The 70,389-nt window shown below is 46.6% G+C and overlaps 3 protein-coding genes across 4 annotated transcripts in view; all 3 read right to left on the bottom strand.

Annotated features, from left to right (window-relative positions):
* Nucleotides 1-11,916, bottom strand: part of LOC141476657 (ferrochelatase, mitochondrial-like) — a 15,451-nt gene extending 3,535 nt beyond the window's left edge. Inside the window, exons 1-8 of one of the 2 annotated variants that reach the window (XM_074165451.1) lie at nucleotides 11,841-11,916; nucleotides 9,299-9,404; nucleotides 7,958-8,077; nucleotides 7,434-7,582; nucleotides 2,537-2,671; nucleotides 1,909-2,015; nucleotides 878-976; nucleotides 147-254 (exon numbers count right to left, since the gene is read on the bottom strand). In XM_074165451.1, coding sequence (XP_074021552.1) covers nucleotides 147-254; nucleotides 878-976; nucleotides 1,909-2,015; nucleotides 2,537-2,671; nucleotides 7,434-7,582; nucleotides 7,958-8,077; nucleotides 9,299-9,404; nucleotides 11,841-11,916 — 900 coding nt within the window. The remainder of the gene's footprint in view (nucleotides 1-146; nucleotides 255-877; nucleotides 977-1,908; nucleotides 2,016-2,536; nucleotides 2,672-7,433; nucleotides 7,583-7,957; nucleotides 8,078-9,298; nucleotides 9,405-11,840) is intronic. The other variant, XM_074165452.1, reaches the window with a different exon arrangement.
* A 2,330-nt stretch (nucleotides 11,917-14,246) lies between these two features.
* Nucleotides 14,247-25,982, bottom strand: LOC141476652 (asparagine--tRNA ligase, cytoplasmic). Its single transcript, XM_074165445.1, has 15 exons — nucleotides 25,931-25,982; nucleotides 25,055-25,137; nucleotides 24,780-24,845; nucleotides 24,582-24,674; nucleotides 24,282-24,371; nucleotides 23,539-23,617; nucleotides 22,556-22,626; nucleotides 22,189-22,275; nucleotides 21,042-21,263; nucleotides 20,452-20,651; nucleotides 19,855-19,990; nucleotides 18,708-18,821; nucleotides 16,999-17,130; nucleotides 16,240-16,371; nucleotides 14,247-15,731 (listed from the first exon to the last, which is right to left on the bottom strand). The coding sequence occupies exons 1-15, from the start codon at nucleotides 25,971-25,973 to the stop codon at nucleotides 15,600-15,602; spliced, it is 1,680 nt and encodes a 559-aa protein (XP_074021546.1). The 5' UTR covers nucleotides 25,974-25,982; the 3' UTR covers nucleotides 14,247-15,599.
* Nucleotides 25,983-27,642: 1,660 nt separating this feature from the next.
* LOC141476821 (phospholipid-transporting ATPase IC-like) lies at nucleotides 27,643-48,722 on the bottom strand. The gene is made up of 27 exons (XM_074165612.1): nucleotides 48,542-48,722; nucleotides 46,420-46,517; nucleotides 45,331-45,444; nucleotides 44,695-44,793; nucleotides 44,527-44,588; nucleotides 44,022-44,094; nucleotides 43,856-43,926; nucleotides 42,557-42,639; nucleotides 41,732-41,890; nucleotides 41,492-41,580; nucleotides 40,891-41,081; nucleotides 39,982-40,190; nucleotides 39,129-39,172; nucleotides 38,828-38,984; nucleotides 37,664-37,852; nucleotides 36,849-36,961; nucleotides 36,203-36,367; nucleotides 35,710-35,821; nucleotides 34,529-34,604; nucleotides 33,961-34,093; nucleotides 32,520-32,805; nucleotides 31,538-31,761; nucleotides 30,923-31,006; nucleotides 30,021-30,266; nucleotides 29,633-29,771; nucleotides 28,650-28,780; nucleotides 27,643-27,873 (listed from the first exon to the last, which is right to left on the bottom strand). Exons 1-27 carry the CDS (start codon nucleotides 48,720-48,722, stop codon nucleotides 27,643-27,645), a joined length of 3,759 nt encoding a protein of 1,252 aa, XP_074021713.1.
* Nucleotides 48,723-70,389: the final 21,667 nt, after the last annotated feature.

The raw sequence follows: 70,389 nt of genomic DNA, 5'->3' as shown, positions 1-70,389 counted from the left end.
TGGCGATTCTGTTCTAGCAGAAATACTTGCTGAAAATGGGGAAAAGGCGCTGCGGTTCTGATCTTCTGAAGCTGCAAGATCCTGAAGTCCATCAGCTGAAGAGCTTTGCAGTGGCAGGTGGCTCTGCAGCTTCCCTAAGCACGTACCTTGGACTGCCACACCAGCCTGTAAGGGTTGGAGTAGTTCAGCTTCTCCATGACTCTCTGGACAGTGGCTCCCACTTCCTGAGGGTACGGATCACCGCGGTTCACTACCTTCAACACAGAAACACCAGACCTTTTTCTTCCAGGGAACATGTTTGGGTAAAGATCACCTAAAGACTGGGGAAGGCGACCACGCTGCGCGTGATGCGGCTGCCCCAGGGATGGGCCAGATCAAGTGCCTTGCTCATGCGAAACAGGGAAGAAAAACCGCATTCTTGCCCATCATGAAGCTGCTTTACTAGAACATCTATTCCTCCTCCTTCCCATGATAAAGGATAAATTATTGTATCATCGTGCATAGATATGGTTATGTTACAGTAACAGCACTGCCTTTTTGTATGACAGAGAATCGAGTTGTTTACCGTTTTACTTTCATTCCTTCATGGAAAGCACGATTACAGCTTTCTAGAGGTGAGAAAATAACCAAATTTTCCCTTCCCTTCCCATCCAGGTTTGAGCTGGCACGTTCATGAGCCATGAAAGCAGCCATAGGGAGCCCACACATAACCCAGAGCCCCATCTTCAATGGTGGCCAACAGCACAGACCTGTATTTGCCCGGCACTTCCAGAGCTGTGGCCCTACCCCACGGCTGAGCGAGCCGCACACCCTTCCTATCAGCCCAGCCAGCGTGACGCGGGTCTAACGGTGTCAGAAAGGACCTGACATAACTCACAGACATGGGCAGGGAGTGAGCCGAGAAGAGGATGACGACGTCTTTCCTTTTGTCGGGTGGAAACATGTTCAGTTCCTTCTGTATGTGATCGGTGAAGCACTGTTCAGAATAAAAAAGCAAAGCCCTGAGTGAGATCCACTGAGAGGCATTATGTGCTTTCAAACAGCCCGGGACAGGCGGCTTCCATGTTCCAGGTTGCCTTAAGAACTTCAAAATTCCCCTTTCGGTATGTGTGGGGCAAAAGGGAGAGCCAGCACGTGTTACATACTCGTTAAGTATATATCATCACACAGTGCCCAGTCCCAACAGGCTCCCATGAAGTTTTGATCATCCCAATTGTTTTAAGATGCTGTAAAGGAAAGAGCAAGGTTTCCTTTAATTGCTTCTGCCACAGCCAGTGCTGTGCCTGGAATTACCTCTTTGCTGCTGGGTGAGAACCCAAACTAACCTGATCTGGATGTGCATCAACCATAGACCTGCTCTGGGCAGGAATCTGGACTCAGGACCTCTAGAGGTCCCTTCCAGCAAACACTGTCAGGATAATATGAGCACGCTTTTAAAACAAGATGTGCATGGTGGTCACTTACACATGTTATCATGCCAAAACATCTGGCATGAAATAACCATCCTTCTCCTGGAGTTTCATACATAGTAGACAAGACACATTTCATTGCCAGGACTAAAATGTACCCTCAAACTGAATCGTTCCTTCTTCTTTTAGCACATTCTATAGCTAAGTATCTTGTAAGCTTTGTTAGAAGCTAAGACCTGATCTAAGTGAAGTGTTTCCTCAGAATGTTTCTGTTGCCTAACAGTGTACTGTGTTTTTACTGGTAGCAGACATATCTAAAAAGGAAACTCAGTAAATATCTGTATTTACCTAGTTCTTCATTCAAAGATACCAAGTTTCTCCTACATCAACCAGTCTAAGAAAACCCCAGGGAATGCCAATGTGATAACATACGAGACCTGCTGGGTTCGCCCCCCTCATTCTGACTGCTAATTTCAAAGACTCTCATACAAATCCATACCTGAATAAGAAGGGGATGTGTGGGCCATCGGTCAATTATACTCCACTTCATCTTTGGCTTCTCCCCTTTTTTATTATAGTAGCGATAAATGGCATTTAAACTGCTTCCTGAAATGCAGAGAATTAAGAACATAAGCTCAGCCAAGACATTAGCAACTTGTCAGGTGAAAAGAGTTTTGTAGCAAGGTATTATAATATTTTTCAATTCTACTTATTTAATATGCAACCATAAATCAGAACTGAGAGCCTCAAATGGGGACAATTAAATCAAAGTTCATACAATATACCAATTATATCAAAGTTCATACAGTGTGCAAGCCACGAACAATTTGCTAAACCATTTTTTGGCTGGAGAACAATTATTGCTCTTGTTTCCATTATGAAAGCTTACTCGGTCGTGCTCCTGAGCCTTCAGTTTCTGTTGTCCCACAATAACAATGGTCGCATAAAGCTATCCTTAGTTTAAAAGTGTCTACCTAAAATTCAGAGCTTCAGTAAACACAGAGTGTCTGGAGCTGGCAATGACGTCAGGGGAAGGGGCACTGTGAGCAGACAGGAGGGCTGGCAGCGACACTCCGTGGGCTCCCAGGGCTCAGGGAGCCGGGCCCTGCTCCTGCACAGGGACTCACCTGTGGTAGAGCAACTGTACTGCGGGTACTGCGTGAAAGCGATAGCCCTTTCAATGCCGTCCTTCTCCATCTCTTCGATTGCTTCCTCTGTCAGAGGGTGGACGTACCGGAAGCCAATGTAGTATTTGTGAGGCGCTGCCAGCCAAAGCACAGGAAAAGAACAAGGACTCTCAATGACACGTCATTAATAAGTGCAAAGCACAGAATCAGACAGACTGAAACTGCTGAAATAAACTTGTTGATCATTTTCTGGCTGCTTTTCTAAACTACTGTCGTATAAACACAGCTTTCTTTAGCCAACTGTTTTTCTGGTAATTCACTTTGCTGTTATTAGAATTTAAAGGTGATTTATACCATTGTCTGCTTCTGCGGGGGGCACCTCTCTTCTGCTTTTCCTTAGTTTAGCTGAGGCGTGGTTTCCAGACTGTACAGAGCTCTGGCCTTTCACTGGGCAAGTTCTGCTTTAAAGGATGTATTGGTAAAAATAGTGTCCCTACAAGATGCTGAACGAACACTGCTGTGCCCTAACACGGATCACAGCTACAGGTGCGCCACAGGCTTCCTAACAGCACAGCTCAACTCGCTTACTGAAATCGGAAGGCAGATGTTTTAAATACACCAATGTAATTAAAATGTCAAAACCTGAGGAAAGACAAGGTTTTCTTCATTCTGCCATACAAAAGGAAACGCGTTGCTTAAGCAGTTTGCACATTCCAGGTAATTTTATTTACCTAAACTTTCAAATATAATTGGGCTGCAATTTTGTGTGCCAGCACTGAGATATTCTGCTCTGCAGGAATCAGCTTCAAACAGGAGAAGGCCCTGCGCCTTACAGACATTAGCTGCCTATAAGGCATTTCACGAAAATCAGATAATTTTATCCCTCGTTTTTAACCATCGTTTGATGCAACTGCTCTGGTCACCATTCTCACCAGAGACTATGCTTTCCCCCACCCTGGTGAGTCTGCTCCCTTTGCACATAAACCCCCGAGGACTGGGACTGTTGTTTGGGGCAGGAATTGGTGGTACTGAGTATGGGTCACAAGTTCTTTCATTCTGCTTTCTGGGTGTTTTTCATAGAAATCTTCATGCCTTTAAACACTTTTATTATTGTCTCCAAGGTCATTTCAGGTTTTTCCATTTTTCATCTCTCATCTTTTGGTTGTTGGCTTCAAGGTCTGGGGGTTGTGGTTTGGTTAGGGGCAGGGAGGGAGGGCAGGTTTCTTGTTTTATTTTGCTTTTTTTTTTTTCCCTCGAGTAGAGGACAGAGGTTCTTAGAGGAACAAAAGCCAAGTTTCTTTTTCAGGGTTTCTGGGTCACTAGCTCTGAAATAACATTTAAGAGGTTTCTGAAGGAACCAGATGTCCCGTGCTTGGTCTCCACTCCAAACATTTATACGGGATTCAGAAAACAGGTTCAGTCAGCCCCAGTTTTCTGCAGGAGGCCAGAGAGCTCCCAGCTGGGAGCAGCAGCAAATAATGACCCAACTTCAGGAGCCAGTAACCTCATTAACATTTTTAAATGGCATTAAAAACAAAAGCCTGACTAACCAGAGCAAAGACAGTAGGAGTTTAACCTGGGAAAAGGACATACTGGGGAAAACCTTCATATTAGTCCCATTGCCGAAGCGTAACATGTAAAAAGTACACCACAAGTCCGCAAAGCAGCACGTCGATACCTTTACCCAGGAGGGAACTTCACAGGTGGTTACTGATACTGTCTAACGAGAGCTCTTCACCAACTGCAAATACACAGCGACTATAAACCCTACGCCCCAAAAGTCCGGACCAAGGTAAAACGAGCGTGCAAAGCATTTCTATCTTTGCCATGTGTGTGAAAACTTACAACCACAACCTGTGAGTGACCCACTAACAGGGCTCAGCGCTCCCAAAGCACTACTTGTGCTATTCCCAAATGCGTAGCTCAGCTGGAAGCGCATCAAACTGTTTAAAGCTGTTCTGAAGCAACTCTGTATCGCTGCGAGGTTACTCCAAAGGCTTAAGGAAGTGGTCAGCGCTCAATTCAGCTCTTAGCAATGGTTAGCACCTGCAATTTTTAAAGCTGCAGCTACTGTTAGGTAAAAAAGGAGGTCTCTAAATGACTTATCGGGTGTAAGAACTGCACAGAGGCGGGCATGACTTCACCAAAAGCTGTCACCAAACAAAAGCAAGCGGGAGTGGTGCACTGAGAAAAGCAGATAAACTTCCTAAGCTTATCTTCAGAACCTGTTGCAAGCCTGACCCTTCAGGGGCTGCAGCTGCTAAAACACCACTGCCTTGGATCTGCAGCCCCGTGCAGTTTTGGGTTCAGGCTTCAACTATACTCGCAGCGACCACAGCTGGAATGAGAGCAGCATCTGTGGAAAAAAGGATCAAACATGACCCGAATGAAGGTATCAGTGACACATTCCACAATGAACGAATGAAATAAATTTGGTTCTAGCCTTCCAAGAGCATTACTTTTCACCTTCCAGAGCCTTTTACCAACCTTCTACCTCTCGCCCTTTTCTACCCAAGTCTGAAGCAGGTGCCACAAAGAATTACAAAATAGCTAGGAATCAAATAGGGTGTATTGTCAAACATGGAGGGGATTCCCTGACACAGCAGCACCACAGCAGCAAAGGTCGCGGAACCTGAAGGGAGAAGACGACTTGCAGCACCACACATTGTAGAGCTGCTGAGCTGAAGAGAATAGAGAGCTCGCCTCCTTGTCTTCTCTTACTCCAGCAGGTTTTCCAGTGAAAATGTTTAGTGTTCCTCTTGGAGTGGCAGGCTGAGAAGTATTATCTGTAGCGAACACATCAGTGAGGAATTCAGCGGGCAGCTTAGTGATCTCCTTAATTCCTTCTGCTCACAAAGACAGTCTGCCGCTTCAAAACCAAAAAGCGTAACTCAGAGAAATACCTTACTGGAACAAAGGTGACCTCGAGATAGGTCATTGCAGACAGACCAAACATCACGCTACTGTTTCTCCTGGCTTTTTGACAAAAGAGTAGCGATTCACTGCTTTTTTTTGTCTGTCCCATGAGAGGCAAGACATAGAAGATGACCATCACTCTTGAGCTGCCACGTGAATGTGGAAGTTTATCTTCTAGCGCTGCCACTCATGTTTATTAGCGTCATGGTTTTAATGTCAGGAAGCAAGGTTCAGAGAGATTCTGTGATCCAGAGAAAGGGGAGGGAGCTTGTGTTCACCTCTCAAGTTTTCTTATCATCAAGGAAGAGCTGGCAAAGACAGTATCTCCTTCCACCCAAGGCAAACCGTTAGGCCTTATCTCCTGCTCATGTCCTCGGGTGGAGCTCACTGCTTCCACTCAACCAGCCCTGCACCGTCCAGCTACAAAACCTTGTCTTTTCTGCACACCAACCTCCCGTTCAGTCCTGAAACCAGGCCTAATTGGCATTAGTTCTTTTATCCATGATTAATAGTTAGAGATTCAGACAAAGTTCTAAAAGCTCTGATAAAATCCAAGCAATAATTGCAGAGGGACATTTCAGAGGAATGAGACACCCACAGCTTTGGAGAACAGTCAGACTCCCACGAAGCCACCTATTCTTTAGGCTCAGGCTGGCATAACAGAGGCAAATACAAAAGGTTTTACAGCGTTAAGTTCTGGCCCCAGGACTGTTCCATACCAGACACTCCCTGCACAGCAGCCTGGCCGAGCTGGCCCTGAGCAGGGAAGGGCACTTGAAGGAGGCAGCAGGAGCAGGGAAGGCTGCACCACACTCCGAGCCCTCACTGCTGGCTCTACAAGTGTGTGGCCGCCGAACGATGCCATCCTGCAGTCAGGTACAAGGAGCAGCCAGGAGAAGGTGCCCGTGCATTTACAGCAGGAGATCCCACCCCCCTGTGAAACTCAATAGCACCAGCATGCAGAACACGAACAGCCAGGAAACCCTGCATCGACAGGCGGGTTTCACCCTGTGCGTGCACACACACGCGCAGCCTGAGAGCATCGTCACTCTCCCGCTCCACCTCCTCATAAAAGACAGGAGAATTACATGAGATTATACTGCCACTGGTCACGGATCTCCGCCTCATTTACGCCAGGGAGAATGCCACTCTGAACACCCTTCTCCCATGCCTGCCTGATTCGCTTACATGAAATACATTCCCCTTTCCTATCATCTAAGGCTCAACCACTTGTCTTCAGTGCAGACTTCTTCAAGCTCAAGGACTTACAGGGCAAGGTGTGACACCTCACAGTTGTACACACCAGTGAAGCCTCCTGTCACCCAGCTTCAGCCATCTGAAAATAAGATACCTTGTCCATCAGAGTCATCAAGATTTTTTCCCATAATCAAAGTGGTGAAGTGTACCTGTAGAGGGTGACTCCCCCATCTTTGATAACGATCTGAGGATGAACTGTATCACTTTCTCTCCAAGTCCTACTCTCTCTCAGTGAAAGAGGGAGCAGACTCGACTTCCTGACGTAACTTCCTGTTACTCACGATGAAAGATGCCAACAGCATCTAAGGGCGGACTTGCCCAGAGCGGCTTTTACGCTAGTTACCTTGGGCACAGAGAGAGGTGGCAGCTGGATGACAGCACATACTGGATCCGGTCTGAGAAGTGGGTCAATGTTTGGTTGTTGGCTTTTGGTGCTACACTGTGATACCACAGGCTGAATGAGTGCTGACAGTACTCCCCAAAATCAAAGCCATTCTCCAACGCAGCCACAGAAGTCACCATGGCACAAAAATATATTTGCATAGGCTTAGTTTCTAACAAGTAAGAACTTCTGCAATATCTTTGTCATGATTTCCTACAAGGACTGAGAACACTGTTCACACTCACAATACAACTGGAGAATGAAAAGCTTCTTTACAAGTGTATACTTTCAATACATGAAGCAAAAGCAACTTTTAACAAGCAGAGCAGAGTAAAGAAGTACCGGTGTGAGGAGACATGCTGTCCAGCAGTTTCACCATGCCTTCTCCCTGCACTGCCGTCCACTTCTTGATTGGTGATCCACCTCCGATCCTGCTGTACTGCTCCTGGATCTTCGGGGTGCGGCGTTTGGCAATGAATGGTGCCAATTTACTAAAGCATTCAAAAGGTACACGTATTAACATCATAACCCAAATCACCACCCTGTCCCCAAATCTCTCCACTGCAGTGTGCTTTCCACAGCAATCTCCCCAAATGCAAACCAGCATTGCACTGTTTGTTTAATGTTATATTCCATCACCTTTCCCAAACTTACTATGTGACAGGAAACCACAATTTGCAATTAGAAGGGAATGATTTGGGCGTGCCTATTTCCAGAGAATTATAACACCGTTTCTTGCACTGACTGGTCCCAAAAGGAAAGAGTCTTAAGAAATGCTGATATATACAGAAGTTAAATGTTCAAGCCCACAGCTAAGACAGCAACACCCAACACTGACTGTAACACAGAAGTTCACAGTTTCTCACTTTTGAGCTGGAAGCGTCATTAAATCTCTGTCCAGGAAGAGACGAAGCAAGAAATCATGCACATCATCCAGCCGTTCTGGGCCTCCCATGTTTAACATCAGGATTCCTGTTTTAGGTTTCCTATGGAAGCAAGAGACATGTCAAATCCTACTGACCTACTGCTTTTTTTTTGTTGTTATTATTATTACAAAACAATCAGTTTATCCTATAGCATGTCTTTTGCAAAAGCAGCATCCTATGTAGAAGCTCATCCTGCTTATGTAAAGATATAAACTACAAGCACGAATAGCCAGAGAACATGGATTTACATGATCTGTTTTTAAAAAAGTAATCGCTTTGCAGCGCAGTTTAACTGGAAATATACTAAGGAAATTCTCTCGCTGCTGAAGGTCGTAAGGGAGGTTATAAAATAGGGTCTAAGGAACTATCTCAGCTGAACACCAGCTGTAGATTCCAACACAAAATTCCAAGCAATCAACAGCTTCCACAGAAAACAGATGAGCTACCCACACAGGACTTTGTCTTCATTACTTTGCAGACATATCTCATCTCCCGCAGCAGTGAAAGCAGCAAAGAGCCGTTCTACACATAAAATAAGCAGAGCGTTGATTTTCTTCGGGTTGCTCCAAGGGTTTTTTTTCCCCACAACAGGTTTTCTATCCAGGCGCAGGCCCAGCACACTGTTCCAAGGATAACGTCCTTCCCAGCACAGCAGAGGGGAGCAGATGGTGATATCAGCCTTTACAGAAGCAGCTGCTGATCACAACTCTCACCCAAGAGCTGCATTTCCCCATGGAATCATTTCCCCTGCCCGAAGGAGCCCAGTGACCAGCATCTCTTGCCTCCTGAGTGGACAGAGCCGAGGTTGCACGGGGAGCTTTGCCCTCCTCTTGTTAAAGCCAAAGCCCTCCAGAGGGGCACAGAGGAGCCTAGGCCTGCCCTGATGGATTGGGACCTCAGTTTCCATTCCCCTCCTCCTGGAACATCTGTCAGGAGACCCTGAATAAAACCCAGGACGCGGGAAACAGAACCTCAAATAACAGTAATACCCTACGGTTTGTTCTATCACTGCTGCACTGCCTCAGGCCATACTGTGGGCCACGCTGCAGACAACAAGGCAGGCCATCCTTGTCCCACAGAACTGTGAAAACAAGAGGCTCGGTGAATGCAGCCAGCCAGATAAAAGCAATTACACATGCACAAAAAAACTAGATCACACCCTGCAAGCGCCACGTTTTACTGCCCAAGCAGCTTTGCTGCGGGAGCAAAGCAGCACACCGTATCAGAGAGAGACAGAGGGCAGAGGCAGCAGGGCACACCCACCCCTCAGCCCGCACTTACCGCCCTTCGGGCTGAATTTGAGGTTTTGTGCTTTCCGTCACTGCGGCTGCAGTCGCCTGGCCTCTCCATCGTACCGGCACCCACAGCTGACTGCTGCTTTTTACAACTGGAAGAAAGATAACAGCACATCGATAACCTCGCACCGGGCTGAGGGGCCTCTTCACCAGACAGGCACTAATCCCCCAACAGCTACAGAAACACTCTGGGCAGTATCGTGCCGCTTGGCGTTTTCTCCCTTTAAGCTCCAGCCCCTGGAATCAAAGAAAGTTGTGGAGTTGCAAGCTCCTGGCTCTCTTTAAACACTCTGTATACTAACAGCTTTTCAGATACCAGGGAGCAACCTAAACCCAAACAAAAGCCTCACTAATCTTTAAGCTCCAATCATAAGTCCAAAATAACCGGTGAGAACACTAGAGAAACTCCGCAGGGCTGACAGGCTAGGGAAGGAAGTATGTTGAGTTACTGAACTCCTCACGCTAACTCTAAAAAATGAAAGTATTTCTACACCGCCTCCACAAAGTAGGTTAGCCATTTGTTAACTTAGTGTCCCCAGCAAACTTCAGCCGTGTAGGTCAGCACCTGCGAGCCCTAAGCGCACAACTCCTTAGCTTGACCCTGCGCCGGGTACCCTGAGCAGCAGCTTCAGAATCCATTTACCCAGGGACGCAGGCAGCCTTCTTTCTCACTACCCAGCGAGGCGACTTCTATTATTCCTGGATTTCAGCATCAGCCAAAAAAAAGGGTACTTTACTTCCCACATGCTGGCTGCAGCCTGCTTTCTCAAAAGCACGCTTTGTTTTCCGTAGGAGTTCATAGTCATTACACGATATTTTTCAGTGCAACAATAGTGTGAATTGCCCAAGACGAAAAGAAAAATTGTTAGATTCTGCATCCCCGGCTCTGCAGCAATCGTTTGGTGCGACACTTCCCTCGTCAGACGGCAGGAGTTCCAGCAGCAATTGAGCCCCAATAGCACAGACCTCCTCAGCAGCCGATCCACCCGCTGCGAAGAGCATCTTACGGTTCACAGGTCCCTAATAACATCCCCAACAGATGCTGAACGCCCTCAAAACCTGCTGAAATCAATGACAGTGAAAAGCATCTTGCAAATCCAGCTTCTTACTCGGGATTAAGTGTGTGTAGTTGGGGATGCCTGTGTCTGCAGCGATATAAAAGGCTGAAAACTAAAGAACTTCAATTCAAGCATCGCTGATGCCTGAAAGACTCAATTCAAATCATAGAATCACAGAACGGTTAGATTTCTTCTTCCAGTTCTTGGGTTATTACTTTTTGAAGCGCTGACACTATGTGTTAATTACAGAGAACAACAAAAAGAGAAGTTTCAATGGCTGTATTGACCCTTCTGCGCTGTAAATAAATACTGGAAAGCATTTGTTTTACTTAAGGTGAGGTCTGGGGCCCATTTCTATCTGCACCATAAAGCACACGACGCAGAACGCAGAAGAGGTGCAACAACGATGCTTCTAGCTTGATGGAAGATTGATAAAAGTGTTCTTCTACAAGTTTTACAAGTGGGATTATCGTGGCAGCCTCTGGAGCCACGGCCCGACTACAGCTGGCGTCGGGGGAGTGCCCGCACTCCCATGGCTCTTGGGGTCCCCTCGGCAGGTGGCTCCCCCTCTACAGTGTTACAGTGGCTACAGTTATACTTTAACTGTATATTGTATTTACAGAGAGCGAGAAAGACATCAGGACAAGAGGAAACAGCCTCAACTAGCACCAGGGGAGGTTTCGGATGGATATTAGGAAAAAATATCTTCACAGAAAGGGTTGTGAAGCCTTGGCAGAGGCTGCCCAGGGCAGTGGTGGAGTCACCATCCCTGGAGGGATTTAAAAGCCGGGCAGACGTGGTGCTGAGGGACGTGGGTCAGTGGTGGGCTTGGGCAGCGTTGGGTTGGTGGTTGGACTGGATGATCTGAAAGGTCCCTTCCAACCGGGAGGACTGGAAGGACCCGGAGGGGCGTGGAAGCGAGCCGCAGCTCTGTTCACTACTCACACCTCCTCACCTGCCCGGCCTCACCTTGGAAAACGCAACCCCTGAACCGTTAAAGAAAGGGCGATTTTTCACACAAACACGTTCTAAAAAGCCAAAGCGCCTCGCTTAAAACTAAAGTCCTGAGAGAGAAAAAAAAAAAAAAAAAACACCAAAAAACAAAGCCAACCAAACAATGAAAACCGGAGCTTGACAGCACGCAAAGAGCAAATTTCTCTCAGAAGCCTCTCAATTCCTCACAGCCCTCAGAGGAGAAGACACCACCAGCCTTCCCCGTAATTAAGCCGGGCTTAACGAGGGTCTCTGCGGCGAGGGGACCCGGCCCCGCGGCGGGGAGGCCCCGGCTCCCCCCGGGCAGCGTTACGCAAAGGCACCGTTGTGTAACGCCGTCCCGTCGCCCTCACAGCCCCCACCCCCGGCGGGGAAGCCGGTAGCCCTCAGCTCTTTCCCCTCCTCATCGCACACACAAACACACCGTCTCCCCTCCTCAGCACCCCCGTTCCCGCCCGGCGGCGCCCACAGACTCACGCTGACGCGCCCGCCCGGCGGCGACGGCGGCGGCACCCGCGGCGGCGGCGGCCATCTTGGCGGCGGCCGCCTGCATTCCCTCAGACGGTACCGCCGCCGCCCCTCGGCCGCTACCGCCCCTCGGCCGCCACCGCCCCCGTGGCCTCCGCCGCCGCCCACCGGCACCGCCCTCGCTGCCGTACGGCAGCGAGGGCGGTGCCGGTGGGCGGCGGCGGAGGCCACGGGGGCCGAGCCGGGAGACCCTCAGGCCGCGCCCCCCCCCCCCCTCCAGCTCCTCACCACAGGAGCTCGGGAATGAGGGGTCGAGCTGCCCCGCGAACCGAAGAAAAGACCGCAATATCCTTAAAAAAGGCAAAGATTTAAAAACCTGTTTTTAAACCCTGTCACTCGGGTTAGTGTCGTCCTCCGTCCCCCCCCTCGTCTGGAGAACTTTTGGGGAGGGAGTTTACCCCGTCTGGAAAGGGAAGGACGTGGCCTTTGTTGGTGGCGGAGGAAATGGACATACATTTTGAATCATGGAATGGTTTGGGTTTAAAGGGACCTGAAAGACCACCCAGTCCCACCCCTGGACACCTCCCACCAGACCAGGTTGCTCCAAGCCCCCTCCAACCTGGCCTTGAACCCCTCCAGGGATGGGGCAGCCACAGCTTCTCTGGGCAACCTGGGCCAGGCTCTCACCACCCTCACAGCAAAGAATTTCTTCCTGATACCTAACCTAAATCTCCCCTTTTTCAGTTTAAAACCCTTCCCCCTCATCCTATGGCTCCCCTCCCTGATCAAAGTCCCTCCCCAGCTTTCCTGGAGCCCCTTTAGGGACTGGAAGGGGCTCCAACGTCTCCCCGGAGCCTTCTCCAGGCTGGAGAACCCCAACTCTCTGAGCCTGTCCTCACAGCATCTTTGTGTGTGTGACCAACAGGTCCATGCCCTTCTGATGTTGGTGCCCCCAGAGCTGGAGGCAGCACTGCAGGGGGGGGTCTCCCCAGAGCTAGGGGTCTCTAAGAGATGGAAAGAAGAGGCTGTTCTTTCCCAAACTCCGCCTCTGCCAGGGTGCAGTGGGAGAGCTCTGCCATAGGGCTGCACATGGCATACCAGGAGGCGCACATGGTGTTTACGGTCCATCATTTATGAGGAGATTTCCTTCACCTGCTGGGAGGAACAGCGTTTCCTGGCTGGGAGCAGACATCCACAGACCTGGATTTATCCCCAGCAGCACCTCCGCATGCCGTCACGGCACAGGTTGCGTTTCTCCATCCTGGTCCCTGTCACCATCTGGCACGGTTTGCGGATGCTGGGAATCAATCTGAGTGGCTGCCGGAAACACCCAGGATCATCATCCCTCTGAGATCACTGGAGACATAATCAAGCACAGCAAATTTTTTAAGAATGCAATAAAAAAAAAGAAGGCAACGTACAAGCCCACAACTGATGGGACACACAAATAAAACCAAGCTACATTTATCATTTCTCAATCTCTAGCAGTAATATTTTTTTCTTAACAATCAGAGCCCTGCATTGAGCCTCGATGATGAATCAGGAGCTGTACCAATCCTCATGGATACATCCCAAAGGTTTGGTTTGAAGCAGCATTTCAGCATCACCGCACACGTTCGGTTTCAGCGGCTGCCTACAGACTTTACTCCTCGTTCCTCCCCCGGTGGATTGGCACAGGGTTTTGCTCAGCTGGGGACATTTCCCAGGCGGGGGTTTGCCCAGCACCACCTCTGCGCCCCGGCAGATGAGGGCACTGCACTGCAGGCTCCATGCTCCAGTAAGTTCCACTCAACAGCATCTTTCATCCCAGTCCCCTTTTAAGCTCCTTATCTGATCCGCCTCTCCCATGAGCGCCTCTTAACTCCTCAGCCCTTCCTCTCCCCTGATACCGAGGCTTTTAACCTTTACAAAGCAGCTCAGCCCTGCCGGTTTTAAGGACAGAAAACTGATCACCAAGCCATGTTCTTCTAGTCCCAAGACATTAAATTCAGATGTTTAGGAGCTCTGGAAGTAACCTCACATGCTCCAGCCGTCTCAGTTGGGGAGGCAGAGACAGACCTGGCCTGGGGCCGCCAGGCGACACGGCCGCTCCTCCTGCAGCTGCTGCCTTGGCAACCACTTCTCCAGCATCTCTCATGTGTTCTCTCTAGGATGTTGCAGCTGAGGTGCTCTATCCAAATTACATATAAAAAAAAAAATCATACCTTTTAAGTTAATTAAAAAGAAATTAGTTCAAAAAGTAAAAAGCTCATTCCATTTTTTTGGGAGTATGTATTCCCTGCACTGGAAAACTCACTTTCCCTGTGCGATTGCCCACACAGCCAGTGCCTGTGCCAGGACAGACTATTACCAAGTAAGCTACAACGGCCAGGTGAGAGGAGAGAAACAGACATTACAGGTCAAGAACTGCTGTCTCGCACACCAACTCATGTTGCCATAATTTATTGGTTGCCGATTTAGATCAGTGTAGATATCTAACATGCAAGATGAAGAAAACCAGTGGTTTATTACAAAAATATGGGTATCACACAGCTCAACAATTCTATGAATGGCAAATCCAGATCAAGCCTCAGTCCTGGTAGCAAATGATGCACCTACCAATTTACAATATTTTTTTTTTCTCTCTAGTAAAAGGAATTGCTTCATTTATGACTAAAAAGCACACAGATGACTCAACACATTAAATATTTAATTAAACCTGCTTGCTAACTTGATTACAGCCAGAGAATCTGCTCAGATGCAGGAGCACAAGAGAGCGGGGAGCCAGCGAGGAAAGGTGGAACTGCTCTACTATGAAAACATACTTCAGTGGGAAAGCCCTGCTGAACTACAGTTCACCTGGAGAGCAGAGCTCAGTCAGCACACAGCGCCAAAATCCAGCTGTATTTCAAAGTCACCAGTTCCTCTGGGTCTTCCATCAGTGAGTTCTGGTTTGATGGAGATGGCAGGACCTTCACTGGGAAGGCACCACAAACATCCCCGTGTCCACGAGCCGACAGACGATGCTCTGAGAACACGTCCCCTCCCGCTGCAATTGAGCACAGGCTGGGTGTGCCACAGACCCACTCTAGCGCTTGTCCACAGGCACCAGGAAAAGCAGCAAAGGGTACCCTGCCAGCGGCCTCATCCTTTCTAACCAATAAATAATGGGGAAAGCCCAAACCCAACCCACCTCTTGCAGCAGCAATCGGTGCTCAATACTACATACCCTGCTACTGCATAAACACCAACGGAACTTCCATTAAAAACAGGAGCTAAAAAAGTGCAGCGCTTAATATGATTATTCCCATTTTTGTACTTTGCTGAGCTATTTAGATGATGTCTCTGCATACCATTCTCAGAGGCCACTATTTGGGAATTTACAGAGCTTCAACTCCTGATTTCTCCAATAGGAAACCATAAGAGAAAACTGATTAAAGCAAATTAAAAAAAAAAAAAAAAATCAAATGCTCAGCATATTTTCTTTTAAGTCACAGAAATTAAAAGCAGAAGCGTGTCTTGTTTTTTAAATGACAACTTATCAGGATCTTTGTTTTATGCTGAGAGCATAAATGCACCTAACACTTTTTTCTAAGGCTTCTTCCAGTTAATTGGTAGCGTTTTCCTTTAAAAAAGGGGTTTATTTTCCTTTTCGCATCCTAAATTAGTATTTGTATCAGCAACAGGTTGCACTAAGTCTTGTTCTCGGCCAGGCCGTGGGATAGCAGAGTGTATCGTTCCTTGCCAAGCCCCGGCTGCTCGGTTTTCTGGGCGCTCCTCCCAAGGACGCTAAGGTTTGCAGCGCTGCACGAAGCGTGGGTAGAGACAGACATCCCGGATGTGGTGTCTGTTCAGAATCCAGGTTAGGAACCGCTCTAATCCCAAACCGTAGCCACCATGAGGGCACGTACCGTATTTCCTCTGTGAAGTTAAAACCAGAGAGTAGATACTAAACATTTTGTTGTTATTTATGTTATAATTGCAGCAATACTACCAGAAAAAACACCACCACAAAACCATTCCAAGATTATTTTCTGAAAGATGAGGAAAATGGACTATGCTCTTTTCAGGCAAGATAGTTGAGTTGTCCTGAGTTCCCGAGGTGGAGTAAGGACAAGAGGAACGTGGAAGGTGAAAGTCTTAACAATTCCTGTTCGGCCACCTCCTCTCCCCCTCCCCTCACGCCAGGTACAGCTCAGTCGCTCAAGCCTGTGAAGTCCAACCTCTCTTTATCCAGCCACCGCAGACGTCCTTGCCAGAGGAACGCTCCCGCACAGCCCGACCCAAAGCAGGTGATGTGTAAGGGCAGGGTGCGACCGTGGCCAACAGCAGCGATTCTCACACAACGGCAACTGCTACCCACTGCACTTTGCCAATGGTTAACTGATTACCTGCTTTGGGCCAGCAGAAACGTTTGCTGTTTACAGACCTGGTCAGTGTACCAGTAGTACGGCGTGGGATCGATGCCCTCTCTCCTGTAGCCCTCGAGTAGCTCCTCGCTGTCCCAGGTACGCATGGAGCCTCCAACGATTTCACCAACGTTGGGCATCAGCACGTCAACCTGCAACACACAGCACGGAATCAAGCTACTGCAACTACGCTGCCTGCAGAAGGGGGAGGAAAAACAGCCCAGATTTAAAACTGTATTTCCATAATGCATTTTACCACGTAATTTTAATTCTCTGTGACAGGAAGGTGGGCAATCCCCTCCAGACCCAACTTATAGATGGAATAAACTAACCTATGAGGTGCTCTAACCTAACCTCCAGTATTCTTGGTCACATTCAACTGTAAAAATAACACCAAAACCCAACAACATTAAAAAACCCCTCCAAAACTACTCCCCGAACCCCCACAAACACAGCAGCACCCCTGACAAGCACCACTGCCCCTCCCAGCTAGCCAGCGGTCAGTCACCACAGTCTCCCAGAAGTGACAGAAGCATTGCCACAAGACCTGAGGTGGGCGAAGGGCACGCTCACTATCATCTACCCACACTTCATTAACACTCCAGAGTTCCTTCATTTATTTCCGTAGGTGCAACAAGCCTTGCCACGAGACACCCAAACCAAAGCCTGGGAAGACTTCTCCACGATTTTCCTGCAGCACTGACTCGTTGGATGCTCGCTCACGCGGAGGCTCCCCACGCTGCTTAGAGCCCACGACCCCACCTGGAACACCAACTTACAGACTCGGTAAGCCGGGAATCGTCGTGGCAGCGCTGCATGTAGAAAGACTTTATCTCTGCGGGAAATCGGCACAACAAGATTGGCTCGTTAATGGTGTCTGTCATCAACCTCTCAGGAGCTTCAGGAATATCCTATGGTGAAAGAAGGCTTTATTAGTATTTAAACTCAAACCCACTCCAACACCTTGAGTCCCACATGTATCAGGCATGAAACAAAGAGAGTTTCAGACCACACGTTCCTCCTAACATACCTACATTTTTAAAACAAGCTTATCCTAGAAAAAAATATATTTAAAAACATACATGGCAGGGGAAAAAAAAAAACCAAAACGTTTAATTAAAATTCAAGCCTTCCCAATGTTTCAGACAGGAATCTGATGAAAACCTCACCTGAAATGTGGACTTCCCAAACAACCAGCAAACACTGAAGAGCCTTCTCTCCTTCCCCCCCGATACTGTTTTCCACAAACCTCAACACCAAGAAGTTTCAGTTTCCTTGTTATGTATACGGCTTATTTTTGAAAACCTCAACTGACCAGTTACACAGACAAGGTCATTTGGTTATTTAGGTTCAGTTTTCGGACTGAAATTTGATAAGCTGTGAAACACCTTGCGGAAGTTTCATTTTGATCAACTCAGCAATTTTATTGTTTAAAAACTAAGGAGAAGCGAAGGATGACACCAGTCACACTGACAGGCAGGGAACACCAGTGATGGTGTGATGATGGCTTGTTAAACGAACACGCTTCGTTTAGTCAAAAATCTCTGCCTATTCCTAAAAGGTTTAATTTCAACTTTTATTGCCCCAATGGTGTCACACTCTTCTTAGATTCTGAGTTAAAGTCCGAAGATTAGATATTTTCTTTAATAGTAGAAGACAACCACACCTGTTGCTTGTTTTAATCCAATGGCACACTGCGTTCCAGCGCTGACTGCACGGAAGGGGCAGGAGCAGCCACAGCAAGGGAAGTGTGAGGAACACAGGCCTCGTGCAAGGGCAGCTCACAAAGCACGCGTCAGCCCGCAACAGGGGAGAGGGGGGAAGAATCCTCACTTCCCTCTGGAACTGTAAGTTCAGGGCAGTCTGAAGGCCTCTCCCTCCCTTCATCTCCATCATCTTTGATACGGATGGGAAAAGCAGCAACAGCAAAAAATCCAACACAACTCATTTTGAGCTGCCAAGGTTCCCTCAGAAAACGCTGTGCAGAGTTTGAAGTTAAACCATTATCATAGAATCATAGAAGTTAAACAATTATACGATCTCCTCCTAAAAATCTCAGTTCTCTTAAATCCTTTGATGACTACGGCTACATACATCATCGAGTCCTCTTGAGCTCCTTCAAGCCATTTTACCTTACGTGCTGGAGAAGAGCGAGATGGAACAGAGGGACAGATGACAACACAACGTTCAAAGACATCCTGTGGAAACCCAGCCCACACTTGCCTTCCCCAGTACGACGTTACTACACCTCCCAGCACAGTCCAGACAAAAACCCAGGCCTTGCTCAAGCTTAGAGCAGGACTCCCTCGAACTTACACGGGACTAGAATTTCACTCCTTATCACTATCATTCCATGCAAACCACAGACTCGCACCCCAATAGCACCGTGGTCCAAACACACTGTTCTTCGAGGGATGTGCACACCCTTAGTGCGGGGCAGTGGGGTTCTGTTTGGTTGTAGCTCCTACAGAGCCTCAGAAAGACTTACTTCCCCAAACTCATAGTAAGTGCCATCTTCCTTCTTCACATCGTGTTCCTTTAACCACTCAATGGCTTCAGAGTAGTTCATTCGCCGGAACGGACGTTTAGGGGGCTGGAAGCCCTGCGAATAAGAGTAGGAATAGCAATAGTTGGAGGAGTACCATTCGAGAAGAACACTTTTCTAGTTGATCAGTAACTTCCAGACTTGAAGCACACACACTATTTTCCAGCTCGTGCATCAACCAATTATTACTTAATAAATAAACAAAGAAATCAAGGTCAGTACTAGAAAGCGAGAACCAAACACAGCCATCTTCCAAGCCCAGTCAAGCTCCCAGAGGAGATGCTGAAAAAGATGGCAGAAGAGAGAGGGAGTATTTTCAAAGCTGTTCCCTTTTCTGTGCAAGTTCACTGCACACACAGGTGTTTCAAACCCAGCCATGAGCAGAGGTTCACACACAGGGCCCCAGGAGAACATTTTCGCCTCCCCGCGCACAGAACAGTGTCAGAACCTGCCATTGTGAGGGGAATGCGCTTCTGCTGTCTCCTGCCTCCCACCCCCTCCTCAGCCCAAATTTAAAACTGAACCTCCCAGTGTTTATCAGGAAAACAGGTCAAAACACCAGGGATGACTGAATTTGTATGCGCTCCGAGAGAAGAGCTAGTGCTGGGGATAAAGTCAGCAGTCTCTCGGAGCCACCTTCTTTGCAGAGGCAGAAGACAAAGGGTCTCTAACAAATGGGAATAGCCGTACAGACCTCCACATTCCAGGGTAGGAAGTAAAACACCGGTTGTTTCATTGCTCCCTTGTGCTCAATCTGCAAGTACCAGCCGATCAATATTACGAGCTCTGGGATAGAGGGTTTTATTCCATCGGTGCAGCACACATTGCAATAAATCCCAGCACGTTGCTGGCGCCTGGAACTGCCGGCAGGAACTTCTGCCCCACAGTCTCCTGCTTCTGGAAGAGTCATTACCTGCCTTGCGGCATTTTCATTCTTTTGATGTTATTTAATATTTTTCCTATTATCAATAGTAGTAAGCAAGCAGAGCTCACTGCCGTGCCCTGCCTTCCCCAGATGAACACGCTGCTCAGGAAAGGCTAAAGATCATGTTTTCTCAGCTATTCCCAACTGTTCCCCGTTGCTGCCTACCGGGTTGAGCTCGTACAGCAAGCTCGATGCAGGCGATTTCAGGACTCTGTCTACTACGTCACAAACCAAGCTCTCCAGGCGGTCCAGCAAATCCTCAAAACTTATGAAAGGACATTCAGCTTCAATGTGAGTGTATCTGAAACACAGAGTCGTGCCGTTACAAAACCACGCACAAGCAACACATCTTTAGCTATGAAAAAAATCTGAAAAAAGAGAAAAACCCCACAACCCAAGAACACACACTTTTGTTCCCTTTTTCATTTCTCCCACTTCTACACTGTAAAGAAAGTGAAGCTTTAAAAAAGAAAAGAAAAGGAAGACAGCAGCATGAACTGTATTTTCTAAAAAGACAAAGCTTCCTATAAATGTATTAGCTCTGTTTTGCCCAGATCTTCCTTCACTAAACGTCAACGTGTTATGACCAGCTGGACACTCACGGAGACAAGGTATTGCCCCCCAAATACACTTCCGCTCAGATCTTCCACACAAGCGTCATGCTGTCTGCTCGCTGTACACTATGCCACCCAACTGCCTGCTACTCCCTGCCTTATAAAATCCCTTCTACATAAAGGGAAAAGAAGTGTACTCTCTGCATACTCTGCCAAGTGCCTGCGGGTCCTGGACTGCTCAGCTCTGTAAGACTGAGCAACACAGAAAACATCTCCTAAGGCTGGAATGCAGGTCTCCAGATAAAGCTGGGATGACTGGGTCAAGTATGCCTCTTCCCCAAAATAATCCAGTTTGAACAGGGTTGAGCCTCCTTCCACCTGCGTCTGGACTAAAGTCGGTGGTGTGACCTGTAAAAGAACAGGACTGTCATTACTTGAGCAAAGAATTAAGGACAACGATGATGAGACACAAGAGCAGTGATGTAAGACGCACTCTTCCAGAACACCATCTACACAGCTTGTGTATGCACACACAGAAATACTTCACTCTGATTCCCTTCAGCACGTTAAAGAGAGGTGTGCAGGCTGTTTGTGAGTCACGCTGTAACACAACTCAGGAGCCTCTACACACCTCAGAGATCTGTCTATGAAACCAAGCAAATTATAGTTTCCCAATAAACAGCTTTTCTTTTGCCCCTTTCAGGTCAATTAGAAAGTCTACAGTTTTTCCAGGAAAAAGACAGCCCTCAAGTCAGGTCACTAAAGCAGTCATTTGCTGACAAGGGAAAATATACTTACTTCATAATATCCATTGGCAAAGAAGTGATCCCTGAAGGCCTGCACCACCATGGAGCGCACCTTGAAGATTTTGGACATGTTCTCCCCTCGAATCATCATATGCCTGTTGTTGAGTTGCACGTCGACCTCCGAGTCCTCATTGAGCAGATTGTCAGCCCCTCCTGCTGGGGCCAGACCAATAAGCTCCCAGTAATCACAGTTCAGCTCGTGGCCTCCCGGTGCCTGCCCATTTGAAGAGAAACAAGAGTTTCAGACGCCTAGTTTTTGCCCCTTGGATGCCAACATCTTTGTACTATTTGAGTCACGTTCTACTGGAGAGCAAACTGCAAACAAGTTGAAGATCAGGAGAGAGGAAGAACTATCTCACTATTGCACCTCTGGGCCCCTCTGTCAGACCCCTGAGCAATCAACCCCTCTGCTCCAGGCAGCACCTCACCTCCCTGCAAAACCAGCGGTTTCCTGCTGCTGATCTCCCCTGCCCCATCTGCTGCCCCACAGCAAGCAGAGGTGACGCCCCCCTCGCCAGGCTCAGCCCTGCCCGGCTGCAGAACAGACCTCTCCATTTCTGGTCCCACCAGCTCCCCCGTGTGGGGCACACTGGGATTCTGTCCCCTAAAATGCTAATTTTTTTCCATTCACGGTATTTTCAAGGTATAAATGCAGATTTTCAAAATCTAATCAGTGAAAACCAACACTAGACTTGTGAAAATCTGTTAGGAGCATTGTATCATTGTGAGGAGACACGAAAACATCAAGTGTTTTCAATGTCCAGAATATAAATTCTGAGCAGCAACATGCTGTGAGTTACTCATGATTACCAAGCTGCATGAAGTTGTTAAAAAAAAGAGATCCCCGTTCAGCTGCATTTGCTTTTAGAAGCCCCCGTAGCGTAAGCCATGAAGGAAAGGGAATGCCGCCAACTTCTGGGCAGGGGGTGGACTCGCATTTAACCGAGCTTGGCTCCCTAACCTTTTGTCAATCTCTTGGGGACAGGACCCGAGTGGCAGGGACAGCTAGAACAATTAAACCTACCCAAATTTCATCTACGCAACATGCCAGTAATTATTTCCACCTCAGCTCCTCCTTCCACCAGGAGAAGGATAAGCTGCTGAAGAGAGGGAGAAGCCAAACACGCTAACTCCCGTACCTGCTTGCCCTCGGGAACGAGGTTCAGCGTCCCGTACACTGCAACGCTGCTCTCCGTGGAGAGAACCAGCCCGTTGTAGCACTGGCACTGAGGAGAAAAGGAGACAGAGGCATGGTTACGGGAAGTTTTTATCTTTCCTGTGACATCCACTGGAGTCACAGACAGACAAGATTAACTCAGTCACTTCTAAACAGTTCTCACACAGACAAAAAAGCCTTCAGTGGTAGGAGACGCAATTTAACAATACAACAACTTAATCAGTAGGTTCAGGAGAACGTCCAGTCGTCTATAGAAAAGGAAAAGAGATATGAGGTATGAACACTTCACTTATTTAATGACAGAACATAATTAAATCATCACAACTTACCAGCTCATCTGACAGGACACACTGAAGAAAACCCGTGCCATCTCTCAAAACAACGAACATCAAGTTTTTTCCTAGTTAAAAAGAAGGAAAAAAAAAAACACAGAGCGCCTCAGCTTTATTCACTGACGACCTGAACAGACAATATGGGGACAGTACGTCCCAAGACACATTAACCACCGATGTGCAGATTATTGCAGAAGGACCGTGATCACATTCTTCTGTTTTAAAAAGCAGAGATGCTCCAGGTGAACAGCGAGCCTTTAGCAGTTGGAGGAGCCTTTCACAGAGCTGTAGTCTGTGTAACAAGTTACTGTCAGTCCAGGGGGACTACGAGCCTGTGTGCAAAAATGCTCAACGCGTGGGCCCAGGGCACACCCAACACGGATAAAGCAGTGTCACCCTGGTCACCCACCTCTCCACAAGAGCAAGAATTTGCTAGAAACTGCTCACAATATCCAGCTCCACAACCGCCTCGCCAAGTCCTTCAGTGATAACCTGAACCAACACCCGTGGAGTCAGAACTACCTCTGCCCTGCACTTCCGCACCCCGACTGAAGCTACCTCGTGAACCAGGGTACCCATCACCTGGACAGCAGGTATCACTCGCTGAATTTATTTTAAAAGAAGTCACACTACTTTATGTAACTTTAAAATTCCAATTTGTTGTTTTCACTATGAACAGATGCCAGTTAGCTCCTCCGTTTGCAGATTAGCTTAAAACACAAAACAGGTCTTCTGAAGAAACTCTGCAGGACTGGCCTCCAAACCGACAACCCCATAAGATTTCAACTAAGAAACGTCTACGTGCTCATACATCACGCAGATTTTCAGTGTTGTTAGGATAAACCAAAGGCAGCATCTAACCGATGGTTTAAAAATTAATTAAGACCAGGTGCTGTCTGACTCATTGTGAGCGTCCAACTTGTGAAGGCTACTGAATGTGTTCCATCTCTCTGCACAGGTTCTAAACGCTTGTGGTTTACCTTGTCTCCGTAATCTGTGAATCCAGCCAAAAATCTTCACCCTCTGGCCTCTGTAAGCCTTCAGAGCGTCAATCTTCACCTGTAAATCAGAGGATAAAAGCAATCACATAGAGAAATGATTCACCATTTAGATGGTGTTTTCCACATAATTACCCAGAATACAAACACGTATCATATCTCCCTCCCCAAAACAGCTCAGCTGCCCCTTTCCCAAAGAGCAGCCGTGACAGCACAGGGCTCCAGCCAAAACCACCTTCTACAGGTGTACGTAGAAGCCCCTTCTACACAGGGCTCATCTAGAAGGCCACCATGGAGCAGCACACGCAGTGTCTGCTGACCAAGCGAAGGGCTGCACCAACCACCAAATCCAGCAGCACCCTACGAACAGCCAAATAAGAACGTGCCCCAGTAGCTTACATGACACCCTCTACCCAGCGCTGTCTCTCCACTCCCCACCACTGCAACAAGCAAACAAAGCAACACCAACGACCTTTCTCAGACAGGAGAGTGGTCTCTACCAGAAGACAGACACGGACACAGAGAAGTCTGATGCGCGATACCCACCAAGCGCAAGAGAAAGACCAAAGTCTATACACTAGAGGACACAGATAACCAGACCAACAAAGTTACAGTGAAAAGAGAGTGGATTCAGGAGCTGTGAGAGCCCCAGAGCAGGGACAGGCTCAGACTCGGTGCAGACGAGGCGCTCTGACACAGGCCATGCATCGTGCGCTGCATCTTACACATTTCGGCTCTGGAAGACTAGGATCATTTTTGATAACAATTTTCTTAGCTTCCTCCAGGTTCTTCTCTCTTCTCAAGAGGTCTTCTGCCTGGTGTAAAAAAGTAATGTATTAAAATAGCTGTAACCAGGCTTTGTAAGATTCCCACTCTTTATAATTACCAACAAAGAACACTTCTTTATACTGACAAGAGCAAACTGAAGTGTTTTTGGAGGGATGGGAACGGCAAGAACGCTGCTTACTGGTTTTGGCAAAGAACGGTGCTACGCTGCCTCCAACGTGGCATCATCTGCAACCTACCTCCTTCTTCTCCTTGGCTTCGTTCTTCATTTGCTCCCTGTGCCACAGCTTTTTCACATTTTTCATCTGCGACTTTGAAATAATGGCCCATCTCTAAAGGAATCCAAGGAGAGATCAGAAGACAAAAGGTTACATTGCGTCCCTTCCCACAAAGGAGCATTAAATAATTTCTACCAAGAAGCTCTAATGCTACAGCACCTCGTTTTCTTTTTGCGAATCCACGTAGATAGTGGGAAATGGTTCCTTTCCTGCCGTCATCAGAGCCTAAAGAGGGGGTGAGAAGAACAGAATCAATGGCGCTGCCAGTGAACGGAACCATCCTCCAAGAGACCGAGCAGACGCCCCACTTCTGGTCCTGCCCGGCAGAGCTGCAAAATCAGCTATAAAATTTACAATTAGAAAGAAAGGTCAGTCCCTCAACCTAAACCACAGTTCATGCTCTTCAAAACCACCAGGAGGTGTTTTCCAGTTACCTTCAAAACGGTCTTGAACGGTTTCTTCTGTGTCCCATCGCCAGTGGAATCGTTGCCCTCTCGTTCAGAAACGTACAGCTCCTCTGCAAGGCGCGGCAAAGACAGGCAATTACTCAAACAGAAATAACCAGCTACGGAAACGTTCAGGAAGAAACTGGAAACACACAAGGGCATACAATCTTTGCAGTTATCGGCGGCAATAAACCTTTGAAACCAACCAGATGGTCAGCCAAAAAAAGGATTATTTTAAATTCCTCATTCTAAAAGCCAGTCCATGCAGCGTGTTACGCTGAAGCCTCACAGACCCCCGGGGCACGGAGCCCTTGAGAGTCGCTGGCTGCGCAGCAGGAGCCGCAGCGGAAGCAGCCTTTTGGAGAAACACCTTTTTGCGGGCAGGCGGGGAGAGAAGGCAGAGAGTTCTGCCCAAATCTTAGCCCAGAAATTAACTGCTAATTAAAAGCACGGACAACGCCCCCTCCTCTCGCCAGCGCCCGGGCACACGGTCCCTGCGCGCCCCCGCCACCCCCCGCCCGGCTGCTCCCTGGCACCGACCCGCTGCCGACACGCCGACCTTCCGCTCCCGAGGGGGCGTTCGCTCCCCGCTCCCGGGGCTCAGCGCCGGTACAGCCTCCGGGCCACACACCGGGCCCCGGCCCCACCGGGTCCCCGCCTCCCCGCGGCGCCGAGGCCGCCGCTCCGCTCTCCCGCGGCCCTGACCGGTGCCGTCTCCCCAGGCCGCCGAGGCGCACCGGCACACCTCCGACCCTCCCGCAGCGTCCTTCATCCCCACCCGAAGCCCGGCCTCCCCTTCGGCCGCCCGCCGCCGCCACCTTCCGCCTGCGGCCGGGGGCGCGGGCCGAGCCCGCGGGGCCTCACCCAGGGCCAGCGCCGCCGTCCGTCCCAGCACCTCTCCCGCCATGGCCGCCGCCGCACTGCCGCAGCCGCCCGCCGGAAGTGCCCTCCCCGCGCTTCCGCCGCCCTCAGCCAATCCGCCGCCGCCTTGCATCAGCCGCCCGGCCACGCCCTCGCACGCCGGCGGGGGCGGGTGTCCGTGGGGCGGCCCCGCGGGGCATGAGGTGTCCCCATCCCTGCTCATCCTCGCCCACGGCCCTCACACCGGCGCGGGTGGAACACGGGCTCCCCTCGCCCCGTGTGCGAGCGTGAAGAGACTCTCCCGGAAACACGTTTGAGGTGGTAAGAATCGACTCGCGGCCGAGTGCTGGAAGTTCCACCTGAAAGTGAGCGTTTGCCAGTGACTGCTCCATCCGAAAGCGAGGTGAGCAGAGCGGTGCCAGCCCCAAGGGCAGCTTCCCAGGGACCAGACGGACCAGCTCACAAACATACCCTAGGAGCAGACACAAATACATTCTCCAGTTGGGAAGAGAGACAGGCCCAGAAACAAAGAGCAAGTGAGGAAACAGAATCCCAGAATGATACGAGGTTGGAAGGGACCTCTGGAGATCATCTCCTCCAACCCCCTGCCACAGCAGGTCCCACAGGAACATGTCCAGGTGGGGTTTGAATGTCTCCAGAGAAGGAGACTCCACCACCTCCCTGGGCAGCCTCTTCCAGGGCTCTGCCACCCTCAAAGGAAAGAAGTTCCTCCTCCTGTTTAGATGGAACTTCCCATATTCAAGTTTGTGCCCATTTCCTCTTGTCCTGTCCCTGGGCACCACTGAAAAAAGCCTGGCCCCATCCTCCTGACACCCACCCTTGAAGTATTTATAGGCCTTGATCAGATCCCCCCTCAGGCTTCTCTTCTCCAGCCTCAGAAAACCCAAGTTCCTCAGCCTTTCCTCATCAGAGAGATGCTCCAGGCCCCTCAGCATCTTTGTAGCCCTAAACCCCTCTGTTAACCATTGTTTGGGGTCTCTTTATTCCAGGGGAAAGCGAGGGGTCGGCTCTGAAGGGAGTCACGCCCTGTCACTCACACTAACAAGGTGCAAGGAGCCATCTCTCCGAGTGCAGCAATGTAGGCAACTGCTGGGGAAAGGGAAAGGTACAGAAACCACACCTGTAAATGCCAGAATTCCTAATAAAATCTGACACCGACCAAAGTTTATCACCAGCTGTATCCCAGTCTTAGGCGGGATGAGCTCAGACGAGGATATCTGGGTCCCTCTCAAAAGGCTGACCCTCTGGTTTGCCGTGGTGACCGTGCAGTGTAATGAAATGGCGCGCAGGAGGTAACGGCTGCGCAGCAGGTTGCGTTCAAAGACACCATATGAAATGTAGCTGCAGTTTTATACCAACGGATTATTAAAACGTGAAAAAAGTTTGCAATTCCAGGCATCACTTAAAAAAAAAAACAAACTCAAAATGACAGCGCTGGGTTTCCATTCCCCAGCACACACATCCTTCACTTTCGCCTCACACACAAATCACTCGCACCAGGACTAGTAGCTCGGCAGAGAACTCTTGGCCCTTCTACGTTTCCAGTAGTCCAAAGCCAGGAAGTTCTGGGATAAAGCGTAAAACTGTTCACATCCTGATGTCATTTGGTTAAAAAAAAAAATATCCTGAGTTTGTTTAAAAAAAAATAATAATTGTGCAATTATTAGGATAAAAAGCTTCTCAGCTTTTGAAAATCAGCTGGTTTGAGGAGCATCTCTGGCTGGTGTCCCGCTGCTGCCCAGGACCGCGTCCAGAGGAGCCCGCTTCTTGCGGATGCTGCGGCCGGAGGCGATGAGGTCGGCGTAGCCCCGCTGGTGGGAGAAGGCGTAGGCGGAGCGACGGCCCGACACCCCGCGGCGAAAGGCACTCTGCCTGCGCTTCCACTCCTGCTCTTCCGCCACGTACTTCTTGCGGTTCCTCTGGATCTTCAGGCGTGCAAAGACAGAGCAGTTTAGGGATTACAGGGAAAACAGCTTGTTTGTGTTTACTGACTGGGAAACAGCCCCGTGCTTTTCTACATCCCTAAACTGCTCAGCAGGAGGGTTCTCCTCTTTAAATTTGTTAGAGACAAGAATATAGAATCACAGAACTGTCTGGGTTGGAAGGGACCTTTAAGATCATCTAGTCCAACCATCAACCCAACTCTGACAAAACCCATCCCTAAACCATGTCTCTATGCAGTAACGCATCACCGTCTCGGGAAGACTATTTTGAACTTCATTATTTTCATTTATCTTTAAATGCCTTTCATTGGAATGGCCTGAAGATATGCCACTGAAAGCTACTCCTGTGTTCTCATGCTGACACTTCTTTAATATCTTTTTAAACCACACTACTGCAATTGTAACTATTTTCATACCCTACCTGCCAGCTCGAGGCAAAACAGAAGCAAACAAGAACTGCCCCCTACATTGACAGGGGAACAAGGGAACTCTGACACAGAAGCATCAGGAAGATACTGAGAGATCAGAACACACCAAAGTGCTTTGGATGGCAGAACGTCACAGCACCGCTGTCACCCAGGCAGAAGGCGGGCTGGGTCTGGCCTTGGGAAAGCCCTGCTGCCACCCGCCCTGGCCATGGGCCTGAGCCCCCATCTCCTGCCGCTCTCCCTAGGGCACAGTCACTTGCCGTCACCAGTCCTGACTCCTGGCAGTAAATACACACCAAATTAACCCAAATAACACAAGAATTCACTCACTCGATCACTTTCCGAAGGCCAAATCGTTGCGGAAAAGAAGCGCTGTGCCACTACAGGAAGTAAGCAAATGGCAATGGATAAAATCATGGTCAGCCAGAGGTACGGCTGTCTCAGAGCATTGGGAGCAGTTCCTAGGAATAAAAAGAGCAAAAACTAGTTTATGACATGATCACGTGAACTAGTCATAAAACACAAACAGGATACTAAAAGGCCCAGCTTCTCTCCAGAGCTAACGTTCCGGTACTCCGCTGTGTTTCACACCACCAAGCTGCCATACAGACTCTACTCTGCAGGAGCACAACAGGACTGAGTTCTATAAAGCACTTCTCTTACAACATGGCCATATTGGCAAGTGATATTTAGTAGCCAAACACCCAATCTCACGGAACTTGCTATCAAACTAAGCAGCGGTCATATCTAGAAACTTCTGAAATTCATAAAGCATCCAGGTAGAAGGAAGTTATAAAAGAAGGCTAAAACTTTACTAAAGGTCAAAGAAAAACATTGTATTAGAGGCAACTACTTTTTTTTCCATTGGGCTCAGCTTAAAAATGAGAACGTAAAATTGAGGGGGCTTGTTATTTTGAGGGGGGATACTTAGATCCAACACAACATACGAAAGATTTGTCACTAGGAAAATTGGGAAGCAGCAATGTCCAAGTGGCTGCTACTTACACCTCCCCGGACTTCCAGCAACACCCCCAGGAGTTGCTACCAGCATTGGGCTGTCTCACTTTGGGGTTTTACCCTCCGCTGAACAGTTACAGCAACGTGGCAAACGCATACCCTGCCAGATCATCGCATCCCCTTTCTTTTAAGCTGCCCCACCAATTTTAACTTAGTTCTCACTTGCAGACCCCTACTGCTAGGCAACGTCACGTTCCAGCTCATTTTCACTGAAAGAAAGGGTTCATGCCATGACATTCGGGCTGTAGTTCTGCTGCGTGAGACGGGAAGAAGAAACACAAGCCACAGGGACTGACCTGTGAACTGGAAGCCAGAAGGAAAGAGAACGTGGATTCCAGCGCTGTGGAAGTCAAACGTGATACCAAAGTAAAGTGCAATACTCCCAAATACTGAAAAAGCATTAACAAAAGTCCAGTAAGATGTATCCAAGCCAATCTGAAAGCAAACAAAAGCTCCAAATGAGTTTATTAATTCAAAATAATATCAACTACCCTGAAGACTGACAGCATTTTGGTCAAGTTCCCTCTCATCCAGTTACACATCAGTCAGAGAGCATCAACAAAGAGGAGAGAAGGCAAAAAGGGGAAGCTTTTTTCTGTTGTTATGCTTTTAGTAGACAAATGTAGGAACATGCCCAGAAGGTGTTTTCAGAGCGAGAGAGATCAGGAGGCTAAGCTCACTTGCCTGCAAGTTGACGACAAATATAAGAGAAGATGCTGCTGTGACAGCAAATGACTGATAATCTGAAGGCGCTTCTCCGTCTTGTCCCATGGTTTTAAGGTAAGCTCCATATGGTATGAAGAAGATTATCAGTGAAGTTAAAGCTCCATGAAGCAAACTTAAAAAGAACTTCTTGTAGTTAAAGAGTACATCTTTCTGTCCCAAAACATACAGCCTAGGGAACCGAAGACTCAATTTGTCGCTCACGTCCTTAATAAAGCGGGAAAAGAGAAGAAAAAAAAAAAAAGTTGCTGCAATTTCTTGTTCTCAGTGTGAGCTTTGAAGAGTAAGAAGCTCAAGTGTACAACGTCCCAGAGGAAATGGCAGATTCCTTTTCCCTCTTCAAACAGCAGTGTGGGCAGCAGGACTCTGCACAGAGCAAGGCATGCAACTGGGAAGAGCCAGTTCTGGGCACCTCTCACAAAGCGATCGCAGAGCCCGTTTCCAGGCTGCTAGGCTGACAGCCCATCGCTTGCCAAGACAAGAACACCCACAGCCACGCAGCTCTTTACTGCTGTGGACCGTGTTGGGTCTTTCCCTACACGGTGACTAAGCAGAAGACGAGGGCTACCACTGCACGCCCTGCCTGTAAGTCTCTAACAAATACCCAAGAAATATTTTATACAGACATTATTAGCACTGAAGACCTGTGAACCAACTAACTTTGGCTATCTCAGTAACCCTCTGATTACTGCCCCTTGTTACCTCACACACTGGGAAGAGGAATACATTTTTAAAAGCCAAAAAAACCCAAACAAAACCCCCAAAATGCTTTGTCCATAAAAAAAGCAACCAGACTCAGTGTAATTAAAGACTTGACGTTAGATGCCTTTGGATTCCTCTGCTGTTAACACCATGGAGAATACCTGGTCAAGCAGGCCAACCAGCAGAACCGGGAGACTGGAGTACAAGACGTTGTACAGCGTGATGAACCAGTCCTCGTAGGCTGTCTGTGAGAGCAGGAGGAGTTACAGGAGTTAATGATTTCTTCTTGATTACACCTTTTCCTTCCAATTCCTGAGGAAAATCATGCGTGCTCCACTATAGCATTAAATTACCCATCTCAGCGTTTACCCCAAAGACAAGCAGCACCTTAGCTCACAGCTCTGCTGAAACTATTTTTCGCCTGTATAAAGCTGCCCCACTCCTTATAAACCCCCAGTGCTGCCTGACTTTGGGATTTGGTTTCCTACTGATAGATTCATGCACCGTCCAACTTCACCTCAGAATATCTTCAGCAGCAGGGCTGAGAAAGCTTCCCCAAACCGCTATACAGCAATCTCTTACAATCACAAGGGTTCTGAAGTCACAACCAGCTGCTTAGCCTGTAACTAACTAGCTTAGTTACCACCTGTTCTCCTGCAGAAATTACTGGTGATACCTTCAAGCTCCCGTCGCTTCCCCAGTTAAGCCTTTGCTATTCTGCACTGACAAAGAGAGAGATCTGCCTGTCAGCATTACACACGAGCACGTCTCCTTACCTGGGCAGAGAAGCCGTTAAAGAATGAATACCAGATGTGCACTAGTGTAAAAGCAAAGTTCTTGTAGAAGAAGTATCTTAAGAACTTGCACATCCTAATGTAAGACCACCGTCCGTGGACCAGCAACAGCCTTTGGAGGTAGCGGAATTGCCCAAAAGAGTAGTCACTCGACATGACGGCTTGCATCCCTTCTTGGCCACTGATTCCAACTCCGATGTGGGCAGCTGCAGGTAACGAAACAAACACCACACACCGTGTTGAACAACGGGAGAGGTAAAACATGACCCGGGGCAAATCTCCCGGTTCCTATTCTCTGCTTCAGGTTCCTCTGCCCCATTTAATTTCTGCACACAGCACAAGAGGCTGCCTTACAGACTAACACAGCAGCCCATTTCCCCTTCTTTGCCCTGTTACTCACTGCTCACGTCTCCACCCTCGCTTGGATTCTCTCCCAGCGCTTGTTCCACCAGAACAGATGCTGGGAGATTTGACCACGGGAGAATCAAGCCATGAGACAGAGCAAGCAGACCCCGAACCAACTGGCCAGGCAGTTTACAAACACACTCGTAACATAAAGCATAGCCCAGGAGTTTCTGTCTCAGTGGGATTTCTCCGGAAGCAGTTCAGAGAGCACCAGCTGCAATACAGGATGGCTAGTGCCTCCAAGCACGGGGCAGCTAAGCTATAGCTTTGTTTTTATATAACAATTTGTAACCCACAACATGGTAACGCATGTAATTCAGGTCCCTTCTCAGGGAATGTCTACAGAAAAGCTAAAATATACCAGCAAAAACCACTAACCATTTCATAAAGGGCTTCCTCAAAAGGGAAAGCAGAGGCAGAGAAGGTAACAAAAGTGATGTTAACACGGGGAACGAAACAGATGGCAGAGTCTTCTGAACAAAGAGTAACAGTGAAGAGACGGCAGAAGAAGGCCCAGAAGTGATCTTTCCTACCGAGAGAAGTTCTACGGCTGCCTTACTTTTAATCATGTTTACATCATTGGCACCGTCCCCGATTGCCAGAGTAATAGCTTTCTTGTACTTCTTCACCAGCTCCACCACCATGGCCTTCTGCTTCGGCGTCACCCGGCAGCAGATCACAGCCCTGCACTCACAGGCCAGATCAACAAAGTTCTGCTGCTGCTGCTCTTTGTAAGCTTCGGCCCTTCTCCTCTTCTCAGCTTGCTTTTTCTCCTCTTCTGCTGTTCTAGGGAATTTCAGCTTCAGTTTTTTTTTCTTCTTTTTCTTCTCTAGTAGGATTTCATTCTGTGTAACACAAATATATGATGTTCCCTTCTACCTTGTTTCAAACTGCACTCCGAGTACTGCCTATACAACACACTTAACATCATTAAGTGTCCCGTCACCCGTTTATAGTGTTTTAATTAAATGCTGGTGCAGAGGAGTGAACAAAGAGCTAGGGAAAAAAGAGAAAGAATGTACTTGGTGGGATTAACAAAAGGAAAATGCTTGTACTTGGTGTCACAGCACTTCTCGCAGAGTTCAAAGGAATATTTCTTCTGACGGGAACAAATTCACTTTTGAAATCATTCTGGTATTTAAACTTCCTTCTCTCCTATTTCTCCATCTCCTAGAGGAAGCGCGACTGTGTCCAGCACATGTGGAAGTGCCCTATAAATACCCAGGTTAGCGCCGGGGCAATTCAGCTGGAGCAGGAGGTAACAGAGACCTGTGATTTTACCTGCTGCTCCTGCCAGATTTCCTGTAGGCATCCCAGCCCGTTTCCTGTGCCTTACACACAGACAGACACTTCTTTATACAAATACAGGTTTAGGGCTGGACACTGAGATGGGGCAGACAGCCCTTAGCTCTTCACTTTCTCCTGTAAGAGCAGGCTGCTGACAGGGTGGCTAATAGCCACGGAATTACTGCTAGTCACCTCTCTGCTAAAAGCTTTCTTCTGCCTTCTAAGCTCCTCTGAGAGCACTATATTGCAGCACTGAGCAGGAAATTTGTCTTCTGTTTCCACCCTTTCACTCCCATCTCTCATTTCAAGCACAATTTCTGTGCCTGTACTGAAGCCATACATCCTGTGGTGCTGGCAGTACCTCTTTCTCATTTTTTTCCATTAGACCAGAATCCCCATGAAGAATAAACACTGAAAATAAGACTCTGCTTTTGCAGGGGCTTGGCTCTACTTTGATGGCAGCTACCAGGGTGATCTGAAAGGCCCAAGAAATACCTTGTTTTATTGAGTGCTACTTTCAACCTTTAAACCCAAAAATCTTTCTGAAGATAAATACCAAAGAAATGTGTTCTGTCTGCGGCACAACAGCCAAAGAATTTTCACTGCTTGGTTTAGCAAAGCAGATCTACGAACAGAGTCCTCAGAGAAGGACACTGCGGCTTGGTGGTACCCCCAAAACCTCAGATACCCAGGAGAGTCTCTTTTGTACATACCAGCCAGGAGCCAGTGATTATTAAAGCCCGATCTCGACTGCCCTGGAAGAAGGGCTCGTTCATTCTTAGAGAGGAATGCGCACTTGATCCAGCTCTGTTCCTCTGGTTTTCCAACCTCGTTTGAAGAAGAGCACTGGAAAGAGAGGTGGATACTATTACAGAAAAGTCAAGGATAAACTTCAAGCTAGATCTGTCCCAGACTGAAAATCTGCAAGGAACAAATGCAGTACACGCTGCAAGGACTTCTTCTGCCATAGGTGATGTTCTAAGCAGTGCTAGAGCGACAGTGAAAAGAGGATCACACTGGTTTGATATCCTTGCTGTTTGGCAAATAAGGAAAAATTTGGAAAAATGAGCCATGAATAGTGACAAGGCCCTAGTTCTTCTCCCACCCCATGCTGGTTTTCCTGGGGTCTAACCGTTTTGACAACAGCTGACCAACTGCCAAGGAATACTGTTCAGTCATTGAAGAGTCACGGTGGGATAAACCAATGTCACTGCTGGGTTAATTTTAAAAATAGAACACTTTTAATACCCACAAAAGAAATCCTTTGTGCTTTTCACTTGCCTGATATCTTCTCCATAGCAGATGGTTGTTTCATCTGTTAACAGTTCACAAGAAAATCCAATATTTTCAGCAGTTTCTACAACAAAACAAAAAAAAAAAAAAAAAAAAGAGGTAAGTATTTAGGTAAAGTTCTGTCATGAGTAACTGTTGGGAACAGCCAGAAGTACCTGAACTCCTCTCAAGTAATGTTTCAGTATGAGAAGGTTCCTCTCATTACAAAAAACCCCCATACATAGCACAGAGAAGCTGGGGGAATGCCTATTAATTATCTGTCATACAACAACTGTGTGGCAATGAAGGCGCGGTGGGTGATGGAATTAAAGTCAGGGAATTGTATTTCCTATGCAACATTTCCCATGAAATGTACATTACTGTGCTGGAATGCATTGTCACAAGATGCTCCGAATGCAAAAAACTGTTAGTGACTTGGAAAAGCCCATCAGCCAATTCTGGGAAGAAAGATCTACCAGGGCCCGTTTAACTTGCTGGTGGAGATGCTGTCTCTGTGTCCGAGAGCCGTGACACCAAAGGCACGGCAGGAATCAGCCAAAGGGGACACCACAGTGTCCTGCCCTGGCCACCCTGGACCGCCTGAACCAAGGCTGTTGCCAGCACCGCAGAGACGCTGGTCTGGCTGCAGCTCCATCCAGGGGGTGGTACAGCCGTTCTTACTTACACGTTTAATGCCTTATTTTGAACTGACTGAACAACACGTTGCCAGCCTGCAGACTAGCAACCACCAAAAGAAAAGCCAATCAGTCCCTGTCAGCAGCACTTGCGAGTGTTTGAAAAGTAAATTTTCACTGTAAAAAGACGAGTTTTGGCACTGCCCTCAGAGCCGAGCAAGCCTGGTGGTAAAAGCAGGCTGTCCTGCACTTGCTTTGCACTGGGAAAAGCAGTAGCTGGGCATTTCCCTGCAGAAGACAGCCACAAAATCGGTCATCCAGGCCGAGCTGCTGGAGGAACAGAAGTTACACAGAAGCCCATCCAGTAATTCCGGACTGGGAACAGCTGGGAAGAAATTTTGCACATTGTAGAAATTCCTCCAGTTGTGATTTAAACGGACTTTTGTACTAAGCTTTTCTAGAAACATACGTTTTGTTCCCAGTCTGCATTTGCCCCAGCTTATCTTCCAGCCCTTATCACTCCTGTGCTAGCTCTCTGGCTGTAAGTAAACCCACCTTTTTTGTCACCGGTAAGCACCCATATTTTAATGTCTGCTTTTGAAAGCCTGGAAATAGTTTCTGGAACTCCATCCTGTAGTTTGTCTTCAATAGCTGTTGCACCAAGCAGCTGGAAGATATAGGAAATACAGGTATTTAGTAGAATAAATATGTATAGAAAACTGATCGATTTTCAGTAGAGAATGAAACTAGGTATGTCTTCAAGCCAAGTGTCCTGGTAGTGTTGAGGTAGAACAGAAACAACTAAAGCTCAAACTAAGAATTCGGTACAGACAAATTCTTGCACATAGAAGTGTATATTAGAAACACACGTACTAAAATACATTTGCTTTAATTCTATTAAACAATTTGGCTTAGTTCTAAAGCCAATAAAATACTGAAAAGATCTAAATCAACATGTCCTAATAAACAAGGATTATTTATTTTCAAAAAGATCTGTTTCTTCCTATATAAGCATAAAAGTACACTAAAAATTTAAAGCTTGACTTACAATCAAGTTTTTTTCTATTTCCTCATAGACTTTGTCCAGAGCTTCGTCACGATTAGTTGTAGCTACACTGGCCTCCACAAACTTTTTATTCCACGCTTCAAATTCATCGTGACTAATGTCTCTATAGCACAGGCAGAGTGTCCTGAGAGTTTCACTGGCAAAAATCTGAAAAGTAATTAAAAAAAGACACATCCACAAACCAAATCTCTTCATTTGCAATCCAAACCTAAGCGTTAAGATCATGAGCATTCAGTAAAGTCTGAGAAAACAAATCTGACTGCACAGTTAGTCCCGGGTATTCCAGAAATGCCAAAAATTAAATTGTAGCTGACAAGGCAGGCTGAGCTGGAAGACTGAGGAGGTGACAAACAGAACAGAGTGTAGGGATCTGCAACACTGACAACTATGAAACAAAAGCGTGTAGACAAAACTAAAGTTCACCTCTCATGAAAAGACAATGAATGCATTTTTACGAACACGCATGAAAACTTATATTGCTTTGATTATTTCTCAGATTTGGGATGACTCGTACAAACAATTATAGGTCTGTATTTGCTTTAATAGCTTAGGAAAAGGAAATTAACAAAATTATAGTCAGAAGCAGACAATTTTAAATTTAAAAATGGTATATATAATACAAACGTACCTCTAGTGCTTCTTCTGTAGCTTCTCTCTTTAGATTCCTTGGGTGCAACCGTTCATAAATTACCGTATCAGCCCCTTTACAATACAGCCTGATGTTTCCACCTGATTCTCTTACTGTGGAGTGAAACACAAGAGGTGGGACAAAAGGTTAGAGTACACTTATATAAAGGAATAGTTTCAGATTAGATTGTTCGGTCTACTGCTGTCAAGGACCAAAACTACAACACCAAGTTCTTCTTCATCACCACTAATATTGTTCAATTAGGCAACCTGGTTGATTAGTGCATTTCCTCTTCTCTCTCATGACCCGAGAGGATACTTAGACTCCCAAGGATTATGTTTTTGATAATGGTTAGTAGGGTTAACATCTCACTTGCCCCTAGGAGCTGGGCAGAGACATACGCTGGAGATATGTGGCACCAGAATTATAGCCTAAAAACAACAGATCTCTAACTGATTCAAGACTGACAACTTCGAAGATCAGAACTAAAGAGCTGCTTATATATACCTCAACCTGCACACCTAGTATTCCATTAGCTAAAGGAACATACACTGGGGAAAAGTTTCCCTGGGGAAAAAGGGGAATAAATCACCTTTGCAGCATTTCTTTAAGCTTCTACTAAAGGGACCCAAATATTGTCTCCAGCAGAGGCCACACCTGAAACCAAGACTGTCTCGTGGACACGTTTGCATCTATCCTAGGATTGTGTGTGTTACACAGCCAGAATTGTTGACTTCAACCTCCCTTGCACATACTTTTTCCCCTCTGAAATCCAAGTGAACTTTTCCCGTAGAGGCTGGCTGCAATCAGCTTACCAATGACAGACATCCGTTTTCTGTCACTGTTGAAATCCAAGATAGCAAGGACATCGTACGTTCTTTCAACCCCCATCTCACTGATAGTGATAGTATTTTGCGTCCGTGAGAGAAAAACGTAGCCAAAGTTTCTGGCTGCTGTAACCAGGGCACCTTCATCCGGGGAAGCCGCTTGGTAATTGAGCTGTCCTGTGTCACCGAAACGGGGAACAGAAGAGAAAGGCGGGATGTACCTGAGCATTACAGGGCTCTCGCCCACCACAGCACAGGAATTCACACCCTTTCTGTAGAGTGACAGAGAGCCGGGCATGCAAAGCCCTGTCCCCTTCTGCACTGCAGCACCCGAGAGCGGTGCACACAGAGGAGGGGGACTAGGGACCCCCCCCTTTCATTACATGTACTTCCCCCATGGGCTAAGTCCCTGAACCCTCTTCCCTCCAGGTATAAAGGCAAAAACTGTAACTTCTCTGTCTCAAACCAGATATTAAATATCTTACTCTTCAATGTTTTAATTGAATCTTCCAACCTTATTTTTCACGTTCACGAATTCTTCAATCAATGTTCACCACTAAATTTAGTTTCCGTCACATTTTTGTTATTAAATTTGCTTATTTGCTGCCAATACTCTTAGAACAGACATATGTGATTTGTATATGTCTATGGGGTTGTGAGTCAAGGAGCAAGAGCATGAAACCCTCATGCTGAAAATACTCATTTTTCCACACTGAAAACAACTTTCCAGATGTCTTTTACTTCCACATCTGTATGTGGAAGCAGAGACTATGCCAGTGTCATTGTCATTTTATTTGAGATTTATGCTTTTGAGATTTTAAAGATGTATTTGAACAGAGAGAAGACCTGTTACATGAAAACACAAAACCTCTGTATAAACTGTTCCCCCCTTTCTAAATCTGCTGCTAAGATGTGCATTTGCCACAACAGTAATTGTCATAAAGACAGTCCCCCTTCCACGAAGGGTCAGATAAATTCAGCACAGGGAATAGCATCGGCTCTTGCTTTTGTTTCATTTAAAGGAGCAGCCTAACACTCCTCCTCACTTATGGGTCGGCATTACTTTTGAACGTCTCCCTCGTGCAACTGGATTTGAATTACTGTTTCCCCTTACAGAAGGAAAACTACCAAACACCTAAAAAACATACTCACCATCAGAGCTGTCAGTCATGACTGTGTGACAAATGGCAAGCAGAAAAAAGAACTTTTGAATTTCTGGCTCCTTTCCAGATTTTATTTGCTCTATCAGATAGTGATCATAGAATGAGAACTTTCCATCCGCGTAGGTGTTCCAGCTGAAATCCACTTGCTGCTCAGGAAACAGAAGAAGAGAGTTTGCGTTACCTCACGTGCAGTTGCTTTGTGCCTCCCTGCACCTCCTCAGGTTTCGGCAAGGGACCGTTCCCTGCTCTACAGACGGCAGGGACTTTGGGGCCAGAAGGGACCCACCTACCTGCGGGTGGCTCTGCAGCTGCCCCGCTCCGTCCCGCCAGTCCCCTGCAATGCGAGCACCACCGGTCAGAACCCACAGGACACAACAACAAAGTTTTTAGAACTCATTCACAAAGTAAAAAATACATAGAATTGCTACCGCAATAGAATAGCTCAGATTTTTAAAAAAGCAAATCCACGGACAGCCGAAATACTTTTGTATGCTAGTGATACCGAAGCAAATGTAAGAAAAAAAAAATACCACCATGCAGTGGAATTGTCCTAAAACATCCATTTTTGGCTTAACACAGCTTGCACTGTCAGGAATTCTGCATCTCTCTGCAGAGGCGGGATGTTTAAAAAACACATGGTGTTAGCACACTGCAGTCTTCATTAATTGAACTGAACAACCCATAGTTTTGGAGCACATCTGCTGCATACTCGAAATGCTGCAATCCAGACAAGATTGCAAATGGAAGTAACTAACACTGAAATGAAAAACTGCTGCTCTTAGTACATTGTGTTATTTGCTTCCAGATTAACTCTGTCCCTGAAGCGTTTCTACCAAAAATAAAGCATTCTGTAAATTACTCGTTTCTGACTTTTTTGCTGTGAAGTTTCCACTCAAGTCCATCAGTTTCCACCTTTTAAAAGGGAAAACAGTGGGAAAAGCCCAACAATTCAGTTTTACTAGAGCTTTACTCTAGCTGAATCGTGGAAGTTCAGTCGAAACTACAAGGTCTCATATGCGCCTGATTTCAAACAAGGACTGAAATTCCTCCTCCTTTGTACGGACCGGTGAGAGACTGCCAGCTGTGCCACACGGGGACTGGCAGGGTCCTGCTTTCCGCCGCAGCAGCGTGGCACAGACTTACCATATCTTTGGCCATCGATGCAACATTTTTTAAAGGTCATGATGTTCTGCGTGAGCGTCCCCGTCTTGTCAGAGAAGATGTAGTGGATCTGCCCCAGCTGCTCGTTGAGCGTGGTGGTCCTGGCCTTGGCAGCCGTGTCCTTCTCCGGGTAATACATCTGCAGGTCCCAGTTTATGAAATAGCTTTGGCCCAAACGAATCACCTCGACACTAAATGAAACAAAACGAATGCTCTCACTCCCAGCCGCATCTCGTATTTTAAAACAATGGTGTATTATCAGATCCAGGGGACTCTGACTCTTTCCCAGGACTCAAATTGCTCAGACAGCCAAGAGCTGAAGACAAACAATGACATTTCCCAGCACATTACAGAGCGCCGTCACCCCTGCAGAGGCCACTCACGCTGACGTCAGATCACACCGCTCAGCTTCAGCAACACCCCAGTAACAGGGGAAAAACCTCATCAAGGCAAAAGCTTTGGTGGCGCTGCTCCCGTAACACACAGAAACCCCACTTGTGAACGGTGTTTTAAGTACAATTTGGAGAAGAGCAGGTAGGAGGTTGGAGGACTTCCAATATGTTACAGATAGGTTTGTCAAAGGCAAGATTATTCACACTTCATGCAGCAGTAAGGCCTCTCTTTTGAGGAATACATCTGGAAAACATGATTTTTCTATTTTAATTTTTTTTTCATGTAGTTTCCTTCACGCACTGAGACTGCAGAATTAGTCTGGGAAGTTAAATACTAGCAGGATCAAGTCCCCCATTTTGTCAGAGATCATTCCTTGGGAGAATGTTTTCATTAGTTGAAGTACCAATGAGAAATTAAGTCCATTCACCATTAATCCCTAAGTTAAGTAATTCAACGCTATCACCAGTTCAGCTCTTAAAGGCCAAGGTATTTACCTACCTCACATAGAGGGAAATGGGGACCATGGTGTTCAGAACAATGATGTATCCCCAAAAGTTAAGGAAGCCACGATAGGGAGGACTTAAATCTTGTGCATCGTAGAGGTACCAGGAGGAGTTGCCGATCTGCTGCTCCCAGTAGGTGTGTCCGATGGCCAGGCCAGCCGACAGCAGGATGAGAACCACAAAGATCTAGGGTGTACAGGGTGGCCCGTGACACTTCAGAAACATCTGCTCGACTTAAATCCCAAATCTCCAGGTTCAAAATAGAGTATTACACGCACTGGCAAGTAAGAAGAAGGGGAGCAAACCGTTCCCACACAGTGATCTCTTCAAATAATCTGGGCTCTAATTTTAGCCTGGCTTTGAAGCACTTTCCGCATCACGCAGGCTGCCCTACACCTCAAGTTTAGGGTCTCACATCCCACCAACAGTGAAGCACCTTTTTTAGATTCCCTCCTACTCCATCCCAACTCATCAGGCCAAAACAAAGCGGAAACATAATTATTACACTGAAAGGAAAAAAAGTTTCCTAAATTTGAGTTCATTTTTAAGTGAATAGATTGAATGCAAACACCTGAATTTTAAACAAAAAGGCTTACAGTATAAACCATGTAATTCATAAGGGAGTCAATCTTTGTCCTTTTAAATCTTGTCTTTCCACTATTTTTCATTATTTTTGTATCAGCACCTAAAAAAAAGGAAAGATACGATACGTAAGCAAGTGCTAGTATTACAAAACTGGGACATAAAATACAATGTTTATAGCAAAAAGATGTCATTTCACTCTGTAGGGCAAGCTTTTAGTTGGTAAATATTACACATGTTCAATTCATAAATACCTGCAAATATAACCATTCCATGGCAAAAGTCTGTATTCCTGATTTTACACCCACGTAACAATATCTTATCAGCATCCAGTGGATAACTCGTGTTTCTCCAGAATAACGTTCCAGCAAACTTATCCAGCCGGTTATTGGGTTCTTCACATTCAATCAGTCCTAAAAAATTTGGAGAATATGTTTAATATACAACAGCTAAATAAAAATGCATTGATTTGCACCCACCAGAGAAGTAGTTTTACTTCATGAGGTTGGTTTTTTGAGAAAAATAGTGTTCTGAATAAACAATTTATTTGAAATTTAGGGTGTACAAGTATTCAGCGCTTCATTGCTGATATTTTAAATGTGGCGTTTTGCTTTCCAGACTGCAATAGCAGAAAGAGTTCATTTCTGCACCAACACCGGTACCCACAGCATTTACTGCCAAACAGGGCACTTTTTGTTCACCTTTTCTTTTAATATTTCTCAAGCTCTAATAAAGGCCTGCCTACAAGAGCTTCTGACCCCCATGAGGGTCAGACAACCGTCCCACGCTACACTGCTGCAGCCAGAGAGACGCTGCCACCGCACACCGCTACCCGGCACAGACACCCCTAGCTCATTCATGGCAAAGGTCTCGTCTCCACACACACAGTGTTTTGCTCAGCAGCGCAATTCCCTCGCACAACCTGTTTCCGCTGCCTCCTGACACAAGCCGGGAAGCCACAGACTCCAGAACGGCAGGCGCCGTTGGCAACGCTTCTGTCCCCACCCAGGTTTTATTTACTTGTGCTGTAAAGTGTGTGAGCAACATCTGAATAGTTGTAAGAATATCACTGTACAAACCATTGAAGTCTGCCATCGCACTTTCCTCCTGAAGGTATCTGTGTGTTACCTCCAGTGCCATTTTGAACTTTAGGTTAGTCTCACTAAGAAGAAAGGATAAAAAGGTCGTATTACTAAAAATGTAGATACAGGAAGGGAAGTTTGAACAAAATTAAATTAAGCAAATCAATGGGCCATAGGTACCAACCTCCTAAATCGAAGCAACAGCAAAGCCGTGCATTTGCAGGGACATGAAGCATTCCCGAACCAGGTGACTACCTCACACCCGCTGCTTTTCTTCACCAGGGAAATCTCACCCCTCTACCTCTGCTCACTGCAGTAAGTGAGGCTTCTCACCACAACTGCTTTACTCGTAATAATTACGGTTGAAGTAATGGTTATTTGAAAGCAATATGTATAACTGATACTGTTAAAAGCTCCAAAAGAGAACAAACCTTCCAGAACACAAGCAGATCCTTGTTTTGCGTGATGTTTTAAGTTATTGTTGTTAAGGTTACTAAAGGTTGAGTGAGGAATACACTGCTCACTCAGAAAAATTAACATTTCGCCTCATTAGGTGAGCTCTGTATCATTACAGACAATACGAACTAAACTAACATTTACAAAGCAACGTGACAGAGACAGTAAGATCCACACTATCCAAGTAGTTTCTGTGAAAATATTCCACAGAAAAACATGTTATTTTTGTTTCCCCACTCTGACAGGGAATAAGAAAAGTTTAAAATAATAGGAAAGTCCAGGCCGGAAGAGACCTCTGGTAATCAAAAGCCCAACCTGCTGTTGGAAGCAGAACCTTAGCTGAGGTTAGCCAGGGCCCTGGCAAGCCCAGCCTTGACTGTTTCCAGTGAAATTCCACTCCTTCTCTGGGCACCTCTTCCAATGGTACAAATTATCCACCACCAGAGAGCAGTTATTCTTGAATGCAGACAGAATTTCCTCTGAAGAAACCTGTATCCATTTCTGCTTCTTCTGTCAATGGGCGTCCTTTTGAAGAGAGCATCTTCTCTGTAACTATCTTTGAGATACTGGGAGATCGATTAAATCGCCCTTCTCCTCTCCAGGCTGAATAAATCCAAGTCCTTCACCCTTTCCTCCCACATCATGTTCTCCAACACCTCAGGCATCTTTGTGGCACTCTGGTGGACCCTCACCAATTTTTAACGATCCTTGAATTGCGGGAATCAAAAACTGGACACTGTTTTCCAGGCGCGGCTTAGCAAGTGACAATTAGAGTTTGAAATACACACTTCTACCAGTAAGCCAAAATTAAATCCAAGAAATCCTTAAATAGAGCCTTACCCATCTAGTTCAGCTGTCTCTACGTAGCAGAGACTGTTTGGTTCCGAGCTGGAGAGCAGCAAAATATCAGCCTATAAAAACAAACAAACAAGTGTCAAATAAACCCCACTCATCATAACTACAGAACTCTGTAGAAACATAGAACAAATATATCTAAAGCACTTACAGGAACGAAAGTATTTTTCTTCAGACGAATGATATCACCAACTTTAATATCTTTCCATTTTGTGTTTTTGAACCTAATCAAGATAGTTTAATAATGATTACTATTTAATCTAGAACACTATCCACTCTATAATTCTTGAAATATTGAACTTTCCTTAGCACAACAACATTACATCTCAGTAGGGTGTGATTTTTAGTTTTGGAAACTGCAATTTAGTTGAGGGTCTATAACTTAGAAGTCAAACTACCTCTTCTCTTTCCTCTTCACCTGCAGATGAATTTCTGCCTTTGCCAGAGGTTGCTCTTAGCACAGATTTAGTGCCACAGAATCAACTTTAAATTACTCCTTTGTGCAATTCTTTTCCATTTTCAATTAGGTTTTTACCCAGACTGTAAAGAACCAAAAGGTGAACTTTCCCTACCGCCTCTGGGCTAAGATCCGTGATGAAACTTAGTGACGAGGCAGCAAACCTGACTGACGTAGTTGAGAAGGGAACAGTACAAACCTTCCGTCCCTGATGACTTCACACGTCCTGTTATTAACCTCGTTATCCATCTTGTGACGAGTCTGAAAACCAGGAGCAGAGAATGTACTCCCTACTGTGTTTCACAATTAAAGAAATGAACTAGACTGTTTTCTTTTGCTTTTCATATAAAGAGAATACGTTTCTTACAATGTCATCCACTAGGTCCTTGACTGCAGTTATTCCCAGCACCAGGAGCAAGGGCACCAGCGTTGTGTACCATGACAGGGTAGTTATCTGGGGAATCGACTACAAAAGACACATAAAATCCCTTCAATACAGGATTATCAATCAAGCTCAAGTCAGAGACATTTAATAGTGAACTGACTATAACATAAGAAGGAAACCCAACACATCAGAGGGAGAATTTTAAGTCAGGTTGTGAAGATGAAGGAAACTCGGGGGAGAGCGTGACTGTGCTGCCCTCCCTCAGCATCAGCTTCTCTTTAACAACTGGAGTTGCTCCTATTTTCTGCTGGTGTTCCTGATTCCTGAGTGGAACTTAAAGCCATCGTGTTTGACAGAGTAATAATCAAAGAAACACCTCTTCCCCATAAAACTGATGATCTTTGGAACTAGCTCACCCTAATACAAAGCTAGCACAGGTTGTTCCAGGTTTCTGTTACGATGGGCTTAGTTTCTGTGGTTGTTCAGGTACAGTCCCTTACAAAGTACCCTGCAATTTCCTGCCAGGATAGCACCGAATTGTGTCACAAGGATTACTCAGCTCAACAGATTAGCACCTCAAGTTCACTTCACAGTTAGTGCTCTCTCTGCCTGTCTTACCTGCAAAATGAGAAGAACAAGGAAATAGAAGTTGGCTGCTCTTTTAAACTGTTCAAACAGATTCAGTGGTATAAACGTGATCGGGTTGTACTTGTACGTCTTAATTGCATTTCCCTGTTGAAGAAAACTGAGGATCACTCACAACAGCAGATTCTTCTGATGTTACAAATGTACAATGCATATTTTCAAGTAAAGCATTTTACTAGTGAAATCTTTCCTATCAACTTTGTCAGATATGTACCTTTCCTCACCAGTTTAACTCGGGTCACTGTCTGAATGAAACAAGGCAAAAAGGGGTGTTTCACTGACGTGAACATACCCGAAAAGGCATCTCAGACTGAAGCTTTAGCTCCCTCCGAGCATGAAGGACTTCCCTCTGAACGGCTCCGGTTGTAGAAGTTTTACTATCAAACGTTCATACTCATGTCCGAGATAACCCAAACTGCCCAAGTCTGCAGGGCGGGCATCTCGGTAGGTACAAGGGACCCACACGAGCCTCACAACACAGATAAAGCCGGACAGCCCACGTGTAACCCCACAGTCCAAGCCTCCGTCACTCGCCAGCAGCACCACAGCTTTATTACAGCCAAGTCAAAAAATTAGAAACAGGGAAAAAAATATTCAACCTTTTGTCTTGACAAATGGGATAAAAATGTCTCCTTTATCACAATAACGTGGATTTAGAATGACACTGTACAAATGATTAGACATTCCCAAATGTCTATTTTTAAGACTGTCCCACTCCGGCTTAATCAGGGTATTGCTAAATACCACCCTGAGACTTCTGTATGAAAGATGACACCAATGCAGGTGTTTGCAACAGCTGCGGCTGAGCAGATAAAACTTGGAATTTGGACTAAGCACACCTGTCTTCTAATTCTGTCTCTCAAACGAGTCTCTCAATACTTTGATTTTCCATTCACAGACCCAAAACCAGTTATACTTCCCCACCTTTGCTGGAAATCCTAAGGAAGTGTTAATTGCGGCTTTTACACTGATCACCAGTGGTTTCAAAGATCTTACTGATACTTAGAAAGTATTCACCCTGACAAATACTATTCGCACATAATTGAGAGAAAGAAAACTCACAGCATATTTGCTTTTTTTGAAGCAGAGAAATGTTGTTCTCTTGAACTGGGGCTGCTCGTAGAAGTGTGGATCGTTTGCTTTAACTTGCCAGCTGCAGTCTGGGAGAGACAAGGCAAAACGGGTCAACGCCTGATACAAACACGAGGGAACAAATCCGCCGGTTTCAGCTTTTCTCTCAAATGCCATCTTTTAAAGGTACTTTCAAATGAAACAAGACCGGTACCTGCTTTTTCGTACACAGTCTAAAACAAGGTTTTCAAGAAGTTACCAGGCTATTTGTCTTTATCAACAATTAAAATATAATCTGAGGTAGGAGAAAGTGGTGATTTACAATTTGGCAGTTCCGTGAGAAACTGAGAACCTATCAGCGTAACATTCATTCATGCTACATTCCCTTCATTCCCCACTTCTGGTTTGCTTCAGTTACACCTGTGAAGCACTGAGAACCCAAAACAGGGTTTCTCCGACGTTCTAGAAATGAAAATGTCTGCTCAACTTTTGAAAACAATTATCTCATATAACTGTACTGTGTGATGGTTTTCATTTGCAAACATAAAAGAGTACAAATCTGAAATGCTTTTTTTATTTCATCAGGCGTCCATGCCTCCTCTTGCACAGGCTACCTCCTTCCCCCCAAGATCCTCCAGATCCCTTTGCTGCCCTCAAGCCTGTATTAACAACAGCCCTGTTAATTCCGCCACCCACACCCACAACTCCAGGCCCTGCCCACATCAAAGAACTCCCCGCTCAACTCCTTCAGCAAGTTTGGAAGCCAACTCATGGAACACCTCGCCTGCCTGGGAAGGATGAGGCATACAGGATTTGGAAATCCAGTTTTCCAGACTCATCGGCCAAGTACCTCCCCTTTCTCTCCAGCCCACATTAATTGTCCTTAATGGGTGCTCTTTTGGGTTTCATGAGATTCTCGTGACCTAAGATCAAGGATGGGCAGAGGCATGGGGTGGGAGCTGCTGCTCCAAGGGCCTGTTGAAAGGTAGTTATGTCTGATAAGGCCGACTGAGACTTAAAACCTCAAATATAGGCACAAAGAGTTTTTTTTTTTTCCCCACCCAACACACAAAGCAAGTTCACTTTTGACATATCCAGGACTTTACTGTCACTCTACAACTTTCACTTCCAGCATACTGGTAGCAAGCTGAGAAGATAATAGAGAAATATTTATCTTGTTGTAGCACTCTTTATCGGGAGTAGAGGCATAGGACGAAGGGGAAGGGTTTTAAACTGAAAGAGGGGAGATTGACATGAGATATTGGGGACAAATTCTTTGCTGTGAGGGTGGTGAGACCCTGGCCCAGGTTGCCCAGAGAAGCTGTGGCTGCCCCATCCCTGGAGGGGTTCAAGGCCAGGTTGGAGAGGACTTGGAGCAACCTGGTCTGGTGGGAGGTGTCCAGGGGTGGGACTGGGTGGTCTTTAAGGTCCCTTCTCACCCAAACCATTCTGTGATTCTATGATTAGGGGAGTTACAGAGTTTCCTTGGACAGAGGTTAAGGACAGGTTTCTGAAACATGCCGTGAGACTCCTCCCATTGATGTCCCGACGCTGGTGGCAGCAGAGACTACACTTGAACTCCTCCTACTCACCTCACCTTTCTGTGATTCTGAAACTACTGCAAATACAGAAAATCACAAGGCTACAAAATGAGCATTGAAGGTGAAATCTCATCCGTGCAAGGCTCAGAAAGCAGACGTACGTGCAAACCAACTGATTTGCAACACAGCAAAACACAGCAAATCGGCTTATTCTGGTTCAAGTTTCCAGATGATGGGGAAGACAAGTATCTGAAGCTCTGCTGAAGCAATTCTCAGACCACAGGCTATGTACATCTAGGGCCTGCCTTAATTAAGACAAAGTCACTGTGCTGATTATTAGCTTTACACAAGAAGCAGTGGCACAGAACTCTGGTTGCAGTTGGAATGAAGCTGATTTCTGTTCTGACATTTGTTAAACTGCGTTGCCACCAATTACTCACCCGCAGATTTAGACAGGCCATTCCAAGTCCTACCTAACAAATAAGCACAAAAGTCAAATTGATCCATACACGGCTCCGCCTCTGCATTCAGGATCATTTGATACCCAAATCAAGTTTCTGTCATAGCAATACCTTTCTTCAACGGCTCTCGGCTCTCCTTGGTGCCCCTGTTGATTTGGTTTTGTCCTGGTTCGATCGTCGGCTGCCGACTGTCCAACTCGTCCTCCGTCTCATCGTCACTGTACGGCATCACCTCATCGTTAGGCTGGGAATCCTCATCGAAGGTGGTCTCTGAATCCCTTTCTGAGATCATGCTGCCGGCACCCTGCAAGCCTTTTAAAAATTAAGGAAAGGAGTTAACAGATGTGGCTGGAAACCACATCTCTGTAATTTTCCTCTGTTGATGCTAGTCACCAAAACCCACGTTTGAAACGAGTTTCCTTGGAACAGCATAGAGCACGTGCTCGGTTTTCAAACAGAGACCAAAGTCACGAGGCAGTTATTTCCACAGCAAGTCCTTCATTCCTGTTCTGCTATGTGTAATTACACATGCTCGCCCAGCAGACTCAGGAACGCCTTGCCTCGTGATGCAGAACACTGTGAGTGGGACATAGGAATTAGGGAGCCCGCAAACACCTCCTCCCAGTGGCCACTACATGGTTCCCTGAGGAGCCACAAGAGGTAGAGCCCCACTTGGCTGCAGTGGGGCAAGGAACCGGGCATCAAGCACCAGGCCAGCACGGGTCGTGCCATCAAGTGTTTGGGTCACACAGCTGGTCCTCCATCCTGGTCTGCCCAGTCTCACCCAAAGCAGCCCTCGCTCCCTCTCCCCTCCCACAGGCTGAAGGTCAGGGTTTGTCATGGCAAGATCCCATATCTTGGTGTGCAAATTCGCGAGGAAGTTTAAAACTAATTTGTGGTTCAACACACACGGCCAGGCAGTTGAAGCCGTGATGAGTGTGTGCATACCTCTGCCCGGGGCTCTTCAGAGAGCACACGTGCTCCCTGACCCTCGAGCACTAGCACATTATCTCCCAAACTGGGATCTCCACTTTCCATAAAGGTTACTCAAATTATAGCTCTTGAACAACTCCCAAGGTTGTGATGATGCAATGAGCCTCTCTGGCCCTGACCAGCCGTGCCCCAGCCTCCAGCACCCACAGACCAGGAGCCACATTTTGGCTCAGCCTGCAGGCCCTGTCTGAGCTGCATCAGAGGAGGGCTGGTCTCCAGCAGAGCTGTGGCTGTGTCCATGTTCTCTTCAGCTCCGCCTTCACACTGTGGACCTCTCCGGCCATCGCTGGCCCTGATCCTAACCCTGAACTACACATCAGCTTCCCGGCTTTACCCTGGACCTGCCTCATCACTGTGGTACTGCCTTATGGCCTGGACTCTGGCTGGACCTGGCCACCATCTTGGGGTCTGTCCCACTTGTCTCACACACCCCGGGACCCCCATCTGCTTGCTCTCCCATGGGGAGCCACCTTGCTCTTGCTCCTCCCTAGCAACTTCAAAACAAAACCAAGTTAAAAGGTCCCTAAAGCCAAGAACCATAATGTGCACCGCAGGTAGCCACCAAGTACCCGCCTGCTGACCCCTCTTGCCTGGTGTGAAGGAAGGCCAGTGCCACCCTGCACCCCATCTGCTGTTGCGAACAAAACAGCAATCATCGGGGCTGACACCAAACCCCACCGACATCCACCTTAGTTTCTATTTTTGCAAAGCTGAATTGTCTCCCCTCCTTAATCTCTCTTATAAGAGAGATATAAATATTACATGAGCACTTAATATGCTACTCAAATGGCACGGCCGCTGGCTGGGAGCCCAAAGCATGCGATGCCCGGGAGCCGCAGCTCTGCAGTGCTTGCCCAGCACACAGGGTTATGTTTCAAGACTGCCAGTTTACAAAATAAACCAAAACCACCAGGTATCACGTGAACGCACAGTTTGATTTAGTATGAACTAATACACCTTCTCCCAAGATCCGCTCAAGCTGTTAGAGGCTGCTCACTGACACCACTAGCCAGGAATATGACAGCTAGTCACCAACACAGTTGTGGAATCTGAAACTTCATGAAAAGATCATTTGTTTACCTAAACAGCCTTGGAATTAGGGAATTCACCTCAAGACACAAGAGATTCAACCTCAGACTCAGACACCCAAATACCTCACTGTGATACTTTGGTTTATTTCTCCTCTTTCTATTGCTTTTGTTCTTTCTCGACTACCACCCCATCCTCAACAAATCCCATATTTCACCTGATATAGAAAGGAAGAAAAGTATTAACCAGAAACCTGAACCAAAACTTTATCTCCTGCTACTCACTAACGGCTTGGAGGACATGGCCAGGACAACCAGCACATCCATCATTAGGGAAGGTGCAATCCAGGGGGTTCCTTGCACGTTGTGCCCAGGTTTCATTCCCTCGGCAAACCAGGCAGACTCTACTGAGTCGGGTGTTAGTCTGGCCTCTTAACAGTACTGCAAACTCCAACAGGCTGAGCAATACTTACAGCCAACACAAACACCAACTTTTCCCAATTTTTTTTCATCTGAACAGGGATATGGACACCCTTGCCCTTAGCCATCGAAGCCTTTGCTTTTCCAGCAAGCCGGGGACGGACTCCTCACCCACTGTCTGCTTTGAGGTTTACAGCCACTTAGATTTTCTTTGCACTGAAGAAATTCCTGACATTTTCAATCCCAAATTGTTTGAATGATAGACAAAGTCCATTTAGAGCAGGACCTAATGCTCAATTCCTCTTTGAAATATATATAAAATCCACATGACTGCAAGAAGCCCTGCAGTAGTCAAGGATCCCACCCTGCTAGTACCTTACGTGGGGACCGGTGGAGGGGAAAAGCTGGAGATCCTTACAGGCACAGTCCTTAAAACAAAAAGTACCACATCTTTAAATTGCTCTCATTCCAAGACAAAGTAAGCTTATACCCACAGCACACAGAGATTCAGCCTTTAGTCTATTAATCTTGACTCACTAACTGATTACTGAACTAATTAATCATGCAAAGGGTTAGATGAGATATCAAAAACACACCCTATTTGTTTTCTGTTATAGATGCATAGCTAACTGGAAACACCTATAATACAAAGAGAAGCAGGCTGTGATGCTAGCTGGAAACGCCAGTGCACCAGTTTCTTGGGAGGAAGTTCAAGTTAATTGTATGCACTCCACCTCCTCAGAGAACTAAGCTGCCAGCTGGGAAACCCCGCTACTAGAGGAGATCTCAGGAACTGCTGACCCACAGGCAGCACACCTCTGTCCCCTGAGCTGCTCTGAAGAAGGCAACGAAATCGCACACATCAGTGATTTCAGGCTGCATTTACTAACCCTGACACCACAAAATGCAGAGGACACGGTCTCTGTGCCCGAAGACCTCGCGGCTAACATCCCCGCTGGCCGGCAGAGTCTCCTGGGAAGCATCGCTGCCCGCCCGCCCTGTACATACCCTGCCCTCGGGCACCAGGAGCGGCCGAGGGGATGGGGGTCCGACTGCCGGGGAGCGCCTGGCTGGTAGACTGCAGAAAGACACCCGTGGTCAGAAGAGAGCGGGGAGGTGTTGTGGGGCCGAGGGCGAAGGAGTTCTCCAGTCACAGGGTGACAAAGTGGTTTAGAGTTCAGTTTCTTGACACCTAGTCCGCATGAGAAGGGCTAGCTGGGACGTCAACGCCATGTCAGGAGTTCACAGGAAGGTGGGGAGCGATCATGGGGTGAAAGAGGAGACGGGAGGAACCGGTAGCAGGAACAGCAGAGATGCCAAAGAATGCTGAGCCAGCAGGGCACAGAAAGAGAGGAGAGCGCTCATCCACCAGCACCGAGATGCGGGATGCACACACAGAACCCAAAGGCGAATTAAATACGGCAGGAAGAGAGGCGGTCCACTCTCAAAAGGATCTCCTCTCAGAAGACAAAGACAATTTCTTATGTTTGTGTGCACTGCTTATGCTCAGACTTGAGCTGAAGTAACAACTGCTTACAAAACAGTCTTTCAAGTAAGGCAAAAAAATAGGGTTTGGTTTGTTGGAGCTGGGGATAAAACTGTTTCAAATGATCTCACTTACTTTTCCCATTTCACAATAATATAATCCAAAATGAACACTGCTTTTACCCATCTGCATTGAAAGGACTAATAAAAAAAGCTACAAATAAAGAGGCTTTAGAAATTTCTCTGAAGGCATCATCTTTCACAGCAAGCTTAGATTCAACCAATAATTAGTAATATTAGAACATATGCAGTGGGAAAGAAAAATAATTAGCACAACAAAAGTCCAACCCAAGAAAAGCTGCACCATTCCTCTGAGAGGCAGGACGAGCATTTCACAAAACAAGACCTACTTGCCTCCACGTAACCCAAGTCCCACTTTAAGCCCCAAAGGATCCTGCTGCCTGGGGATGGAGTGATGCATTTTCAAGGGCAGCAAACTCCATCCCACCAGAAGTGCTACACACAAGTAACTTTCCTAAATTTGGAATTAACTTCCAATGCTGCCAAAATTTACAAAGAGAGCTTTTGGTGCCTGTGGAAACAGTTCTTGGAGGGTCTGAGATGGAACAACAGAGTTGTTACCTGGTGCTTGATGAAATACTCAAAAGAACACTTAAAACAGTTGATTCTTGGTTGTATGGCCCTCATTTTCCAGCTCCTGAAGCCAGGGGCTTTCACTCCATTTCAGGTAAGTCACAAAAGGAGAAACCCTCACATTAAACAAAACTTCAGTCTAGAGAAAGCATCAGAAGAACTCGAGAGGTTTCCCCAGCAGCTCAGTAGCCACTAAGCCCGCAGCCATCCATGATCCTCAGCCAGCCCCTGAGAGCAGGCACACAGATCACCCACGAGGTGACCTGGCAGCGAGACAGCCAGTGTGGCAATGAGAACGGCCAGTACGGCAATAAGAACCATCTCCCCCGGTGAGGCTGGGGCCAGCTCTGAGCGTGGCGGGCACCCACCGGGACAGCTACACTTCCCAGGGCAGCGGGAAGCAACGGGTAGCTCCGGTTCTGGCCCAGCAGGCACAAGCCAGGCTAACAGTCTTTATCTTCGGAAATTAAGCTGATCCAACAGCAGGGCTGATGTATGGGGAAGTAAAGGAGAGGAAAATAGTATTAAACACCAGTTTAATTATGTCTGCCTGAGTTTATTTACTAAAAGGGCAGAAAACTCAGATGCAAATTCCACAGTGCTTCGGTCACTGGGGTTTGTGTCTGCTCGTGCCTCGGGGCAAATACCAGCTAATTGGGAATAACTTAAACCTTGTAAAAAAACATTTACTGCACTTGTTTGAAGGCAGTAAACAACAACAACAAATCTTACTCTAAATTCTCCTCTGGAGAGTCACTGCGTATGACACTGTTGCAGGAACTTGGGGTCACAGGGAGCATAACTGCAATGCTGCAAATCAGACAGATGTCACCCAAAGTGGCCCTAAACCAGTTACAGCTCCATCTAGAACAAGTCAAATGTGTAATGAAAGCATTAAAATGCTACTAAATTTGTTATTTTTATTTATTGTGGATATAGAAACTTAGGATGTGAAGCACAACAAACCTCACAATGTCATACCCATCAGTCATCAGTCCCTTCACAACATGAGCACAGCCTACAACCTGATCTCCTGAGCGTGTTGTTCTGACAACAACCTCACAGGCTGATGCAGCACCTAGTACAACACCTTCTCAAATCTTGCCACAGACTGTTGGTTTAGAACATAACAACATCAATATTTTAAGCAAGATACATAAACTCAAATAGTACAAAAAGCAAGCACAGAAGGAGACCTTTCTGAACTACTTTATGTCTCTGGAGCTAAAATAGGACCAAAAAAACTGTATCAAGATGTTTCACTGATATTTAACTATGTATTTTAAAAAGTAAATAAATGAAAAGCCTCATCCTCAGATACTCTGGTCTTGTCTCATATTTCTTCACTCTAGAAAGATTACAAGAGCCATCACCACACATTAAAAAAACCAAAACAAAGCAAGAAACAGGTAAATGCCTCAGCAGGGCCCTGGCTGAAGTCTGCCCCGGGCACGCGTGGAGCGGCTCCCAGGAGACAATCTCATCAGCACCGACTGATCACTGCCTGGGCGGGCAGGAGGCAAACACCCAATCTTCTGTAGCTGCTCCAACTCAGCATTTATTGAGTTGTGATCATCTGTCAAGCCCTTAACAACGTAATCCAAATACAACGCTTTCAGGCTTCATATTGTTGTGAAACAAGGAAATGCATTTTGCCGAACCAATAGGGAAACAGTTGTCTCCAATAAAACAGCCAAACCACAGCTGTAAAACACAGTTACACCAGCATCCTGTTCAGTAAAATCGGAACAGATTTCAGTCCCACTTGGGAAACTCCATCAAACATTTGAAAGCCAGGACTCCACTTGGAGCTCCAACAACAGCTCAAACGATACCTGCTCTCCTTGTCAGCAGGAACAGTCCTGTAAAAGAGTAACAGTAAAAACAATTATCTTTTTTTTTTTTAATTTCTCCACTCGAATAGAACTTCCACATTTACCAATGTACATTTTTTTAAAAGCTTTCCTTTACCTTCTAGCAGATGCAGTATTACTCCGATTACATTTTCCCCTAAGAGACAGAAGGAATTATTCTGCCACCTGCAGCTGTAAGACATTGCTCATCTTGCCAATAGGGGTGATTTTAAGCCAGAAAGGGAGCATGAACCAAAGAGAGCCTGTAAGGTGAATGGAGCCACTGGACAGACACTTGCAGGACTGCAAGCCCAACAACCGAAAAAGAAATCGGAGCCCACAACGTTCTCTGATGCCTGTATCAAAGCAGACACCTGTATTTAAGAGACTCAAGTCCAAGGCCCAGCTTATACCCCGACAGGTTTAAGAACCATTTTTCACCCATGAGCACACGTTTAAACAACAGCTTTTAACAATGTTTGAGAAGTGGCGTCTGTAACTGAAAAGACAGCTCATGATCCACCCTTGGGGAAGGTTGCAGTGCTGTTTCTTTTAGAATAACCTGGTCACCAGTATCAAGTCCTGGGCCAGCAAAACAAAGCAACTGGTTCCTGAGGATCCATTTATCCATCCCTTCTGACAATGCAGAGAGAAAACAAAGTATTTAATCCACGTGACCACTTTGCAAACCTGGCTGTGGGAAACAGGCCCTGAAAGAGCTGGGTAGGGCACAGCGAGACACGACGGGTAATCCCCAGCTCTTCACCCTAACAAACCCAGCAAATTCAGCAGAACTCTGAGGAACGGAGACTCTTCAGGAAAAGGAAGCTCCACTTTACACAGCAAAGCAGGAGAAATAGAGAGGTGCTTGCGTTTTGTCTTAAGACCACCATTCTCCAGCTAAAAAGACAGCAGTGGGCTTCAAACAGAAGGAAAAAAATCATCTTAAAATAGAACAGAGGGAACGAGCAGCAGAATTCAAAGCATAGGGAGGGTTTTTTTCACCTGGTGGCAGCAATTCATATGGCTATTTTTAGGGCATAAGAAAAGAAAGCGGATTCCCATGAATTATGGGATGAGTACATCCAATGCAGTTGCTTAAATGCAAGTGTTTTTACACCATAAAACACAGAGGAAGGGGTAGCAAGCCACACCAGGAGCCCAGCTTCTCACCACACAGATTCTCAGGGGGTTCTGCAAATATCAGGGAGAAAACAAAATACTCTTTTATTTGTAAAGTGAAATTCCTACCGCCAAAAATGTAGGTGCCACCTAACTTTCCATGGGCTGGTACAAACAAGAAATGAGGTAATAGCTGTAGGTGAGCATTACAGGATCCCCAAAAGAACTGTTACTTTGGGACAGTGCATGGCAGTCCATCTTCCAGCCGGAGAATCACCACATTGGTAACATGGGTTCAGTCAATGCTCCTACAGCTCCTGCTCGCTATTCAATCCTCACACAGCAGCACTTGGAACTGAAGCCCTTCCAAGGCAGGATATTGCATTTCTATTTTCACTTCAGTGATCCCAGCCAAATGCTTTAATAGAGCATCGTCCTTCATTAAAAATGTATTCATCAACTAATCTACCTGTAACAAGAGCTTCTACAAGGAAACAGGCAAATAATAAAACTAGAATTGCTTCCAAAATATGAGACAGATGACCTATTACTCAGAACAGATATGAAATTTTACTGGTAACAAGTGCTTGGACAAGTCGATAGAAGTATCTTCTGAACAACTCAAACCTTCTAGCTAATCTTTATGAAAAAAAAAAGCAGGTACTAAAAATAACATGAATCAGTACAAATGGGCCAACGAAATAACCTCCATTCTAAACACTACTAAGCTTCAGTTAGATTGCCATGCAAATGACACACTTTAAGCTTATCAATTCATGTAGCTACTTCATATGTAACAGTTACATTTACTTCATCGAGTGACTACTTTGAAATAATTGAACAGCCCCAAAATTGCCTCTTCAAGGGGGATGATTTCTATCAGTCATTTGTTCTGAAAAACACTGAGCTTTGTATGCACCCTTATATTATGCCATGACTGTGGTAAAGCCCAGCTCTTGAAACGCCTTGGAGAAAGAAAGGCAACCTCAACAGTTCAGACAATTATTTTAGGTCAGTTGTGACTGGAGGGATGCTCTTGTCACCCAAGGCAGTCTCATCAAGTACCATCAAAGCAGTACATTAGAAGTGGGGCAAACTGAATTCCGAAGCTGAAGCCTCAACTCTTCCAATCCAAACACGTACACTTTGCATCAGGCAAAACCCACACCTTATAATTGAGAATGTCTCATATATGGTGTGTGCCCTTCAGTGTCATCCTAAGCGCTCCCAGTGACTGTCAGAACAGGCATGCTTGGTGGTTGGTACCACTGGCAAGGAGACTCTGCCCGAACACCATGGACAATTAGGGGTGTGCCTCTGCGTTGGCTGCCAGGAACCATTTCCCAGTGCTGCTTCAGGAAAAGAGCTGCTGAACGCTCCCATGGCGCGTCCCAAACGGGTCAGCTCACAGCCAAACCGCTCCAGTGGAAACACACCTGAGCCAAGGAAATAAGCTTCTCCGTCAGAGCTGCCACAGCTCCACAATTCCACCCACAGTAAAGACATTCTGGGTCAGCCATGCTTTTCTGAAATAAGAACACTCAAACCGCACTTGAGAGCGTCAGCTAATCAAACCCGATGCAGTGAGGAGCAGACTCCTGACCTTACACACCTTCTTCATTGATTGCACTGTGACCCTGGAGAAAGTTCCCACCTTGAAACTGCCAACACATGCCTAATATCAGATGACTCAGCATTCCCACAACAACAAAAAGAGGTTAAAATCCAAGTGATTACAACATGGCTACAGATAAAATGCTCGTGGTGAAGTAGTGCAAATCCCAGGACACCGGAACACACGTCATACCTGACGGGCCCGAGATCTTCACCAGGCAGCAAAATCACAGGAGATTCAAACAGCGCTTTCGGAGACTCTGGCTATCACTGCAACACGAGAAATCCTTGGGGAACCTGTTTTGTCTCAGGAGAGTCAGCTTGGTTGTATCATCTATTGCTGCTGTTCACCCAGCCCCAAGTATTATACGCATCTGCATGTATAAATACACACACTATTTTAAAATATAAACCGTATATATTTTGATTCACAATAGTACCTCATCTCGCAGAAAACATTTATAACAAAGGTTGATTCAAGCAATTTGTGACCACAAATTGTGCAGAGGCTACTTAGAATTTAGTCTGAATAGCAAAGGTTCATTTCACTTTCCCCAGGCAATAGCATCATAAAGCTAATGTCTCGTTATACCTATTGGTTAGAAATAAGGCATCTTACACAATCTGTACACTAACAGAGAACGAGCAATAACCTCAGCACTAATATCCACCAGAGGAAGACCAAAAGATGGTTAAACTCTGGTGACTAATTGATTTCTCCTTATCTCCCCTTACCACCAATTTTGAAATTTTGGTGCCAGGATGAAAATCTGGGAACAGCACAGTGCAGAGAGCGGATGGGAGAGCCGTGTGTACACAGCTGTATGCTGAGTGAGCACACAGCGCTTCACTCACAAATTCAACATTACGTTTATCAACTCACCCACATTTGAAGTGGGAACAGAGAAGTGCCGTAACTGTGCAGAACAAGGACTCTGGAGAAACGACATAAGCCACCCTGCACTGTTATTTCCCACTATATAAACAAACTGCTGTGGGTAAACGTGTGCAGTGGAACGAGGCAGCTCTGCCACCCAGAAGTGCCTGGGCACAGCACCAGCAGACAGTGACGGCGTCTCTTCAGCTCATACTGCAATTGGAAACACACACACCCAGCCTCGTACGATGGGCCGTGGGCAACCACTCATTAAACAAGGTGTTTCCAAAAAGGTGTTTCAGCTGTACCTTTTTAACTGCGAGGATCAAGGACTGACTGAACTGAACTACTTCCACCTCCAAGAGATTTTTTTTTTTATTGGCATCGTGCACGGCCAACCTTGTAATATCCACAGATCTTTCTTTTACAAGAAATCAACTCCAGTCCCTCCTTGGATGCCATAATGACACTAATTACCTGCACCATCAGGAGGTAAATGCCAGTGTAAAACCGTAACACTTTGGTACCACCGAGCTCTGTGAAATCTCATTTTCTCCATTTGGGGGGGAGAGGGGAGGAGGGGGACGGCACACGATGACACAGAAATAAGAAAAAAAAAAAAAAGAAGCAAGCATGAGCAGAAGAAGATGAACACATGGGGGGACACCAGCTTCTAAATGCCTTCACTCCTAATGCTTCCCATCTCAGTTCTGCATGATTGCACCACCTAGAGAAAAGCACCTCATTTAAAAACCAAACCAACACACCTTCCTCCTAGAGGAAGCACTAGAATTAAAGCAGCAGCCATTGCGTACTCACCAATATAGCCTCCTATTAAAATGTTAACATTGCTACCTGTGAAAATGAATATGAAGGACATTCCAATAGAAGCGAACTGCTCACTATGAGCTAACAGGACTCTATGCAAGGAAGAGATTAACTAGTCACCAACAATTTAACAGAAAATAATAGTAACAGACACCCATAGCTTACAGCCCAAGATGCCTGAGGCTAAGCAAGGATGGCTGAAGATGGGCCACTTGCAGAAACTAAATAATAATTTTACCCATTATCTGCACTAGGATTTTTCATTAACAGGTATGCAGACTTTCCATCATTTAAAGTCCAAGTCAAGACAAGTTATCTCTGCAGGAGATAATAAAGCTGGTAACCTTTGTTCAAGCTGTAGGTTTGAGTGTACTCTGCAGGGGTTTCAACCTGCCTTTTAGAGAGATCATTACACTGCCTCCCAAGGCTCATGTTCTAAAACAGCATATCTTTGTTTTAATAAAGGAAAAAATAATTATTTTTGTGCACACATAAGCCATATTATTTGACATGGAAGATTTCTCGAACTTTAAATAGACTTATTTTCCCCAATATTACCCTCTCCTATCAAAACCAGCAGATATTTTTAACTGTAAATCAAGGTTACTTCCTACTAAGAAGGTTGGAGATTACACTGCAATGCACCTTTCCTGTCAGCGTCTCAAACTGACACTAAAGATATTTTCCTGAACTGACCTTTATCCAATGCAGTTTGTGACTCAACCCAGAGACTGCATTACAGGCTGGTACCGTCAGGAAGAATCCCCTCTATCGGGCTTTCAATTGGGCTCCATCTGTAATGAAACAAGGTTAGAGAACGGTTTCTGCGGCTGACTTCCACCTCATGAGACTACATGCATGCAACAACAACAGAACATTTCTTTCAGGCAAATAGAGAAATTAGTTTGCCTTGCAAAGCTTTCTTAACAAAAAGAGATATTTCTGGTTAGTTCTCCAAACCCCTTCTGCTACCTCCTTCCTCCTCTCAGGCAGAAAGTCACTTTGGCAACTGACCTGGTTTTTTTCTAGATTTGTTTCCTCTGTTTTCTCTACACTGTGCTTAGCCTTCCTCCCTCCTTCTTTTTTTCTTTTAGATGTTGCTTTTGTTTTACATCTGGCTGTGCATAACTGTAAACCATTTTGTCCACAAAAGCATTTATGAACTTGCTGAAATTGCCCATCTCTACTGTCAAATTAAAAATATATTTCTAATTTATATAAGAACACGTAAGGAAAAAACACACAGCACTAAACACACCACTACACGTCACAGAATAATTTTGTAAGCTTGCCAAAAAGCCAAGGTGCAGCAGTAGTGCTCTGTCACAGAGCTGAGCATCATCAAAGCAGGGTTGAGAGCTCATGCACCACTAGTCTCCAAGGGCTATAATGAGAACCGCGTCCTTCACCCCGACAAGTACAGAAACACAGAGAGGTTAAGTGATTTGCCCAAGGCCGTCTGGTAAGTCACAGGCAGAGCCAGGGTTAGGTTTCAGAAGCTCCTGGCTAATACCCTGCATTCAATTACGTCTACACAAAGCATCTCATTTAACAGAGTCCACATAAAGGAAACAGCCAAGGAAGAGCATCAAACCCCCTCATAATTAAAACAAAGTCAATCAAACTCCTCCCATATTTAAATGCAGGTATTTACACTCAGGCCCAATATGATTACCTATGCCATCAAAAATAAAAGCCACAACAACAAAAGAGCATGGAAAACAAGTTCTAGCTAATTTAAATAGAGGGCTTCAACACAAAGTGAGTAAGTGGCTTTTTGAATTCACCATCACAAACTGCACAGCATGGGACAAGAACGTACAGAGTCTGTCTCACAAGGGAGAATTAAACAAAGAGTACAGTTTAGAAGTTACCAAAAATAATCTTTACAATACCTAGAAGTTAACAGACAAATACAGGTCTGGGACAGACAGAACATCAACCATGCTCTAATGTGAATGTCAGTAACAGCAATGCAGAAGCTGACAAGGAGAAATACAGAACGACCAAATACCACTTGACACCTGAACCAGACTTTGAAGAGAAAGACAAACAAAAAACCCAGAAACAATCAGAAAACCGTAAGCAAATCTGAGCCAGAGTGGACACTTGTGAAGGGAGTTAACCCCAAGGACTCTAGCAGCAGTTACACGGGTAGGGACCCTACAAGAACCAGGTGAGCTCTAGGTCCCACTGACTCGCCCCGGGCACTCTTCAGCCATTTAAATCCAGACCCCCCACCACACACATGAGATAAAAGACACCGAACTGTTACTCATTACCAGAAACTATTTATTGCCAGAAGCTCCCTGTACAGTATGGCTTCTTCAGCTTCAAAACGTTTCTGCTGACATTCAAGCCAGTGGTGAAATGCTTCATTAGCTGCTCCATTTAACACAGTTCCATTCAGACTCTAAGAGAAGGGATGCTATTTAAGGTATAGACACAAAGCAGTAGGAAACATGACTGAGATACTCATTTTTCGGGGGGTCAAAAAATGCTTTTTATCTCCCAACCCTCAAGTAACTTTTCCTGTATTTTCTGTTGCAGAATTATGACAGTTCCTAAACAAAGACATCTATTAATGCTCTAACGGCTGTATAAACATTGACTAACGAGTAATCACCCCACAACCACAAAAGCTACTTTCCTCATTTATAGATGTGGGGGGAAAAAACAAAAAAATAGGAAAACAGCCAGAAGCAGAACAACTAGCCCAAGGCCACAAAAGCAAGTCAGTAAAGCAGCGGCATTTGCCGGAGCTCGGGGACGGAAGCAAAGCCGCGTTTGTTCCCCCACGCCTTACCTCCCAGCAAATTCTTCTTCTTTCCTTAACCCAAAGTTTTGGACCGGGGAGAGGCCGCGGGAAGTCCGACAGTCAACGGAGGCACATCTTTTTGGGTGGAAGAGAGAGAAAGAAAGACTCAAATCACTGCGAGGCCTTAGATCCACGCTCCTGAAACCTGCTGTCCCTTCAGGCAGAGAGGTGAGAAGAGCCCATTGAGTGGGTGGGAGGCACCATTGGCCCGGTCGGGACCCATGGTGGCCCAACCGGGGCCCGCGGCGGCCCCAGTTGGGGCCGCCGCGGGCCCCGGTTGGGCCACCACGGGTCCCGACCGGGCCCTATGCTGGCCCCAAGCAAAGGCCTCCTCACCTGGCAGAAGGGCTCTTGCTCCGACCGCCTCACGGTCCCCTGAGGAAGCCGCCGAATTAATTTTTAATTGTTTAAATATTCATTGCCCTCCTGGACCTCCCCGGTCGGATGGAAAAAGAAAAGAGCTCCCCTGGGGCGGTGAGGTAGGGCCAGGGCCGTGAGGTACGGCCATCGCCGCCTTCACACCCGCAGCCCGAGGGGACAGAGCGAGGCCTTCCAGCTTTTAAACCTCCCAATAAAATAATTTAAAAAAAAAAAAAAAACAAAACCAAAAAAACCCCAAAACATCGGGCTGAAGATTAAGGAGGTGAGATTTTGAGAAAGAAAAGCGTTTCCTGTCAGGTCTCCTGTGGTTTGTGACAGAGCTCTGCCCTGAACACACACACACACACACACCCCCCCCCACCTCCCCTCAGCCCCGACCCGCCGCCGGGCAGCCCGTCGGGGCGGACATACCTGCCGGTGTAGCCGCTCTCCGGTACGGCCGCCCGCTTCGGCCGGACTTTGCTACCGGCGCGGAGGCGAGAGGAACCGGTGCAGCCCCGCGGGCGCGGCCGGGGACCGGCCCCGCTCCCCCGCCGCCCGAGTTTCGGCGGCCGCGGCCCCGCCCGCCCCGCCGCCCCTGCCCGCCCTCCCTCCCGCCGGCCGGCAGCACCTGCGGCGGCACCGCTCGCTCAGGGCCCTCTGACGCCTCCGACGGCCCCGCTCCCGCCCGGCCTCCCCGCGGTAGCCGCCGTCAGACCGGACAAACGGGTTCCCCTAGTTGGCTGGGCCGGCCCCGCCGCGCAGGAGGAGGGGAGGGGCCCCGTCCCCATCCCCGTCCCCGTCCCCATCCCTACTCCTGCCAGGCACCGCCGCCCCCGGCCCGAAACAGGGGAGGCGGCGGCGGGACCCCCCTGCGCCCGGGCCGGGGCTGCGGCTTCTCTCCCCGCCCGGCCCAGCAGCAGGGCCCGGCAGCGGAGGGGTGGGGAGGCCCCGGGCCGGGCCCGGAGCAGGCCCCGCGCACGGGCCCGGAGCCCCTCGGGGCCTCCTCCCGCCGGTGCGGCCTCGGGGAAGGCGGGACAGGCGGCCGTTCACAGCCGGAGCTGTGGTGGGCCAGGGCGGGGCCCCGGGCCCGAAGGGCAGGAAGCTGGATCCTGAGATGAAAACGTTGGTAGCAGCGGTTAGCGAGGAACAAACAGAAGCCGTTACCCCAAAGAGACTTCGACGTCCCCCTTCCTCACCACCTGCCGAAGGGTCGCCCCTCTGCCTGTGTCCGTGCTGGGTCCGTGGTGTCGGTGGCGGTTCCGTCGCCCCGAGGAGATGCTGTGAGCGCCTCCATGGCGGAGCCTTTCTCTCAGGTCGGTGCAGGGCGGCTCGCGCGGTGCCTTGGGGCACATCCCCCTGAAGCAGTGGCTCCCGAACTGCTGCGGGGGACGAGGACGCAGCCCCAGGCCCCAGTGACAAAGGCCGCGCGCTGGCAAAGCGGAGGCCTGTGCTGAGGGAGCCGGGTCCCGGCTCCACAGCTCACCACTGCGGAACCCAAATGGCCGACAGAAGCCAGCCCCCTACCAATGGTGGCCAGGACCGGAGCAGGACTTTAACCTTTTGGCCTTTGTAAAAGGTGAAAATGGACTCCTGGTTCCCAAGGCCTTTTAAGGAAGGATTGGAGAGTTGAAGGATGCTCAGTCATGTTATTGTTAAGATTTGAGACTGATAGTTCTGCTCATTAATTAGGTAACGAATAAAGCAGTTATGTTTAGGGTTGACGGCTACATGCTATATCTATTTGCAGTCCTCTTCACTGTATTTTTCTTCATTCAGGCTGCAGCAAAATAAATGTGAACATCTCCAGAGCCTACTGCAAACTCATCAAATGAACGTGACAAGCTCCAACTGTAAGTTTTAACTCAGTGAGTTTTCATGCGCCATACTAATGTGATCCTGGGTGCTGCTGTACTTGGCTGCCAGTTCCCCTGACTTGAAATCTGGAGATTGAGAGGTTTTGCTGGTTTGTATGTATCCTGGGTTTGTCGATCAGGTCACCCCGTCTCAAAGGCCTTCACACTATTGTTTTGCTGCCGCAGGCACAGAGAGGCACCTGCCCTGTATCTGCATTCGGGTGGTGGCCTTGGCAACCGTCCTGCTTGCAGGAGGTGTCTGGAAGCAAATGGCACCAACTGCTTCATCCTGCTGGCACTTCGACCTCTGTGTACACTGGTGCACAGAGAATAGAGAATCCCTCACCCGGAAAAGTATTTAGAAATGGAGTTTAATGACAACTCAGGACAGACTGCCCTGATTGATTGGGCAGTTCTTCCCCAGACCAACTGGATCCCTCCCTTCTCCCGCTGTGGTTCCTCCCCTGGCCGTCGTACCTCATGCTATCCCCACAGGCTCTTCCCTGCATCCCGAAATGTGGCTCGTGCCCCTCAGTCTGTACCCTTATGGGAACCCACTGTGATGGGTGTCACCCCTGGAGCTTGGGGCTGGTGGTTCTGCAGTGACAGCCCCGGCAGGAATTAACCCCGAGCCCACAAATGTCCTGTGCACACCAGGGTCCCAGGGCAATTTTGAATCAGTGCAGGGTCCTGATACGAGCCAAGAACTGAATGTTTGGAGCAGGTGTCAGGAATGGTGGCGTTAGGAAGGGCTGTTTGTGAAGCTGCTGATGGTAGCCCACACCAGCCTGTGTAGCAGGAAGAATTGTCTAGGCTCTGTTTATTGTTTTCCAGAAATCTGTTTCCTGCAATGCCATTACAAAGATTTTAAAAGTCTTTTATATATCCCAGTTTAGAGCAAAATGGTCACTAAATGTTCCTAAAGAATAAAGAAATATTTTTTAAATTATTATGAAATTTCTGCATGCACTTTTATTCACAAGTAATGCAGTTTATGGCAAGTGAAATGCAGATACATTTGCTCATCTGATTAAATAGAAAAAATGGAACATATTAGCTATGTCTCAAAGTGATGATGGGCTCTGTAACATAAGCCAATAATATGCTCTTTCTGCAATAATGCTTTCTGGTTTTTTCCTCAGCGGCTGTCCGCTCTAACTTAAACATGGGCTTCTGCCATGTTTTCTTTCTAAACCAGCCCAGCTTCTTTATTTTCTTTTAAGTAAAACTTTATTTATTTTTTATTTGACCTTTTTTGTATAAGTGAAACCTCCAGAACTTTACTGAAAATCATTTCACAGCGTTCTGTTCCTGGATTTGTTTTGCTACACCTCTCCTGGCAGCTCCTTTTTGAAGCTGGGTACGATAATACGAACTGAGGCTCATCTATCAGCATCCACAGTGCTCTATCTCATTAAAGAGAGGGCAAAAGCTGATTGTTATGGTATCATCATAACTGTTCGTGATGTTTGGATCCGTTCTTGTTATCTCTCTGTTCTGCTTTGTGTCAGCACACTGGTGATGAGTTCTGCAGTGCCTACAGGTTGGTCAGATTCCCCGTGAACTCAAACGTTTGCATTGCATGGGGCAGGGAGCGGGACAGTGGTGGAGGAAAACAGTTGGGGAAGGTGCTCAAAATTGGGAAGAAGTGACATCTGGGCAGCAATGCTGGTTTAAATGCACACCAAGTACAGCTCTGGGGTCTTTGCTATGCTGTCAGTTTGCATGGTTTGGGTTAATTTCCCCTCGTGAACCAGCTGCTGTATTCCAGGTCCACTTCTTACCCACAGAAGATAGCATCAAAGCTGCAGCTAGTGCTTTCCAACGTTGTCGTCCATTTTAAAACCAGCCTCTTGGGCTGAAACTTTCCATATTGATCAAACCTAAGTGGAATGAAAAGCTTCTTCATACATCAGAATATTTTAGTAATGCAAAATCCCCTTGTCTTTCAACGAGTAAGGAGGATTCCCTGGAAGGCATCTGGTTTGCTCACCCTTTCCCAGACCCTCTCCTGAAGAGGCTGTTATCCATATGTGAACACGGTGAGATTCAAGGGACTGTGTCCAGGAAACAGCTTCCATGTGGCTGTGGCCATACCAGCATCTGATGTGTTGCACTTTTGTTACTCAAGTTGTATTACAAAAACGAGTGAGAAAAGGTGCAGTAGAATTTCTTCTATTCATGAAATGAGAAATGCAGTTCCTGCCTTAACATAGGTTCTGGGTTTGGCATAACATTACTCACCTTATTGAACAGGTAGACAAGCAGGGGGAAATAAGGCAAAGGTTGGTATTTTGCAGTTTTTAATCAATACACCATCAGACCATCATAGCTTTTGATCTCCTGCTGCAGGCTCAGCTAATAACAGTGTTTGATCGTTATAGTATGGGAGAACCTGGCTGAGGTTTAGCTATTAATTTATGAGTAGCTGTTTCAGGAATAGAACCTGCCCACTTGTGGATGCTGCTCTGTAATAAAAGTGATCTTTGTTTAGGACTGACAGATAATGTGAGAGATTGCTTGGTTTATTTTTCAGTAGCAACAATACTCGATTTTCCTGTGCCAGAAAAAGCCTTGTTCAAATAGACTTTTTTTCCCCTAGATCTAAAATGTGATGCTGGATTCCAAAGCTGTGTCTCTCAGCACCTTTCTCTTTTGCTACCTGCTTCAAATTCCTCCCACAGGAGTAAAACCGATGTTAATTAAAAAATCAGTAACATTCTGGTATAACAAAGCAGCAGAGGTTTACTTATGCCTTTGACAATTCCATTTCTGTCCAGGAAGTTAATTCATGTCCAGGGCTGAATGTTTGGTTTCTAGATCAGTTTTCATTAGGTAGCTGTATGCACAGCGAGGTTTTCATGACGCCCTTTCAGGAAGAAGTTTATTAGAGATAAAAAGGCCCCTTAGCAGTGATTAATTGCTATAGCAGTGACTAATGGCCCTGTCCAAATACTAGTTTTTACACATAACAAAGTACTGGTCTGTGCTTGAGGGAAATGCAGCAGCCATTCTGTAAATCGCCGGCACGATGAACAAACTTCCACTGCTGCCACTCACAGCCCCTCTTCCTGGTCTGTTGCGGGATTTTTCTCCCATATACTTCCTTCCTCTCCCTTATCCATCAATCCCGTCTTTGACTCAGGCCCCTTTGCCCCAAACCAGCAACCTGCTCTAGTCAAAAATGCCCTCGTTTCCGCACCGTTGCTCCTTCTCTCTTTCCCTCCCTCTACTCACGGTTCCTGTTTGCCCCATTTTGTCAGTGTTTGGGACTCACCACGTCAGAGCTGAGATTTCCTGGGAAGTCAGGAGGACTGGAGCAGAAGTGGTTCTTGTGTCCATGTCCCTGCAGAGTTTTTAGGAGAGGGAGAACAGGGGACGAGGGAGCATCCTGCCAAAGGATGAACCCTCCATAACGAGCTGGTGCATCCTTCAAAGCCTTGCGAGAGGAGCTGCTGTTGCCTGGAGAAGTTAACCCTGGCATCTGTTAATTCCTGGTGGATGGAAAGCAAGTTTGTTTTTAATAAACATAATGGCTTAGAGATAAGCGAACTGAAAACAAGCCCAGGTACGGCCGTATTTTGAATCTGCCAGGCAGGGTGTTATTTTTCCCATCAATTGCCTGCAGATTTCTGTACAACCCCCAAGGTGAATATAAAGCTGCATGTTTCGCTGTTTGTTTGGTTTCGCTGTAATCCTCATCACTAGCATGTCTGAGAGCTTCAGGCATTATTTCTGTTTTTGAGAAGTGGGAATTGTGGCCACATTTTGTGTAGGGGAAAAAAAAGACACAGATACCGAATTTCTTTTTCTTCAAAGCATACTAGCAGTTTGTGGCTAAACTTGAAATCACACCCAAAACTTGCTGAGTATTGGTCTAGCCTCTCAAAACCAAAAGCTATCTTTTATTTTGATCGTCCTGCTCAGAATGAGCTGTATAAAATAAGATACAGTATTACAATAGCAACCCTTGGTTGTCAGTTTTAGTGTTGGGGTTTGTTCTAAAGCAGTGAGCAGATCTTGATTTAAAGAGCTGAGCCCAGTGTCCAGGCAGGGTTCACTCTTCCTGACATCTAGTTATTCAAGATATTGATGGGAACCTAACACAAACAGTTGTTTCTGTTTAGCAAGAGTTATACATATCAGTAATTAGATATTTAAGCAGTTCTGTGACACACATTTATTCACATTCTTTTTTGAAACATTTCCTAATATGCAGAAAACGGGGAATGATGTGGCTTTTCTTTCTATTCATGTTTTCTATAAAACTCCATTCTAGAAACCTGCCTTTCAACTAGAAAAGCTCTTTTGGGGGCCGAGAAGGACATCACTTACCATCAGGGATTAAACACCTAACGAAGTCATGTCATCCCGGGACAGTCTCAGTTTACTTTGACTGGCTTTATTAAACAAAGACCAACTGTAAGTTTGTGAAATGACCAATTATTTCTGTGCCAGACTTCATCTTTGGAGACAGATCTCTTTGCCATCAGCTGGTAGGACTCCTTCTTGCCGCGTTCCGGGAAGGACGATGTCCCCAAGCCCTGTCAATGTCCTGGGGGGTCCCAAGGCTGTAGATGCCTCTGACAGCCTGACTCCAAGCCGCTGCAATTTCCAGACTGGAGCCTCTCTGGTTCCCAGGCTGCGCTGGGAAACAGTCTTTTTCCTGTTCATTTCTACATTGCTTTCTCGGCCAATTAACCCAAATGGGGGAAAAAAAAAAAGTTCTCTATATCTTTTAGCTAATCTGGAAGCCAAAGTAATTTAGACAGTAATTTTGAAATTACTGTGACAACACCATATGCTAAAATAATCATGTGTTTCTGTGTTGATTAAAATGTGCGAAAGGTGCACTCGTCTGCCTGTTTTGAAAACGTAGAATTACAGGATTGCTAGACTGAGGTTCAACTTTATGTTGTTGATTCACAGACAGCTTTGGACAGGTTGGATTTTTTTTCAGTGTTCATAAAGGTTAATCTAAATTGATTTAAAAAATCCTGATTTAAAGTATTCCTGATGTAGATGAAGATTTGGTTGTAGCATTTTTTCAAAGATAGGAACTTTTTTGCAGTGACCATTCTTCATAAAAGCTTCACGGAAAGACATGTTTTTCCGTATGCAACAATTGCGTGCAAAATGCATGGGTTTAGGTTGGTTTTGTTTTGTTTTTTTTTTTTTATTCAGACCTGCTCTGATAACTTGGCTAAGAAACTTCTACTCTTGGGTTGTATTTTCCAAGTGGCTTCCATCCAGCGTGGCAGAGGTTCGGGCTGAATCACAAGGCACACTTTGTGATGCCACCAGTCAGCACCAGCCCCTCCGAAGCGATGTAGTTATAAACGTGAAAAACATAATTGTACCCATCCTGTAATAACAATAACTTTGTGGCTCTTATCGTTAAGGCTATAAGGAAAAGGAAGGCTTGTACAGAGGTAATATCTTCCTTTAATAGCAACTTCTGTATCTGAAGAAGGGTCAGCTTTTCGGGTACGTGAGCCCTTCCTCAGTTCTGAACCAGAAACAGAATTCTGCAGGCCAAGCGCAGCTTGGGAACGATTTACGGGGCTTAACCCAACTACCTAAATCACAAATTAAGCTGAGAGTGGGTGTTTCTATCCTGTACTTAGTTGGTGTTTGCTGGTTCTCTTTCAGATCTGAAGAAAGGTTTGAGCTCCCCAAAGCAGTCCATCTCCTTACGCCATATGCTTTTTACATATAACTCCTTTTCTGCTCCTCCTGACTGCAGGTTGCATTAGTCAATAGCTCGGTGGGTTGAAGCAGAAGACAGGCAGTGTTTAACCATTTCTTCCTCAGAGCTAACATTGGAAGTGAGGCACTTGTAATATTTATGATTTTTTTCCTTCTTTTTGCTTTTTTTTTTTTCACTATTTAAATTAAAAGCTTTCAGGCAAAATTGATAGAGTAGAGGTCTTCCTAGGTTAAAGCCCTGTTTGAGTGTCAAAGGGCCCGAGTCCAGACCTTTTTACTGCCTCAGCTTTGGAAGATTCAATATTGTAATGTCAATATTTAAAAGTGAAGGAACCAACAAAT

Source organism: Numenius arquata, chromosome W (genome assembly GCF_964106895.1).
Source record: "Numenius arquata chromosome W, bNumArq3.hap1.1, whole genome shotgun sequence".
NCBI classification, from domain to species: domain Eukaryota; kingdom Metazoa; phylum Chordata; class Aves; order Charadriiformes; family Scolopacidae; genus Numenius; species Numenius arquata.
This window is presented reverse-complemented; position numbering and strand designations above follow the sequence as displayed.

What these genes read in the sequence shown, in the direction of transcription:
- LOC141476652 (XM_074165445.1), bottom strand. Translation starts at nt 25,973, where the DNA reads ATGGCGGGAGAGGTGCTGGGACGGACGGCGGCGCTGGCCCTGG. An exon ending in CGTTCAAGACCGTTTTGAAG is followed by an intron (nt 24,846 to 25,054) that starts GTAACTGGAAAA and finishes CCCCCTCTTTAG; the next exon opens with GCTCTGATGACGGCAGGAAA. An exon ending in ACCCGCAGGCACTTGGCAGA is followed by an intron (nt 19,991 to 20,451) that starts GTATGCAGAGAG and finishes TCTGTGTTTCAG; the next exon opens with ATACACTCACATTGAAGCTG.
- LOC141476821 (XM_074165612.1), bottom strand. Translation starts at nt 48,722, where the DNA reads ATGATCTCAGAAAGGGATTCAGAGACCACCTTCGATGAGGATTCCCAG. An exon ending in CCGAGAGCCGTTGAAGAAAG is followed by an intron (nt 46,518 to 48,541) that starts GTATTGCTATGA and finishes TGTCTCTCCCAG; the next exon opens with ACTGCAGCTGGCAAGTTAAA. An exon ending in CTACAGAAGAAGCACTAGAG is followed by an intron (nt 36,368 to 36,848) that starts GTACGTTTGTAT and finishes ATTACTTTTCAG; the next exon opens with ATTTTTGCCAGTGAAACTCT.